The sequence below is a fragment of the Leucoraja erinacea genome, chromosome 6, assembly GCF_028641065.1.
Source record: "Leucoraja erinacea ecotype New England chromosome 6, Leri_hhj_1, whole genome shotgun sequence".
In the NCBI taxonomy this organism is placed as follows: Eukaryota; Metazoa; Chordata; class Chondrichthyes; order Rajiformes; family Rajidae; genus Leucoraja; species Leucoraja erinaceus.
In genome coordinates, this window is record NC_073382.1 from 79,036,952 (window position 1) to 79,109,040 (window position 72,089).

Below are 72,089 nucleotides of genomic sequence, written 5' to 3' on the forward strand. Positions count from 1 at the left end.
TGATGAAGTACTTTGAGAGGTTGATTATGGCACATAGAACCTCAGCAAGAACCTGGATACGTTGCAATTTTCCTTAATAAATCAATGGAGTATATGATTTTGCTGGCTCTCCACTGCACTGGACAACATGGACAATTTAAACACTAACGTTAGGCTGTAGCTCATAGACTACAGCTCAGCAATCAACACCATAATTTGCTCTAAACAAAGAAACACAGAAACATAGAAACATAGAAAATAGGTGCAGGAGTAGGCCATTCGGCCCTTCGAGCGTGCACCGCCATTCAATATGATCATGGCTTATCATCCAACTCAGTATCCTGTACCTGCCTTCTCTCCATGCCCACTGATCCCATTTGCCACAAGGGCCACATCTTACTCCCTCTTAAATATAGCCAATGAACTGGCCTCAACTACCTTCTGTGGCAGAGAGTTCCAGAGACTCACCACTCTCTGCGTGAAATTTTTTTTTCTCATCTCGGTCCCAAAGGTCCCCTTTATCCTTAAACTGTGACCCCTTGTCCTGGACTTCCCCAACATTGGGAATAATCTTCCTGCATCTAGCCTGTCCAACCACCTAAAAATGTTGTAAGTTTCTATAAGATTAAACCCGTTACCAAGTTGGGGAACTGGGTCTCTGCGAATCCCTCTGGTCTAGATAGAAACATAGAAACATAGAAATTAGGTGCAGGAGTAGGCCATTCGGCCCTTCGAGCCTGCACCGCCATTCAATATGATCATGGCTGATCATCCAACTCAGTATCCCGTACCTGCCTTCTCTCCATACACCCTGATCCCCTTAGCCACAAACGCCACATTAAACTCCCTCTTAAATATAGCCAATGAACTGGCCTCAACTACCCTCTGTGGCAGAGAGTTCCAGAGATTCACCACTCTCTGTGTGAAAAAAGTTCTTCTCATCTCGGTTTTAAAGGATTTCCCCCTTATCCTTAAGCTGTGACCCCTTGTCCTGGACTTCCCTAGATCCTTGACTCCTTCATCAACAAAACACAATCAGTACGATTTGGCAACAACTCTCCCCCCCCCGATATTCATCACCATCTAGTGGTTACATTACCTTAAGCTCCCTAATCAAATCCTGTTCATTACACAATACTAAATCCAGAATTGTCTTTTCCCTGGTAGACTCAACTACAAGTAGCTCTAAGAAACCATTGCGTAGGCACCTTCCAAATCTGATTTCCCAGTCTACCTGCATATTGAAATCCCCCTTGACCATTGTAACATTGCCTTTCTTACATGCCAATTGTATTTCCTGACCCTATATCCTGGCTACTGTTTTGGGGCCTTTAAATAACTCCCATCGGGGTCTTTTTACCCTTACAGTTTCTTAGCTCTAGCCACAAAGATTCTACCTCTTCTGATCCTATGTTACCCTGTTACGCCTTGATAAGGACTGAATTTTATTCCTTACCAGAGGAGCTACCCCACCCCCTCTGCCCACCTGTCTTTCTTTTTCGATAGGACGTGTAATCTTGGATATTCATCTCCAAGCTCCGATTCTCTCTCAGCCGTGACACCATAAGGCCCAGAACATTGCACGTACCAATTGCTAACTGTGTTACAAACTGCATAAATGATGTGCATTCAAATAGAACTTTGGTATTCATCACCCCTCTTCTCACATTGGTCCCGATTTAACCTGACTCTAGTCTCTTACTCCTTAAACTCCTTGTCCTGTTACTTCTGGATTCTTCATTAGCCTCGCCTGCACTCTCCTTCCCATTAACTCCACCTTTACACTTCCAATATGTTGACCCCCACTATTTAGTTTAAAGCTCTATCTATGGCCCTGTTATACAGTTTGCCGGGAGTCTGGTTCCAGTCGGGTCCAAGTGGAGTCCGTCCCTTTGGAACAGTTCCCTCCTTTCCTAATACTGGTGCCAAAGTTACACAAATTCAAACCCACTTCGTCCACACCAGTCTTTGAGCCACACGTTCAACTCTCATCTTCTCAACCCAATGCCAATTTGCAGGTGGCTCAGGGAGCAATCCAGAGATTATTACCTTTTTGGTTTTGCTTTTCAATTTAGTGCCTAGCTGCTCAAATCCCCTCAGCAGAACCTCTATGTTTAAGAAAGAACTGCAGATGCTGGGGAAATCGATGGTAGACAAAAATGCTGGAGAAACTCAGTGGGTGAGGCAGCATCTATGGAGAGCAGGAATAGGTGATGTTTTGGGTCGAGACCTATCTTCAGACTGATGTTCTACCTAATCACTCTTATATCCTGGTGGCAATTGCTAGAGGCAAATTATCTACATGGACATTTGCTGAATTACACATCAATACTTTTGAACTCCATGAACCCTGTAATCTAGTAGTTTCTCAGATTTCCATTTTATCATCTCTGACTTTCAGAGAATTTCATTATACAACCTCTTCAACAGCTTGTTCTTGTAGTTTGCATTGGGATTCTTAATCTGCTTGAAATGTCTTTTTCCATTTTGAATTTTAAATGGGTCTGAGCCAGGCTTCTTTGTATCCTGAGTCTCCTTTGCAATGGCATTTGCGCAGGAGGATATCCAGTTATGCACTGTTCCATGGCCTTGAACATAGAACATGTAGAACAGTACAGCACAGCAATGGGTTTGTGCGAAACATGATGCCTAGCTGAACTGATCTCATCTGCCTCCGCATGATCCATATCCCTCTATTCCCTGCACTTTCACGTGCCTATTTAAATGGCACTATCGTATCCTTAACTTCCTCATGAACAGACCACAATCGGCACGAATTGTCAGCAAGACTTCCTCCTCGATAACTAGCAGCCCAGGGGCACCTCAAGGCTGTGTGCTCAGCCCACTACTCTATACTCATGATTGGATGAGGAGAGGATGCTTCCACTAGTGGGAGAGTCTAGGACTAGAGGTCATAGCCTCAGAATTAAAGGAAGTTCTTTCCGGAAGAAGATGAAGAGGAATGTCTTTAGTCAGAGGGTGGTGAATTTGTGGAATTCTTTGCCACAGAAGGCCGCAGAGACCAAGTTAAGGGCTTGTCCCACTAGGGCGACCTAATCCGTGAGTTCTGGTGAGTTTGCCCTTGACTCATACTCGCCGCATGGTCGACACGAGGTAGTAGGAGGTCTTCGTAACTCTCCTTGATGCTCGAGCGTGGTCTCCACGTACTCGAGGCCTCAGCTAGGTTGTGCCACTTTTTCAATATGTTAAAAATGCCCGCGAGTAAGAAAAGATCGCCATGGAAAAAATCGATAGTTTTTTTACACGTAGGTTTAGTCGTAGTAGGTTGTAGTAGGTCGGCATGTTAGTCGTAGGTAATCGAGGGTAGTCGAAGGTAGTCGTAGATAGTCTTCATCATAGTCAAAGGGAGGTCGAAGGAGATTGATCGAGGTCGTCTTCACTCTCCACTATTCGGTGTACAATTTTCCCAAAGTTAGTCGTAGCTCATCGTTGCTAGTCAAAACTGGTTTTCAACATAGTCGAGGGAGGTCTTCAACATTTCATTTTTTCAAACTCTTCTAAACTCGCCAATTAGGTCGCCCAACTGGGGCAGCCCCATGGGTGGATATTTTTAAAGCAGAGATAGATGGATATTTGATTAGTATAGGTGTCAGAAATTATGGGAAGAAGGCAGGAGAATGGGGTTAGGAATGAGAGAATAGATCAGTCATGATTGAATGGCAGAGCAGACTTGATGGGCTGAATGACCTAATTCTACTCCTATCACTTATGACCGTATCACCTTATGAATGTGTAGTTCATAGACATAGTTCAAACTCCATCATCAAATTCATCGACAGTGTCACTGTTATTGGGCGAATTACAGATTACTGACCAAATGATGCCGGTACAACAACCTTGTTCTCAACATCAGTAAGAACAAGGAACTTTGAAAGAGGAAAGTTGAGGATCCACAAACCTGTCTTCGTTGATGTGATGGTGGTGGAGAGAGTGAAGAACCTCAAATTCCTGGGTGTGCATATCTCTGAAGATCTGTCCTGGACCCAGCACCCAATCATAAAGGATACCCATCAACAGCTCTACTTCCTTAGAAGATTGAGGAGATTTGGTATGAGTATGAATATTCTCTTGAACTTCGACAGGTGAACAGTAGAGAGCACATTGACTGGTTGGATCACAGCCTGGTTCAGCAACTCAAACACCTAGGAATGAGGAAGATTGCAAAAAGTTGCGAACACTGCCCAGACCATCACGGGTTCTGACTTCCCCACCATTGAAGGGATTTACCAGAATCGCTGCCTCAACAAGGCAGCCAGCATCATCAGAGACCCACACCATCCTGGCCACACACTCATTTCACCATTGCCATCAGGAAGAAGGTACAGGAGCCTGAAAACTGTAACATCCAGGTTCAGGAAGAGCTTCTTCTCTCCAGTCATCTGGCACCGAACTAAATAAACTTTGGGGATTTGTTTTTGTCATTGCACCATTATCATTTGTTTGTTTGTTTATTTATATATAATATCTATCTATCTATTTATCTAAAAATATAGATGGATAGATGGATGGATGGATAGATGGAGAGATGGATAGATGGATGGATGGATGGACGGATGGACGGATGGACGGATGGATGGATGGATGGATGGATGGATGGATGGATGGATGGATGGATGGATGGATGGATGGATGGATGGATGGATGGATGGATGGATGGCTGGATGGATGGATGGATGGATGGATGGATGGACGGATGGATGGATGGATGGACGGATGGACGGACAGACAGACAGACGTGTATACACACACACACACATATAAATTACATATATATAGATAAATAGATATGTATATAAGTAGCATAATAAACAACAACAGAAAATTATATATATATAAATTTGCTTGTGTTGTTTATTATGCTGCTTACAGAGTACTATGTTTACATATCTGTTGCTGCTGCAAGTAAGAATTTATTTATATATATATAACGAATATATGAAACACTCTTGACCTGATTCTTGGCATCACCGACACACCTGGCAATGCGTTCCGGGCCCCCACCATTCTCCATGTAAAAAACGTGCTCCACACATCTCCATTAAACATTCCCCCTCTCGCTTTACAGGTGTGCCCTCTAGTGTTGGACACTTTAGGAAAACCATATCTGAGGAAGGATGTGTTGGCTCCGGAGAGTGTCCAGAGGAGGTTTACAAGAGTGATCCCAGGAATGAGTGGGTTAACCTACGATAAGCATTTGTCGGCACTGGGCTTGAGCTCGCTGGGGTTTCGAAGAATGAGGGGGAGGCCTCTTTGAAACATACAGAATAGTGGACGGCTTGGATATAGTGGATGTGGGGAGGATGTTTCCATTAGCGGGAGAGTCTAGGATTAGAGGTCATAGCATCAGCATTAAAGGACGTTCTTTTAGGAAGGAGATGAAGAAAAATGTATTTAGTCAGAGGGTGGTGAATTTGTGGAATCCTTTGCCACAGAAGGCTGTGGAGGCCGTCAGTGGATATATTTAAGGCAGAGAGAGAAAGGTTCTTGATTAGTACAGGTGTCAGAGGTAATGGAGAGAAAGCCGGAGAATGAGGTTAGGAATGAAATAGATCAGCCATGATTGAATGGTGGAGTAGACTTGATGGTCCGAATAGTCTAATTCCATTCCTATCCCTTATGACCGTACGACCTTATGAGCTTAAGCTTCTCATAATTTTATATATTTTTACCACGTCTCACCTCAATCTCCGGCACTCCAGAGTCCAAGTTTAGGCTGCACTCCCAGTCTGGTTTCTCAACCTCCAGACCAGCAGCTTAGCCGACGGGCAGACTGAGTTGAGTGGTTATCTCAAGCATCAGTGATCCAGCTTCAATCCTCACCCAGGCATTGGCTTCACACTGCCTCCCAGTGGCCACGGACATTTTCTCTGGGTGCTCTGGTTTGCTCCCACATCTCAAAGATACACAGTTTGATAGGTTGTTTGGACACTCTATATTTGGCCCTCATCTACAAGTAAGAGGCAGAATCCACGAATGTAGAGATAACTCGTCAGAGGTTGAATAGGCTGGGACTCTATTCCTTGGAGTGCAGGAGGATGAGGGGTGATCTCGTAGAGGTGTATAAGATCATGAGAGGAATAGATCGGGTAGATGGGCAAAATCACTTGCCCAGAGTAGGTGAATCGACATAGGTTTAATGTGAAGGAGAAAAGATTTACTCGGAATCTGAGGGGTAACTTATTCACACAAAGAGTGGTGGATGTATGGAACAAGCTGCCAGAGGAGGTCGTTGAGGCTGGCACTATCCCAACATTTAAGAAACAGTTAGACAGGTACATGGATAGGGCAGGTTTGGAGGGATATGGGCCAGGTGCAGGCCGGTAGGACTAGTGTAGCTGGGATATGTTGGCAGGTGTGGGTAAGTTGGGCCAATGGGACTGTTTCCAACTGTATCACTCTTATGACTTTCATATATTGCAGAGCACATTCGCAGTGAAATGGGATCGCCCTGTGAACCAGCATAGAATCAATGGGCTGAAGTAAATATGAAATATATCTTGTCTCTCCATTGACTGATAATCCAATCAATATGTTGTTCTGTACATTACTCTCAATTATTGGAGGACTGACAAGCTTGTATCATTACTGAACAGTAGCCTAAAATGTGGATGATCTCAAACAGTATTTTAATCCACGGAGTAGATCTGAGGAAATACATGTTATTGAGAGGTCACTTGTCTGAGCTGGATGCCCCTCATCAGGAAATGCAAATAATTTGTGTTAAGCCATTAATGGTCTCGGGTCAGAGTTGCATTCAATGGCAGGATGTGAGGGGATTTAAAGCAACATCTGTTCTCTCTTTGTTGATTATTGGGTTGGATGGTATTGATTGTTGTGTGGAGAGGGTCAAAGGTTTGAGTAAGGGAATTATATTTTTCAGGCCCCTTATGAGAGTTATCTCTGTGCAGGAGTCCCTGGAGCCACACATAGCCAGAGCGTGACTCCTCCACTCATCTGGGAGTTGATGCTGTAGCTGACAATCAATTACATACCCGACACACCCGCCTTCTTCTTCCTCCTGGACCTTTCACTCCTGCTGCTCCCCATCTGTGTGCTGTTACCAGAGTGATTTACAGACTAACCCTATACTTTATTGAGTTTACAACAATAAAAATGAATGGTAGACACATTGAAACATATAAAAGTTGTTCTGGACTGAAAAGTACACAAATGCAGAAGAAGGGATTGACGAAGAATCTCGACCCGAAACATCTCCGAGCTAACAATGATGTATTCTACATTTACCTTGATCTGCATCCCCTTTGATGGCCAATTAGGAAAAGGAGAGATGCAACGAGACCTGGGTGTCATGGTACACCAGTCATTGAAAGTAGGCATGCAGGTGCGGCAGGCAGTGAAGAAAGCGAATGGTATGTTAGCATTCATAGCAAAAGGATTTGAATATAGGAGCAGGAAGGTTTTACTGCAGTTGTACAGGGTCTTGGTGAGACCACACCTGGAATATTGTGCACAGTTTTGGTTTCCTAATCTGAGGAAAGACATTCTTGCCATAGAGGGAGTGCAGAGAAAATTGAGGGGGGATCTTATAGAAATTTACAAAATTCTTAAGGGGTTGGATAGGCTAGATGCAGGATGATTGTTCCCGATGTTGGGGAAGTCCAGAACAAGGGGACACAGCTTAAGGATAAGGGAGAAATCTTTTAGGACCGAGATGAGAAAAAAGAAATTCACACAGAGAGTGGTGAATCTCTGGAATTATCTGCCACAGAAAATAGTTGACACCAGTTCATTGGCTATATTTAAGAGGGAATTAGATGTGGCCCTTGTGGCTAAAGGTATCAGGGTGTGTGGAGAGAAGGCAGGTACAGGATACTGAGTTGGATGATCAGCCATGATCATATTGAATGGGCTCGAAGGGCCGAATGACCTACTCTTGCACCTATTCTCTATGTTTCTATGTTTCTATTTCAACACTGTATATTTCCTTATCTCCATGTCTCTCTCTTTCCCCTGACTCTCAGTCTGAAAAAGGGTCTCAAAAGGAAACCGAAACGTCACCCATTCCTTCTCTCCAGAGATGCTACCTGTTTTGCTGAGTTACTCCAGCATTTTGTGTCTATCTTTGGTTTAAACCAGCATCTGCAGTTCCTTCCAACACAGTACAGATGCAAAGTTGGTGATAACCCCATCGGAACTTAGTCATTCTGGATAGAAATGAGGAAAAATGTCTTCACTCAAAGAATAATGAATCTTTGGATTTCTCTACCAGAGTGGCTCAGTCATTAATTATATTCAAACAGATATTTAAAGAATAAGGGAATCAAGGAAAGTTGAGTAAGTTGATGTAAATTGCACTGAGATACATGGTCAAGCATCGTATGAAATGGCAGAGAAGGCATGGACTGCTCCTACTTCCATTGTGGTGTCTCCCATCACCTTCAGTTCCAAGGTACCTTGAACTTCCCTTGGAGCTGGCTCCTATCTTTGACTGGGAATGTTGTACGGGATGCCAGAGATAACTTGGTGGGTGTACCACAAGAAACCCCAAACTGAACGAGACAGCAACATCTCATCTGCAGGTGACCCATACTATTTTCCAGTCGTATTCTTGATCTTCAGTGGCTGTCTTGTTATTGGACAATCATCTCGTTCTAGAATCATAGAGCATGGAAGAAATACAACACTTCTTCTTGTCGTGTTGCTACATGTTCCAAGCCACTGCATTACGCAGGCTCTGGCACATGGGTTGAAGACCCTGAGATCTTCTGGTTTGCAGAGCTCTGGGAGGAGGGGGCAGGTAAGTAGGTGCTCCATAGTTTGGGTTGCCTCCCCACAGTTATAATCGTTGTTGTACCCCCACTTCTGCATGAGGGTTTTACCGAACCCTTGCTGACCATTCACCCACTCATGTGCATTATTCCCACGTTAATCCCATGTGTTCATCAACTGCCCCCAGAATTTACCATTCACCAACAGACTGGAGGCACTTTCAAAGGTTCAAAGGTTCTTTATTTGTCACATACACCAATTGGTGTAGTGAAATGCGGACTGCCAATGCAGCACATTAAAAAGAATACAACATAACAATAATAAAGAAATTTAAACATAAAAACATCCCCCCACAATGGTTCCCATTATGAGGGAAGGCACAAAGTCCAGTCCCCGTCCCCATGTCCACCCTTAGTCGGGCCTATTGAGGCCTCCACAGTCGCCTTTACGAAGGCCCGATGTTCCAGGCCCTTCTCGCCAGTTGATGGTGCTCCAGCGTTGGGAGAATCCTCTCAGCGGCTTGGGATACCTGGAACGGCCGCTTCCTTACTCGAGACCGCGGCATCCAAAGCCAACAGGCCGCACTGGATGGAGCTCCACCACTGGTGATCTCGGCGAGAGATCCCAGGCTCTGGATGTAAAGTTCAGCGCCGCCGCCCGCAGCTGGCCGCTCCACAGACCCGCAGCTCTGCGATGTTTTTATCGGCGGTTCCAGCGTGGTGACCCGGGCAAGGCATCGCCCGCACCGCGATAGCGCTCCAGCGCTGTGCCGCCACCGAAACCGAGGTTCTGGCCAGCCCCTCAGGAAACGCCACTACACACCCGGATAGTAGGCCGCTAGGACAGCTCAAAGGTGCTGCTTGGAGGAAAGCTGCCTCTCCGACCAGGTAGGGACCCTTAAATACAGTAGTAATTTCCCCCTTGATCCACACTTATTGGCAACAGTATTAGCTGCAAATGTCACTGCAAATGTCCAGGCCCTGTGCAGTCAGGAAGAAAGAGTTACATGTGTATCCAGGGACAGAGCATTCACCAGAAAAAAAGTTCTTCTCATGATTTAATTAATTAAACAAATGGAGTTTTTTTTTCCTCAGCAGATAAACATTATGTTCTTATTGTGAGTTTTAGATAAATGTGATCTGTGGCTGCTTGCATGTCTGAGACAGCAGATCATTGTCCAAGAGGCTCTTATACATCGATGAGACCAAACGTAGATAGAGTGAGGGATTCACTAAACACCTTCGCTCAGTCCGCCTGGACCTACCTGATCTCCCGGTTGCCAAACACTTTAATTCTCCTTCCCATTCCCACACGGACCTTTCTGTCCTGGACCTCCTCCATTGTCAGAATGAGGCTAAACACAAATTGGAGGAATAGCATCTTATGTTTCGCTAGGGCAGCTTACAACGCAGGGGTATGAATATTGATTTCTAATATCAAGTAACCCTCCCTACATCCCTCTCCATCCATACCCCCCCCCCCCCCCCCCCCACCCACCCAAATCATACCTGCTTCAATGTCATCTTCTTGTCTGTCTGTAACTCATTCTCACCTAGGCCACAGCTAACTTTTTTGCATATCTTTCATTCATTTGTTCTATATCTCTCTACATCGCCATCTATATCTCTTGTTTCCCTTTCCCCTGACTCAGTCTGAAGAAGAGTTTCGATCCAAAATGCTACCTATTCTTTTTTTTCAGAGATGCTGTCTGACCTGCTGAGTTACTCCAGCTTTCTGTGCCTATTTTCGTGTTCAAGAGGCTGCTGTGATTCAGCAAAATAAAAGAGGGAGAAATAAATAATTCATCAGAAAAGCTGTGTGTAGGTGACCTCTCTGATGAGAATAGTGAGTAGCAAATTGAAAGCCCAACAGAGTTTGATGCGGTTGCTTTCAAAGACCTTGTAGCAAGAACATTAAGAATCAACTTTGCTTTGCCTCCATGGAGAGAAAGAACAACTGGCATGAAAATCTGGCCCCAGGTTTAGCTGCAGAAGGTTGCATCTCTCAGCGACCACAGCATTGGTAAATTTGGGCCTGAGAATAAAGAGACCAGAGACCAAAGGCATAGTTTCTTGTAGATATTGTGGGCAAGTTTTCACTATCTGCCACAACATAGCTGACCCATACTGAATGACTGGTCCTTCATGTGATGATACCATCTGTAATGGAATATTTAGTTTAGTTTAGTTTAGAGATGCAGCGTGGAAACAGCCCATTCGCCACCAAGTCAGCACCACTCAGCGATCCCCGCACATTAACGCAACCCTACACACACTAGGGACAATTTACAATTATACCAACCCATTAACCTATAAACCTGTACGTCTTTGGAGTGTGGGAGGAAACCGAAGATCTCGGAGAAAACCCACGCAGATAACGGGGAGAATGTACAAACGCCATACAGACAGCACCCATAGTCGAGATTGAACTCGGGTCTCCGGCACTGCAAGCGCTGTAAGGCAGCAAGTCTACCGTTGCGCCACCGTGCCAGAGGAATCTTGCCAGTCGGGTCACTACTAGGGCACTTATTGAATATGCGTCTCAGGTTAAATGTTACAAGCAGCCCATGTTGGTTGTATCACGTTCTTCAAAGTTTGGATTGTGTTTGAGCAGCCTCCACTCAATTCTAAAGGTGCCCCATTTGGTCTCTGGAAATCAACAGCCCATTTAAACTGTGTAAAAAGAAACAAAACTAGAACAATGTGCTCCCAGTTCTGCTGAGATTCTTTTACAATAGTCATGGGTTTTAGGTTTCTGCTCCAGTTTGTGGCAGTATAAATGGAGGTGGATCTTACACGGCTAATGAAATTATTTGACAGTACACAAAAAGTCCAGACCATTATCATTTGTGGCATCATTTTGTCGGGCAATGTTCTTTAGTGCGATCAACGCTGTATAAAATCAAAATTGGACGAGAGAGGACCCAGAATCAGGTACAATGTGATCCAATTTCTCAACTGAAGATTGTCAAGGAAACAGAAGGATGGAATCAAAGAAAAACAGATGAAAAATGAGAAGCTGACAGGTGGGTAGCAGACAAATAAGGGTGCATGGGTGAGAATGTGTGAAGGGCTAAAACTATTATTTTAGTAGCTGGGAGAGTCAGGCGATGAGAGAAGTGGTCAGGTGGGGACATTTTATGCTACGGGCCTTGCATTATTACTCATAAACATAGTTTTCTTTCAAAGTCAAGTTGCCAATGATGCATTTATCTACACAAAGGTTAACGTTTAGTCCCCTCAGCTAGATCATTGACAAGGATTATGAACAACTGGTGCCCAAGCATCACAGTCTGCTAACCTGATACCTTTCTTACTACTCTTTGGTTTGATTGTACTTCACAATCTATGCTAGCATATAACTCCCCATTTGCATCGACGTTGACTACATTTGGCGTCAAAACTTTTCGAATAAACGAAAAATCCAAGTATACCACATTCACTGGTTTCTACTTGACTATCCCACCTGTCACATCTTCAAATAACTCCTGTAATAACTCCTGTAGATTAATGAAACTAATTTTCCTCTCATTCTTCTTCTTATCAAGTCCACATACAAGATTAGAAGTTGTATGTGGACTTGATAGAACTTATCGACATCTGCACATTGGTGCCCGTCTTGCGCTTCTTGTGCTTCTTGGTGGTGGAAAGATTGGTGGAAACAGGGCCGCGACGTGAACGCTCTTTCCTTGACCCCTTCCTCTCATCAATCCAAGCTGACTCGTCTTATTCTTTTCCAAGATATGTTATTACATGCCAGCATTATCCCTACAATAGACACAGAGTGCTGGAGTAACTCAGTAGTATAGATAATTCATGGGAAGGAACTGCAGTTCATGGTTTATACTGAAGATAGACACCAAATGCTGGAGTAACTCAACGGGACAGGCAGCATCTCTTGATTAAAGAATGGGTGACGTTTTGGGCCAAGATTCTTCTTCTGCTTGAGAGTCAGGGGAGAGGGAGATACGGAGGTAAGGAAGGGTAAGGTTTGAAAATGAGTCATCAAAGGGGAGGTTGTTCAAAGAAAATATAGAATAGATCATTGCTACTTCTTTATCTCTGTGTCTCCCTCCCCCTGACTCTCAGTCTGAAGAAGGGTCAGCCATTCCTTCTACCCAGAGATGCTGCCTGTCCTGCTGAGTTACTCCAGCATTTTCTGTCTGTCTTTGGTGTAAACCATGAAATGCAGTTTTATCTTTACTACTTATATAACGTTAACAATTCATGAGATTGTTGCTGTGTCTTTCTCCATTCCTAACTTGTTGACGCACAGCACCAGGTATTACGCAGAGTTGATAGAATTTTGGAAAAGTATTACCATTGTAGCGGCACCAAACATGGTGAATAAAGCCAGACGTCAGGCAGGTCAGTCAGGCAGTTGACGTCACACCTTGGTTTTTATTATCTCTGAAATAATCTTTGTCAACCTTTGTAGAGTGTGTTGATTGTGTTTATAATTTGTTTGGTTGTTTTGTTGTTCCGCGAGCATTGCCACTTTCATTTCACTGCACATCTCGTATGTGTATGTGACAAATAAACTTGACTTGACTTGACTTGACTTGACTAGAGTGCCTCCAAGATGGATTCTTAGAGCAGCTTGTAATGGAGCCGACCAGAGAAAAGGCAATTCTGGATTTAGTGTTGTCCAATGAACCAGATATGATAAGAGAACTCGAAGTAAAGGAACCGCTTGGAGGTAGTGATCATAACATGATTAGTTTTAATCTGCAAATTGAGAAGGAGAAGGTTAAATCGGAAATATCAGTGATGCAGTTGAACAAAGGGGACTATGAAGGCATGAGAGAGGAGCTGGCCAAGGTAGACTGGAAAGGGATCCTAGCAGGAATGTCGGTGGAACAGCAATGGCAGGAATTTCTGGGCATAATCCGGAAGACGCAGGATCATTTCATACCAAAAAGGAAGAAAGATTTTAAAGGGAGTAAGAGGCAACCGTGGTAGACAAGACAATTTAGGGATAGAATAAAACTAAATGAAAAGATGTATAACACAGCAAAGAGTAACCAGAAGTCAGAGGATTGGGAAACTTTCATAGGATAACAGATGGAAACAAAACGGGTAATGCGGGCTGAAAAGATGAAGTACGAAGGGAAGCTGGCCAGGAATATAAAGAAGGACAGTAAAAATGTCTTTAGAAATCTTAAGGGAAAAAGAGTAGCAAAGTCAAATGTGGGTCCCTTGAAGGCAGACATGGGTGAAATTATTATGGGCAACAAGGAAATGGCAGAATAGTTGAACAGGTACTTTGGATATGTCTTCACTAAGGAAGACACAAACAATCTCCCAGATGTACTGGGGGAAAGAGGATCTAAGAGGGTAGAGGAACTGAAATAAATGTTCATTAGGCGAGAAATAGTATTAGGTAGGCTAATGGGACTGAAGGATGATAAATCCCCTGGGCCTCATGTCTGCATCCCAGAGTCCTCAGGGAGGTGGCTCTAGAAATAGTGGAAGCATTGGTGATAATTTTCCAATGTTCGATCGATTCAGGATCAGTTCCTGTGGATTGGAGGATAGCTAATGTTATCCCACTTTTCAAGAAAGGAGCGAGAGAGAAAACGGAGAATTACAGACCAGTTAGCCTGACTTCGGTGGTGGGAAAGATGCTGGAGTCAATTATTAAAGAAGTAATAATGGAGCATTTGGATAGCAGTAAAAGGATTAGTCCAAGTCAACATGGATTTATGAAAGGAAAATCATGCTTGACTAATCTTCTGGAATTTTGTGAGGATGTGACAAGTAAAATGAATGAAGGGGTGCCAGTGGATGTAGTGTATCTAGACTTTCAGAAAGCCTTTGATAAGGTCCTGCACGGGAGACTGGTGACTAAATTTATAGCACATGGTATTGGTGGTAGGGTGTTGACATGGATAGAAAATTGGTTGGCAGACCGGAAGCAAAGAGTAGGAGTGAACGGGTCCTTTTCAGAATGGCAGGCAGTGGCGAGTGAAGTGCCGCAAGGCTCGGTGTTGGGGCAGCAACTGTTTACCATATATATTAATGATTTTGAAGAGGGATTTAGGAGCATCACTAGCATGTTAGTGGAAGACACAAAGCTGGGTGGCAGTGTGAACTGTGAAGAGGATGTTAGGAGGTTGCAGGGTGACCTGGACAGGTTGAATGGGCAGATGCGTGGCAGATGCTGTATAATGTAGATAAATGTGAGGTTATCCACTTTGGCGGCAAAAATAAGGGGGCAGATTATTATCTCAATGGGGTTAGGTTAGGTAAGGGGGAGGTGCAGCAAGACCTGGGCGTCCTTGTACACCGGTCACTGAAAGTTGGTGTGCAGGTACAGTAGGCAGTGAAGAAAGCTAATGGAATGCTGGCCTTCATAACAAGAGGATTTCAGTATAGGAGTAAAGAGGTTCTTCTGCAGTTGTATAGGGCTCTGGTGAGACCACATCTGGAATATTGTGTCCAGTTTTGGTCTCCGAATTTGAGGAAAGACTTCCTTGTGATTGAGGCAGTACAGCGTAGGTTCACGAGATTGATCCCTGGGATTGTGGGACTGTCATACGAGGAACGATTGAAAAGACTAGGCTTGTATTCACTGGAGTTTAAAAGGATGAGGGGGATCTTATAGAAACATATAAAATTATAAAAGGACTGGACAAGCTAGATGCAGGAAAAATGTTCCCAATGATGGCCAAGTCCAGAACCAGGGGGCCACACTTAGAATAAAGGGGAAGCCATTTAAGACTGAGGTGAGAAAAAAACGTTTTCATCCAGAGAGTTGTGAATTTGTGGAATTCCCTGCCACAGAGGGCAGTAACTGGATGAATTTAAGAGAGAGTTAAATAGAGCTCTAGGGGCTAGTGGAATCAAGAGATATGGGGAGAAGGCAGGCACTGGTTATTGGTTGGGGACGATCAGCCATGATCACAACGGATGGTGGTGCTGACTCAAAGGGCCGAATGGCCTCCTCCTGCACCTATTTTCCATGTTTCCATGTTTCAAACACTGAGATGAAGAGAAATTGATCCTTTGGATTTATTGGCTTTGAGACTCATTTGTTCTACAAGTACTTTATGTCAACCAACTCTTCTTGCTTTTAGTTCCACATTCTCCCAAGATACTTGATTATCTGCTATTTTAATAGAATGTCTGTAACTTCTGGAAGACAGATAAAAAAGATGGTTATGGTATGGTTTCAAGTATCCCAAGGTACAGTGACAACTGAAGGTTACACAGAAAAGCTGGAGAAACTCAACGGGTGCAGCAGTATCTATGGAGCGAAGGAAATAGGCAACGTTTCGGGCCGAAACCCTTCTTCAGACGTTTCGGCCCGAAACGTTGCCTATTTCCTTCGCTCCATAGATGCTGCTGCACCCGCTGAGTTTCTCCAGCTTTTCTGTGTAACCTTCGATTCTCCAGCATCTGCAGTTCCCTCTTAAGTACAGTGACAACTGTTGTGTCTTTACTTCATGTCCAGGCATGCTTGAGTATAATCAAGTGATACACAAATATAATGGTTCAATGGTCCGTTATTGTCATGTGCTGCTACGTACAGTGAAATTCACTTTTTGCATACAGCTCAGAGACAATCCTACTCTATATTAGGCCTAATCATACAAAGTGTAAGTGTGTGAGAAAGTAGACCGCACTGGGTCAGCACATGGGGCGGCACGCTGGCGCAGCGGTGGAGTTGTTGCTTTACAGTGCTTACAGCGCCAGAGTCCCAGGTTCGATCTGGATAATTGGGCTTCACGGAGTTGGACTATATCCTCAATAAAGATGGGGAAAATAGTGATTAAATATTTAAGAATGTTTGCATTATTTTATATTATGATGGTGGGATTGTTTGTATTCATGTACTGTATTTTTAATAAATAATTGCTTAAAATTTTACTTCGGAGTCACGTGAGTGATTCTGTGAAGAAGCCCCGCCAGTCCGCACGTGCGTCATTACGTCGTTCGCATGGCGAAGCACCGGACTGTCGGACGCATCACTCCTGCCAGCGGTAAGTTTAAACCTACAGGTAAGTTTTGTATTTCTTACCAGATTGTGTGTTTTCTTTCAAGAATTGTATTGTATTGTATTGTATTGTATTGTATTCAAGTTTATTTGTCATTGTCTCAATGACAATTGTCTCAATGACAATCTCATTGTCAATGACAATGACATTGTCTCAATGACAATCTCTTTTATAAGAGGTTTCCTGCTGGATGTCGGGGCGAAGTCCTGACGGGCCGCGGGCCGCGGGAAACCAGTTATGGGCCGTGGGGAATTGACACTCTGGTCAGCACCGCGGAAGCGCAGGTAACCGGCGGCCATCGGGTTCACTACCGCAGTGACCGCTGTGGTCCCATGGAGGAGATAAGTCAAGGAGCGGTGTCACCACCAGAGTTGCTGACAGTATGGTCAGCAGGTCCCTGACCGATGGTGGGACCATGAAAAGAGGTAAATCTAACAATAAGTTGATCAGGCCGATGGACTCGGGGAGTCAGTGGTCAGTGGGGAGTCTAGCGTTTTCAGACGTTTAGCCCTTATGGAGCACGTAATGGACAGTTTGCTCCACAATGATATGCTCCAAAAGAAGGAGTTATCAGCCCGGGTCTCCTTGGGAGTCCGTGGCAGCAGCACCTGTTCAGGGCTGTCTGGAAAGAGCTCCTGATGGAGAGAATGCTCCATCACGATTCGCTCCAGCAAGAGGAGCTTTATATCTGCGGGTGTCCTCGAGGTCTCATGGCAGCAGCACCTGTAGGGCTGCATAATGCTCCCTCTCAGAGGAGGTGAGCATACGAGGTCGGAGGTATAGCCAGGGAGCATACCTCGAGGCAGGAGCCTGCGGCAGCACCTGTTCAGGGATGCCTACGAATCTCCCTCTATGTGGTCAGTGGGAAGCTGACCTCAAATTGTAAAGTATGTCTGTGGAATGTACTGGAGCACATGCGTATGGATTCAAGGGAGTCCTCGCAAACGAAGGTGGTAGAATACCCGGGAGGGGCCAGAGTTCCCCTCATGCTATAAAATGCCGGGATTGAACAGGTATGACATTAAAGACCATCCACCGAACCTTCTCTTCAGGTAAGACCTATTCAACAGGTAAAACCTGGATGAGGAAGCAAAAGCTGTCGGACCAATCGAGATACCAACGACAAGCAAAGCTTCATTGTTGTGGCGACAACACACCCCACGCCTTCATTGGTAGTAAGCAGTTCACTGAAATTGGTGGCAGCATGAAAGCTGGGCTTCAATCCCAGGCCCAAGTCACTCTCAGGAAAAATATGGGACCATCTACAAGTTGGTAATATTTACACTTGTTTTTGTACAAATGATAATAACGTGTGTTTAGTTTATGTGTTGTATGAAAATGGTCTTTTTGAAGCAGGTTAGATCCCCATAATGGATTAGAGAGAGGTTAAATGTGTGGGAAGGAACAGCAGATGCTGGTTTAAACAGAAGATAGACACCAAATGTTGGGGTAACACAGCAAGACAGGCAGCATATCTGGAGAGACAAAATGGGTGATAGAAACATAGAAACATAGAAAATAGGTGCAGGAGTAGGCAATTTGGCCCTTTGACCCTGCACCGCCATTCAATATGATCATGGCTGATCATCCAACTCAGTATCCTGTACCTGCCTTCTCTCCATACCCCCTGATCCCTTTAGCCACAAGAGCCACATCTAACTCCCTCTTAAATGTACTCTCGACCCTTCGCCAATCTACAGAACGGTCTCGACCCGAAACGTCACCCATTCCTTCTCTCTAGCAATGCTGCCTGTCACACTGAGTTACTCCAGCATTTTGTGTCCATCTAGGAAGAGTTTAACGACGTGATTAAGTCTGAGATGTGGCTGAGGACTTCCTTTGCACCAGGTGGTTTCTGCAGTTTACTCTCACGAAGGCCAATTTGACATCTGTGACAGTGTCTCTGGGTACAAACACACCAGAGGCCATCAGGGCATCCTTCCACTGACCTGCTTATTAAACAATTAGAGAATGAGTTGAGCTGATCAGGGAGAGATGCATTGTTGCCAGCAATCCTGTCACATCTGCTTCTGCCACCCACCCTGGCAACCACTCTGTGTGTGGCTCAGTGGTAGTGTCGCTACCTTATAGCACCAGAGACCCAGGTTCGATCCCAACTACAGGTGCTGCCTGTACGGGGTTTGTACATTCTCCCCGTGACTGCTTCGGTTTTCTCCAAGATCTTCGGTTTCCTCCACACTCCAAAGACGTACAGGTTTGTAGGTTAATTGGCTTAGTATAAATGTAAATTGTCTCTAGTGTGTATGGGGTAGTCTTAATGTGCAGGGCTCGCTGGTCGATGCAGACTGGGTGGGCCGAATGGCCTGTTTCCAAGCTGTATCTCTAAACTAAACTAAACTAAACTAAAGATCCATCATACCACATGGAAATTGACCTGTGGCCCAGCTTTCCCCTGCAGACCAAAGTGTACCATCTACACTTGTCCCACCTGTCCATGTTTGGCCCTTTAACCTGCTTAGTGCCACTCCCGAATATACTTTGTTCATGGCCAATAGTGAAAAAACATCTTTGCAGTGAAATCTAAACCTTGCCTCCATGTACCTGGCCAAATGTTGTTAATATAGTTTCTGCCACAAGGACCTCCTCTGGCAGTTCATTCCATATACTCACCACTCTCCCTGTGTAAAAATTGCCCCTCAAATTCCTATTAAATCTTTCCCCTCTCACCTTAAACCTATGTCCTCTGGCTCTTGATTCCCCTACTCTGGATAAAAGACTCTGTGCATCTACCCTAACTCTTCCCCTCATGACCCTCCGTAAGATCACTTTTCATCCTCCTTTGCCCCAAGGAGTCAAGCTTGGTCCAGAATTCCCTCTTGGCATTTTTGAATGTATCCCCCTAGGTGTCTGGGATTATGGGGACCAGGGAGGAGAATGGGGCTAGGAGGGAGAAATAGATCAGACATGACTGTATGGTGGAGTAGACTTGATGGGCCAAATGGCCTAATTCTGCTCCTATCACTTATGTCCTTAGGTCTTTATGCAGGCTTTTCAAATATCTTAAGCAGATTTCATGACTGCTGGAGTTCGTTTGACTTGACTGCACTCACTTGGAGTTCACCTGAGAATGAACCTCACGATTCATCCATGGTTTTCGACTGGGTAACACTCCTATTGCATACTTAGGCATGTTTAATCTCCCTGTAATTCCCTCTCCCCATTAGAAATTCTCCATCACTGGACATTCACAGATACACATTCATCCTCACCTGTCTTTCTCCTTTTACATTCCCGCTGAACATGTTACATTTTCTTGTTTCGTATACTTTTTTATCTTGTATCTCTTTATCAACATTGACTGTCCGTTGCAGAGTTCTGAAGTACTCTCAGAGCTCAGACCTAATGCATTTCCAGCAACTTTATAGTTTCTTCCTTGGATTTACTATCTTAATATCTCCTGTTAGATATTCGATTTGTTTGTTTTGTATCATAAAGGAATACTTTATTCTGAAATTGTGCTTTATTTCTTCAAATACTAGCCAACATATTTCCTCTATGTTTAAGAGAGAACTGCAAATGCTGGAAAAATCGAAGGCAGACAAAAATGCTGGAGAAACTCAGCGGGTGAGGCAGCATCTATGGAGCAAAGGAATAGGTGACATTTCGGGTCGAGACTCTCTATGATATCTTTCAGTTTTATTTCAAAATCAAGCATATGCAAATCTCCCCTTTTAGTTTTGTTTAGTTTAGAGATACAGTGGGGAAAAAGGCCCTTCAACCCACTGATTCCGCGCCGACCAGCGATCCCCGCACATTAACACTTTTCTACATACACTAGGGACAATTTTACAATTACACCAAGTCAATTAACCTACAAACCTGTACGTCTTTGGAGTGTGGGAGGAAACCGAAGATCTCGGAGAAAATACACGCAGGTCATGGGGAGGACGTACAAACTCCGTACAGACAGCACCTGTAGTCGGGATTGAACCCGGGTCTCTGGCACTGGAAGATAGTACCGCTGCGCCATCCTTACACGCCCCTTATACTGTTATAGTTTTATTTATTTATATCAAATATCCTAGTTTCAGCTTATAATAGATCATTTTCAAATTCAATGAAAAATGTTACGATGTTACAGTCAATTTTCCCAGGTATATGAAAAGGTATTAACTAATAAAACAATGCTGCATCCTCAATTAATTGTATTTAAAATCATTTTAAAGATATTCCATGAATTTTTCTTTATCGCATTAATGATAATTTGACTTGTCCAATCTATAGTAAGATTAAAGTCCCCTAGATTACACTTTTACCGTTGTCACTTCTAGTTATCATTTCATGGTTAATACATTACCCACTAATATGACTATTTGCTTATTGATAAATAATTCCCAGCATTATTTTCAGCTCCTTTCTGTTCCTTAGTTTAACCCAAACTAATTCTAATTCCACATCATGATCCATCAAGCCAAAATATTTTCTCACGCTGTTCTGAAATTATCCCTTGTGAATAAGACTATTTTTTCCCTTTTTGCCTGAGCAAATGTTAAATATCCTTCTAGGTTATTGATTTTGTCAGGAAGATTTTCAGCATGTAGAGGAAATGGGTAGAGGAGGGTGGGGAACGGAGTGGGGAACCAGCTCTTTGGCCCTGGTGTTGATGCTGCTCTCCCGTGACCGACCCTCCACCTCAACAGTATCTGCTGTCGAGGGGAACAGCCCCAGGGGATTGCTGCACTTCCTGTCTACTCCCTTTCCTGATGGTCATCCATCTACATCCCACCTGTACCTTAGGCATGGCCACCTCATTGTAACTCTTATCTATAACACTATTGCACCCTGAATAATACTGAGGTCCCCCAACCTAGTCATCATACTAGTTTCACTGTCACCCGGTTGAGTTTCACTGTCTGTATAACTCATTATCACCTATCCCACAGCCAACAATGGACCATTGTGTGCTCCACCTTTCCTTGATCATCTTTCATTCATGTGTTCTCTGTACCACCCATATCTCTTGTTTACCTGTACCCTGACTCTCAGTCTGAACAAGGGTCTTGAGCCAAAACATCGCCTTTTCCTTTTCTCCAGAGATGCTGTCAGACCCGCTGAGTTTTTCCAGCTTTTTTGAGTTTATCTCCAGTTGAAACCAGCATCTACAGTTCCTTCCTACATATTAGAACTGAGGTCATCCAGCTACAGCTGTCTGTCATCCAGGTAAAATGTTCTGTCTTCACTTGAAACAACCCTCATTTCAATCAAAACACAGCTTTCTCTCCGCTCTCCCACTGATTTTCAAAAATACCTTCACTCTTCTCAAAATGTTTGATCTCAAAATGAGCGGAAGGCTGTGCGTTTAGAGGGGGTGAAGTTGGAGTGGGTAAGAGAGTACATTTACTAGAGTGAACCCATGAATGAGTAAGTTAGCCAATGTTGACCGTTTCAGTTTGTCGGCCCTGGGCCTGTACTAGCTGGAGTTTAGAAGAATGAGGGGGGACTTCATTGAAATGTACAGAATAGTGAAATGCCTGGATAAAGTGGATGTGGAGAGAATGTTTCCACTAGTGAGTGAGTCTATAGGGGCCATAGAAGTAAAGGACGTTCTTTTAGGAAGTAGATGAGGAGACATTTATTTAGTCAGAGGGTGGTGAATCTCTGGAATTCTGTGCCACAGAAGGCCGTGGAGGCCAAGTCAGTGGATATTTTTAAGGCAGAGATAGATTCTTGATTAGTATGGGTGTCGGAGATTATGAGAAGAAAGCAGGAGAAAGGGTTAGGAGGGAGAGAGAGAACAGCCATGATTGAATGGTGTAGACTTGATGGACCAAATGACCTAATTCTACTCCTATCACTTACAACCTTATGACCTTAAACCCCCTTTTCACGGTGCGACTTGACGCAAGAGGTAACCAGAGTTTGACATCGTGGGAACCTCGTGCGGTAACAATACGGCATTCGTGGACCACCGTGGCGCTAACGGCATGTAATCGTGTACCTTGGGTACTCGGGAGAAAATTCAAACATGTTTGAATTTGTCCAAGAGTGTCTTGTGCACTTGTGGTTGAGCATTGCAACATTTTATGAACGAAGTGTCCCGTGCGATATCCGTAGTAACTCTTGCGGTCACCGTGGGAACTCCTGCCAACGGTGAACCCGGAAGTTGGATAGAGTGAATCCAGCCAGTTTGCTATTTACATACAAATCTAATAAAACTAGCTAAGCATTTCATTAATGTCAGTGTGTCTCTTTTTGTCTGAAAGACGGGGGTGTCTTCATTTACTGGCGGTGGGTGTCTGTCACTGAAACAGGCAGGTAAGATTTCGCATCCACCTTGTGTGTGCGTCTCTCTCTCTCTCTCCCTCCCCTCTCACACAGGCGTGAATGGATGAACTCCGCGGGCCAGACAGCATTTACGGAGAGAGAGGGAGGGAGGAGAGAGAGAGAGAGAGAGAGAGAGAGAGAGAGAGAGTGAGGCAGTCCTGGTCAGGCGTTTGAAGATAGACACCAGTTGCTTGGAGCAACTCAGCGGGACAGGCAGCATCTCTGGAGAGAAGGAACGTAAATGCTGCCTGGCCCGCAGAGTTCCTCCATTCATGCCTGTGTGAGAGTGAGGGAGGGAGAGTGTGAAGAAGGCTCTCGACCCGAAACGCCACCCGTTCCTTCTCTCCAGAGATGCTGCCTGTCCCGCTGAGTTGCTCCAAGCAACTGGTGTCTATCTTCAAAGGACTGACCAGGACTGCCTCTCTCTCTCTCTCTCTCTCTCTCTCTCCCTCCCTCCCTCTCACACAGGCATGACTGGAGGAACTCCGCGGGCCCGGCAGCATTTACGTTCCTTCTCTCCAGAGATGCTGCCTGTCCCGCTGAGTTCATCCAGTCATGCCTGTGTGAGAGAGAGAGAGGGAGGGGGGAGGGAGGGGGGAGAGAGAGAGAGAGAGAGAGAGAGAGAGAGAGAGAGAGAGAGAGAGAGAGAGAGAGAGAGAGAGAGAGAGAGAGAGAGACAGTCCTGGTCAGTCCTTTGAAGATAGACACCAGTTGCTTGGAGCAACTCAGCGGGACAGGCAGCATCTCTGGAGAGAAGGAACGGGTGGCGTTTCGGGCTGAAAGTTTCTTCAGACTGAAAGTTTCACCTCTCAGTAGATCATAAAATAACACAATAATCACGGTCAATGTGAGATACAGTCTTTATTCATATTTGACGAAATAAAAAGCGACTTCTTGCACATATTGAGAGAAGGTGCATCACACCAAACAACATTTGTCTAAAAAAACAGATTATTCTTCAGCTCATTAAAGAGCTCAGGTGAAAAAAACGAATAGAGTGTGTGACAACAAAGTAACATCATTTGTGCCACGTGATTAACTACACTACAGTCCACGATGTTCATTCGGGAAAGATCGGGAGACGGACAAGTCACTCGCACAAATGACAGAATTGCCGAGTACCGTGGGAACTCTTTACTCTACCCCCGTTATATCGTGTGATATCGTGCTAGACCACGACCACTCCACTCTGGCTACATCTTGCGTCAAGTCGCCCCGTGTAAACTAGCCATTAGTAGGTAATCAGAGTGGAAAAATAGAGATGGTTAATGTCGCATTGGTAGTTGGAGATGAGAAGGTTGAGCAAGTGTGGAAAGCCAATAGGGGTTGTCCAAGAGGAGGAGAGTTGGAGACAGGAGAAGCGGCTGTTACTGATGGGTGAAGACTCCTTGCCAGAGGAATAAGTATAGAGGCAGAAGCATTGGAAAAGAGCACAAGATCAGAATGAGTTTGGAACATGCTGAGGTGTTGGTGTTCGCGTGAAATGGTGAGGTCTCTGCTGAGGCAGAACACTCAACTTTGGAGAGGAGTCAGTCAGAGGCAGATGGTTAAATACGACGGGGGTTGGGACCGAGGTCAGACAGGAGCTACGTGGAGTTAGAGGGATGGAGAGGGGCTCAAGGGAGGTACGGTGAGATGATAAAGAAGTTGGTGTGGGAGATGTGGTGATTTCAGTGTTAGAGGAAGGGCAGCAAGACTGTGATGTTGATGTCAAGGGCCCTCAGAGAAGCTGTTGGAACTGGCAGGCAGCATTGAATCATGCCAAGCAGTTTCAAACTGAGTTAATCAAAGATGTATGGAGGGACCTTGGGATCTATGTCCATAACTCCCTGAAAGTTAGCAGTGCAAGTGGATTGAGTGGTAAAGAATTATGCTTGCTTACATTATCTTGCACTCATGGACCAGGGCTTTAGGTAGAAGTGCGAGGAAATCATGATGAAACTTTATAGGAGTTGGAGATAGACACAAATAGCTGGAGTAACTCAGCCGTACAGGCAGTATCTCTGGAGAGAAGGAATTGGGGCTTGGGATTTGGGTTAGGCTGCATTTGGAGTACAGGAAGAATGTGGAGGCTTTGAAAACAGTACAGAGTAGGTTTATCAGATGTATGCCTAGATTAAGGTCATTAGGTATAGGGAGTGGTTGAACAGACGGATTGTTTTCTCTGGAATGCCGGAGATTGCTGGAAGACTTGATAGAGTCATACATAAGGTAGACATTCAGAACCATATGCCAAGGATGAAAAAAGCAAATACCAGAGAGTATAACTTTAAGGTGAGAGCAGCAATGTTTAAAGATGTGTTAGACAAGTTTCTTACAAAGAGGATGGTGAGCGCCTGAAACACGCTGCAGGAGTAGAGGTTGAGGCAGATCCGATACTGACATTGAAGAGACTTTGGGATAGGCATAACGATATGCAGGGAATGGAGGGATATCGGTTATATGTACAGATAGATAGGAGATGGTCTAGGCATCATGTTCAAGTCAAGTCAAGTTTTATTCGTCACTTGCACAGTGAAAAATTTGCCAGCAGCGGTACAATAAAAAAAAGAACACACAATACACAATAAAAATTTAACACAAACATCCACCACATCATTCATTACTGTGGTGGAAGGCACAAAAATTGGCCAGTCCTCTTCCATTTTCCCCCATGGTCGGGTCCTCAACCCTCCGCAGTCGCCGCTGCGGGCGTCCAGAAGTTCAGACAGGGTAAGTCCAGGTCCTGAATCGGTGCCTCCCCACCAGAGGCCGCAGTTTCAAGGTGGTGTAGGCCGCAGGCCAGCGGTCAAAGATCTATCAGATTCAGATTCAATTTTAATTGCCATTGTCAGTGTACAGTACAGAGACAACGAAATGCATCTAAAGTCCCGGCCGCCACACAGCCAGAAGCACCGCAGACCGCAGGGCCGCCGGTTGGAGCTCTTCTCCAGGGATCCGAGGCGAGGGACCCCGCTTCGATTGGTAAGCCCCCACCGCGCCCGCAGTAGAAGTTGGCCGCAGGCCGGCGGTCGGAGCTCTTCCCCTCCCGGGTCCCCAATGAGGGATCCCAGCCTACGGACGCTGCACCAGCTATAGCTCCGTAGACCGCGGCTTCAGGCTGCCATAAGCCAGTGAATGGAGCGCTCCCTTCCAGCGACCCCCAGCGAGGGCTCGCCCACTCCGTGACGAAAGAGTTCTCACTGCGCCTGTTGCTGAAGCCCCTGGCACGTCTCCGGGAAAAGGCGGCACCATACCCGATGTTAGGCCACGGGGGAGGCGACCTGTAAAAGGTTGCCTCTCCGTGGAGGAGGTGACCAAAACGGTTTCCCCCTTACCCCCCCCCACACAAGACACACAGAGAGACATTAAAAACACACGTTAAGACACACTAAAAAAACAAATAAAGTGGAAAAACTAAACTCTGCTGGCAGGGCTGCCAGCTCGCAGCGTTCCCACCGACCAGCACAGACATTGGGTGTTGAAGGGCCTGTTCGGCACAGACATTATGCGTTGAAGGGCCTGTTCTTATGCTGTACTGTTCTATGTTCTTTGCTGTAGGTTCTATGATCGGAGAGCAGCATTCAGAACAAGTATCTACTCCAGATGTGATTATACCGGAGATATGGTAGTTTACAATTTGGAATCTACTCCGTTTCCTCAAGTTTGTTTTAGATTTTAATTGTAATTAAGAAGCACATCACTGTTTATTTCATCTTAAGTTAACGTTGGAGAAACTATAATTGATAATCAAGTGACTATATCATGAGATGGCAATAATTTTTAAATGGATTTCCTGGGATGAAAGTGTAGGAAGGAACTGCTTTACACCGAAGAAAGACACAAAAATCTGGAGTAACTCAGCGGGACAGGCAGCATCTCTGGGGAGAAGGAATGGGCGACGTTTGGGCGACGTTTGCAGATGCTGCCTGTTGCACTGAGTTACTCCAGCATTTTGTGTCTATCCTGCGACTGAAATTTCCTTTGTGATATAACAGAAGCAGCAGTGAAATATAACACATCTGAAATGACAATCCTTCAGTCATTTTCCAACGTTTAACGAGTCATTTTTAACTTGAAACAACGCCACAAATAGATACCTGTCAAATGTTCAAATTTTGAAGCACAAGTCTTGCAAAGATAAATTTAATGATATGACATGCTGTCAACCTTTGTCGTGGAAAAACACAAGCGAAGGTTTGATATAAGTCTAACCCATAAATAGCGAAAGGATGGCAACGTGTCACACACCAAGCAATCCAATGGCCTGAATCTTCTAGGCTTGCTTCTACATACATCAGTCATTTGCACCTCCTCCAACCTCATCTACTGTATCCATTGTTCAAGATGTAGACTCTTATACATCGGCGAGACCAAACATAGACTGAGCGATCGTTTCACTGAACACCTTCGCTCAGTCCTCCTTGACTTATCTGATCTCCCGGTTGCCAAACATTTTCATTCCCTTTCCCATTCCCACACTGACCTTTCTGTCCTAGGCCTCCTCCATTGTCAGTGTGAGGCCAAACGCAATTTGGAGGAACAGCATCTCATATTTTGCTCGGCTCAGTGGTATGATTATTGATTTATCTAACTTCAAGTAACCCCGGCCTTCCCTCTCTCTCTTTCCCTCCCCCACTAAAGTCACACCAGCTTCTCGTTCTCACCTAACAAACCGCTAACAGAGGTCTGTTTCCTTTATCATCGTTACTATTTTGCATATCTTTCATTCAATTGTTCTACATATCTGTTCATATCTCTCATGGTCTGAACGAAATTTCGTGCCTGCAGTCATACATACAATCATACAATAATAAACAACAATAAACACAAATTAACACCACCACAGTGAGTCTGCCAAGCACCTCACTGTGGTGGAGGCAAAAATCTTAGGGCTGCAGTCTCTTCCCTCCACTTCTCCCTCTGCGCTGAGGCGATACCCCACCGGGCGATGGTACAAACAGTCCCGCGGCTCACCGAACCCCGCAACGGGCCGGCTCAAACACCGCGGCCTGGGGTGGTCGAAGCTGCCGCCCTCCAGTCCAACGGATGCAGCCGCTGGCCCGAGGCCATTCCACCCTCGAGCTGAGCCGCTCCGACGGGAGCACTGTTCCAGCCCCGAGCCGGGCCGCCCTCACGAGAGCGTCAATGCCCCTCACGGGAGCGCCATTCCACCTCGAGCTGGGCCGCCCTCACGGGAGAGTCTCAGCCCCGAGTCAGGCCGCCCTCACGGGAGCGAGCCCAGGGCAAGTCCTGACTGGCTCTGCCTCCGCCAGCTCCGCCGTTAGGCCTCAGCTCAGACGGAGGAAGAGAAGGGGGATACGACAAAAAAGTCATATCCCCCCGAAGAGAGAGACAGCAAACCCCGTTTCAACCCCCCACCCCACATAAACACAACTTAAAAACCAAAACTAACTAGACAAAACGAAAAAAAACAGCATAAAAAAGTAAAGACAAATGGACTGCAGGCGAGCAGCAGCCATTTACCAGCGCCGCCACTTCCAGCATCTGCAGTTCCTTCCCACACACTTGCCTATTCAACCCTCTCTTTCATAATCTGATTGCTGAGTCTTGGCACCTTGCAGGCCCAATCTGACTTTGAATGGAAAGCCTTTCAACAGAGTTGCTTTCACAGCAGGTTAGGTCCTGCTGCCAGTTTTACCAGCTGTCAAAAGTGTCAGGAATCAAATGTTTAATCTTCACCATTCAAAAACGACTTTTGAAGAAAATTAAATTCTTGAAAATTAATACGTAACCAATGTTAAGGGTGTTTGAAAATACTTAAAATGCAAGATTAATTACATTAGAACTATCTCCATGAAATGTGGCATTGGGATTGCAAATGGTTTGATGTAATTTCAGAAAGTTGATAAGGAGAAGGAAAGTGGCAGTGATCAGGGAAGAATTTTTTTAATGGGGATTGAAGATGATGGTATTTTTAGTGAAATCGATGTGAATGTAATCAACTCACATGTGAAAACGATCATTAGGTTTTCGTTGGGTACATAAGGAACTGCAGATGCTGGGGTCTCGAGCAAAACACAAAGTGCTGGATAATTCCAACAGCACCTGTAGAGAATATGGATAGGTATCTATTTGGGTCAAGACCCTTCAGACTGTGTTTTAGATGATTTTGAATGGATACAACATATAGATGAGAAATAGGAGTGATGATGGACAAATTCATGAAACCTCCAGAACAAGCATTGAAAGAGAAACCACGACAGGTGATTCTCTGAATATAAAAATATTGAGACAATTGAAAGCAGACTCATTCATGTGGACAATAGAAAGGTTTGTTCTGTCGTAAAGGTGGAATGAGGTGCAAGATAGATAGACAGACAGACAGACAGACAGACAGACAGACAGACAGACAGACAGACAGACAGACAGACATACAGACAGACAGACAGACAGACAGACAGACAGACGGATAGATAGATAGATAGATGAGTAGATAGATAGATAGATAGATAGATAGATAGATAGATAGATAGATAGATAGATAGATAGATAGATAGATAGATAGATAGATAGATAGATAGATAGATAGATAGATAGATTATTGTCACATATACCATGATGGTACAGTGACATACTTTGTTTTTTGTATACACAGTACACAAAAGAGTCACCGCAAGGTCCTGACAAAGTTACAACATACCCTTAAATATTGTTGGTCCCTTCTTCATCCCAGGAATGAGTGGGCTAACATATGATGAGTGTTTAAAGGCACTGGGCCTTTAATTACTGGAGATTAGAAGGATGAGGGGGTACCTCATTGAAACTCACCGAACAGTGAAAAGCCTGGAGAGAGTGGATGTGGAGAGGATGTTGCCACTGGTGGGAGAGTCTGGGACCAGAGATCATAGCCTCAGAATTAAAGGACATTCCTTTAGGAAGGAGATGAGGAGGAATTTCTTTAGTCAGAGTATCGTGAATCTGGAATTCATTGCCACAGAAGGCTGTGGAGGCCAAGTCAATGGATATTTTTCAGACACAGATAGATAGATTATTGATTCTTTTCCACTTCATTGTTTCACAAATGTAATGGGTTTTAGTCATTTGATCCTGGACATGATATGAGCTGGAACATATAAACACAGTCTGAAGAGGGGTTTTCGACCCGAATCATTACCTCGCCATATTCTGCAGAGATACTGCTTGACCTGTTAAGTTACATCAGCACTTTGTGTCCTTTTGTGTCTTAACCAGCATCTGCAGTTCCTTTTTTCTACCTAATGTTAGTAGATCCTTATTTATTGCCTGTTGGAATATTTTTTACTGCAGTTGTAACATTGTCAGCTGGAATTTCAAACAAATACATTTTTTAATCTCTTTTAATTTGACCGAGAGGTTTCAATATTCTAATTGTTTTATTTATGTGTTCAGGCGATAGTATTTAACATCACTTATGAACTGGGGTTTTTGTTCATTGCAGTTAACAGCAAAGAAACTAGTGAGATGAAATCTAGTCAACTAATCTTGCTTAATATATCCTGACAGATCTTAACAAACCCAAGTGCAGAATCCAATTATTATTCAAATTTGCTTGAGAATCGCCTTCACTACAATATATGGCGGCCTTTTGCAACAAATTGATTACTACATGGGGCATAATTTTGACAGTGTGACAGAGTAAAACAGCTGATATCCCACCAGCTGTCCACAATACATCTCTTATGGCTTTCACTTACAAAGACTTAAATGAAACTTAAAGTCAGGAGTGTCATAGAGTTACAGAGAGATACAGTGTGGAAACAGGCCTTTCAGCCCAATTTACCCACAAAGGCCAATAATGTCCCAGCTACACTAGTCCCACCTGCCCACATTTGGCCCATATCCCTCCAAACCTATCCTATCCATGTACCTGTCTAACTGTTTCTTAAACTTTGGGATAGCCCTGCCTCAACCACCTCCTCTGACCTCCATTCATCCACCACCCTTTGCGTGAAAATGTTATCCCTCAGATTCCTATTTAATCTTTTCCCCTTCACCTTAAACCTAGGTCTTCTGGTCCTTGATTAACCTCCTCTGGGAAAGAGATTCTATGCATCGACCCAATCTATTCCTCTCATGATTTTATACTTCTTTATAAGATTCCTGATAACCTGATAAGATTAAAAATTAATTTAAGCTGAAACAATATTTTTATAAGATCACACAAATTAAACTTACCTTCGAGGGTGAAGACCAATTTCGTGATATTGATCTTGAACGGAGATCCTTTCTGGCGACCCCCGGTAAGGTTTCGCCATGCTCCGTGATGGAAAAGTCCACGCTGCGCCCGCTGCTGAAGCCCTGGGCCCGAGTCCGGGAAAGGTCACTCCAAGCTGTTGGGCCGCGAGAGGGAGGCAGAGAAGCGACATGGGAAAAGTTGCCTCCGTCGAGGAAGTGACAGAAGAATGGTTTCCCCCTTTTCCCCCCATCATCCCCCACATAAGACACACCGAGAGACACCAAAACAAACTTTTGGTCAAAAAAAAGTCGAAATAATGAATATGCTGCTGGCAGGGCAGCTGGCTCGCAGCGCCCCCAACTGACCGATGGGACAGCTGATGCTGGAATCCAGATCAATAAACAGTTATTTTACAGTAACGTCAACTCATATTTCACTTGGGCAGGTTACAACCCAGTGGTATGAATATTGATTTTTCTAACTTCAGGTGATGCCTGCATTTCCACCTCTCTCCATCCCTCCCCCACCCAAGTCACACCAGCTTCAAAGTAGTCTTGTTGAGTCTAATTGTCTGTAACTCGTTTTCACCTAGGCCCCAGTTAACAATGGCCAGTTTCCTTTATCATCATTATTCTTTTGCATATCTTTCATTCATTTGTTCTATATCTCTCTACATCACCGTTTGTATCTCTCATTTCAATTTCCCCTGACTCAATCTGAAGAAGCATCTCGAGCCGAAACGTCACCCATCCGTTGTGCTCCAGAGGTGCTGTCTGACCCGCTGAGTTACTCCCGCATTTTGTGTCTCTCTATGGTTTAAACTAGCATCTGCAGTTCCTTCCTCCACAATAAACAGTTTGTGGTGGAACTCAATGAGACAAGCAGTACTTGAGGAGGGAAATTGACATTTGATATTTCAGACACATGAGGATAAGTGTGTTAAAGTGGGCATATGTTGGATACTTTACAGTAGAGTAAAATAGAAACACAAAAGGATGAAGGGTCCCATCTTGAAATATTAACTATCCATTTCTTTCAACAGATGCAGTCTGAACCTTTGTGTTCTTCCACAATATTGCTTGCAGATTCAGGAGCTAATTGGTTCTGAGTCCAACGTGTTCAAGGCTTCAGTACGAAGTCACACCTCAATGCACGAAAATAAAGATTGATGCTGAACAAAAGGCATGTTAACTAAAGCATGAATAGTGTGTTGAAAGAACTAGCAAGCAGCCTATAACTATGACCTGAAGGCACTCTTCAGATTTGTCAAGATCATCGATGGTCAAAAGGTCCAAAAGTCCCAACCAACAGAGAACTAAGAATGGAACAGAACAAAATGATACAATACGATATGATAGAACTTTTATTTATCCCAGTAGGGAAATTGATCTGCCAACAGTCATAAAAACACACGAGATACATGCAACATGAAATCAAAATGAAGAGTGGAAAGGATTGGCGATGTGCAAAGATTGGGGAGGGAGGGGGAAATGAACCAGTCTATCCCATGACAGAAGGGGGAGAACAGGGTAAAAAGATCCCCTGTGGCATTCTGTGCTACATCTTTGTGGAGCCAGTCTGTTGCTGAAGATGCTCTTCAGGTTGACCAGTGAGTCATGGAGGGGGTGAGCTGGATTGTCCAAGATACTCCGCAGTTTGAGGAGCATCCTCCCCTCCAAGACCACCTCCCATGAATCCAATTCCACCCCAGGACGGAGGCGGCCTTACTGATGGGCTTGTTAATCCTGTTGGTGTCCGCAACCTTTGCCCTGCTACCAAGATAAACAAAGATAGAGTTATCACTTGTTGGAAAGGGACATAAAAACATAGAAACATAGACAATAGGTGCAGAAGTAGGCCATTCAGCTCTTTGAGCCATCACCACCATTCAATATGATCTTGGCTGATCATCCAGAATCAGTACCCTGTTCCTGCTTTCTCCCCATATCCCTTGATTCTGTTAGCCCTTAGAGCCAGAGTAAAGCTAAACACAAATTGGAGGAACAGCATCTCATATTTAGCTTGGCCAGCTTACAGCCCAGTGGTATGAAATTGAATTTTCTCTCAATTCATGTAGCCCCAGCATTTCCTCTCTCTCTATCCCTCCCCCACCCAAGTTGCACTAGCTTCTCATTTTCACCCTACAAACAGCTTACATTCACTTCTTTCCTTTATCATTGTTACTTGTTTGCATCTTTCAATCATTGTTGTTTATCTCTCCACGTCACCATCTATTCCCTTATCCCGAACCAGTCTGAAGAAGCGTCACGACCCGAAACGTCACCCATTCCTTCTCTCCAGTGATGCTGCCTGTCCCGCTGAGTTACTCTAGCTTTTTGTCTCTACCTTGAGCTTTATCTAACTCTCTCTTGAACACATTTTTGTGTCTATCTTCAGATCCACACACCCCCTGACCCAGCCCCACCCCCATACACCCCCTGACCCACCCCTAGATCCACACATCCCCTGACCCAACCCCAGAACGGAGCACCTTAACCAAGAGCTTGATGCAACATCATTGACTGTGGAACATCTGTAGAAGTTTGGTGGCATATTTGGTGATTTGGTGAATCTCTTTAAACCTCTATGAAAGCAGCAGGACTGGCGTGCCTTAATTGTAATTACATCTATGTGCTGGGACCAAGACATGTCTTCCGAGCTGCTAATACCCAGAAATTTGAAACTGCTATCTCTCTCCACCACCGACCCACTAATGAAAACTGGCACGTAGTCTCCCAACTTCTCTTTTTGGAAGTAAACAGGTTCAAACCTTGCAAATTTTTGGGAGTCATTAATCAACAGTTTTCATTCCTGTTTCCTTATTTCCAAACTTCACTTGCTTGTTTATTTTGTGGGAAAATGTCTACAATATTTTTATTGTTCATGATTCAAAAAAAAAAAGAATGCAAATAGAGATTAAGGGACCAGCATAGAGGATTAACATAGCTCTTTCCCTAAATTTGCAGAAAGTAATTTGACCACATATTCAATTGAAATATTTTGATCCTTTGGAGTAATTGAAAGCAAATTTATTTCTCAAATATCATCCTTTCTTACCTGCTTATTTTAATCCCAGACATACTGTAAGTCCATACACATCACTTACTTGCTTTCCTAATTCCTTGTTAGGAATATGGCTGTCATAAATAATCTTTTTGTGGGTACAGTTTTTTAAATGTACGAAATATTTTTGTTGAAGTTATAACAAATGAAGGTCTCAGACCAGTTTAACTGCATTAAACATTATACGTTATTAATTATGCAGAAACCTGGGCAGGATAATCAGAAATGAACAAATAAATACGGATGAAATATACATGTTGGCTGATACAGTAAAGGGTTCAAGGCAATATGAAAAAATAAACTGAAAATGTTGATATCTTTGGAATTATTAAATTTATTAACTGTACTGCAAATGGGGCTGTCAGGAGTTTATGGGATCAAGGGGTGTATGGAAGTGAGGCGCGATTATAGTTTACACTGGAGTGGGGCTGGGTCAGGTACGTGTGGAACTAGGGCTGGGATGGGGGTGGGCTGGGTCAGGGGGTGTATGGAGGTGGGGAAGGATTAGTTGTTACACTGGAGTGGAGCAGGATTAGGGGTTACATTGGAGTGGAGCTGGGTTCGGGAGAGTACGGAAGAGGAACTGGGTCAGGGGTGAGGGTGCAGCTGGGTCAGAGGTGTGAGGAGTGAGGTGTGGGTCAGGGCTGAATGGACCTAGTGATGGGTCAGGGGTGTGTGGGATGAGGTATGGGTCAAGGGTGTATGAACCTTGCGGTGGGTGCTCAATCAGGGGTGAGGCTGAAGAACTCGTTCAGCACGCATGTGCGGCATACTTCAAAGCAGCGGTGTGGAATCACAGATAGACACAGTTATTGAAGTAAACATCGTAAAGACAAGGAGACATCAGTTTATGAATTTGACCCATATTATTGAGAGTGGGAGCGGAGGCCACGTAATCCCTCATCCTTACTCCTCATAAAATACAGATCAAACTTCAAACTGGTAAGTTCTCGTTTAATCTTACTATTTTACTTCGGAGTCACGTGAGTGATTCCGTGAAGATTTCAAAGCTCTGTGATTTCAAACCGTGTAACAGTTATTACTACATCACTGCCGAAGTCTTTGAGGGAGGAAGTGTGTTATCGTAAGCAAACAATGAATCTGTTTGTAGAAAAACACGATGGTATTTTTTAAACAATAACAACAAATAAATTAAATTGCCCCCCTGGGCTTAAATTAAATATTTGCAGTCTGTAAAATCTTTCCTGCAAATAAAACAGGTTTTGCCAACGGCTTATTATAAAATTTCTGAACGGTCTTACCCCCCACCATCCTGCTGTAGCCAGGATGTGGTTTATAGGCACGTCCATTATTTTAGCCATCGACGTGGTTGCTGCCCTGCTGGGATGAAATTTGTACATGTTAGTTTATCCCAGCAGCTTTTAGCACCTGCTTGAGCCATCTCGAAGTGGCTCGTCACCCGCCATAAGGTTTTTTATGACTGACCCACAAGGCTTTTCATCTCCCTCGAATATTTTGGTTGTGTCTATGTAGGATAATAGGGTCATGGCACATAACCGTGTTTCTGGCGGGTAAACCCGGAATTCCACGACTGGATTAGGTGTTTCTGGTCTGCTCTGCTTGATCATTCCCTGGATAACAACAGAGATCTGGTCTGGAGCTGTGAGCATGGCGTCCAGTCGCAATAGGTGTAGTGACTGGACCCTCTGTCCAGCTACAAGTGCCATCAACATGAGTGTTTTGAGCATAGATGGTTCCAGGTTGAGGGATCTGGCTAGTGGCCATCCCCTGAGGTATGTCAGGACCACACTGACATCCCATATATGGGTGTACCTTGGTCTAGGGGTTTAGAGTTGTAAATACCCTTTATTAGTTTGACCACCAGCTGGTGGGACCCCATGGCCTGTTGTCCTGGAGCTGGTTTTAAATAGACAGGCAGGGAAATTCTAGTAGTGTTGATGGCTCTGTAGCTGAGTCCTTCATCGTGGTGAAGGTTTGCCAGGAATTCCAGTACGTTGGTAACTGTAGCGGTTGAGTAGGTGGTCCCTGTATCCAAGCAGCACTTCTCCCATTTTTTTTTGCTGGACAAGTGCTGTTTTTTAGTGGATGTTCGGAGGGATGCTGACATGGTGTCGACGGTTTGTTATGATAATCCCAGTCCCAGAAGTGGTTCGTGCAGAATCTGCAACCCAGGAGTTTGATTTGTTCATGGCACGGGTGACTTGTGCCCGCCACTGGGTGTTAGTAACTCTGGGCCACTGGGGAATACCATCGGAATTTTAACAACCATGTCATGGAGTATTGGGAACCATGGCTGCATAGGCCAGTCGGGTACTATCAAAATACCTGAAACAGAATCCATTTGTACTGTGCATAGTCCCCGACTGATGAGGCAGAAGGGAGGAAATGCATAGAAGAAGAATTTCCCCAATCCAGTGCGAACGCATCTACCGCTGCTGCCTCAGGGTCTGGTCCCCCAGTGACATACATAGGTACCTGGTGATTTAGCCTCAATGCAAATAAATCGATATGTGGCGGGCCATATTGCTTAGTAACTTTTGTGAAAAAACAATTTTTGGGGTTTTAACATCCATTCGATGTTGTTATTAAATTTACGTGACCTGGTGTCTGCCACTGTATTTAGCTTACCTGGCAGGTAAGTTACTGATAGCCAAATATGTTTTTGGACACACCATTGCCAAACTGTGTTGACCAACTTGTCGCATGATACCGATTTTATGCCGCCCATATGGTTAATGTAGGCCACCACCGTAGTATTATCTATCTATAACCATACATGCAAGTGATGCATATTTATGCATATGCTTTTAAACCATAACAGTCACCCAGCATCTCTAGATAATTAATGCCCAGTGTAAGTGGTAACGATGATTCTGGATTTGTCCATCTACTACTTGTGCTGGATATAGAGTTAGTTGCTCCCCAGCCTTGAGCATTGGCATCTGTTTGGATAACTGACGTAGGGTTAGTGATGATAATAGGCTGAAACTATGTCAAACGTTTTTTGCCCACCACTGTAGTTCTGATATTGCTTCAGTGGGTACCTTCATGAAACGATCATAATGATCTGTATGTCGTTTTCGGTGCAAAGGTCCGAATTATGTAGCCGGAAATGCTGCTACCATTTTACCAATTACTCTGTTACTTGTCGAGTAGTTGGTAGTTTGTTGACCATTAAATTGTTGCATGATTGTGCCAATTCAACTATGTTGTCTTTTGGTAATGTTACAGTCACGTGGACTGAATTAATTGTGAAGCCCAAGCCGTCCATGATAGAGGATGGCTTCAACTTAGATTTATCTGGATGTAAGACAACCCCAGGGTTTTGAATAACTGTTTGGTAGCTGAACAGCTAACAGAGTCAAATTCATGGTCTTGCCTATTAATTAGGATATCATCAAGACATGTCATGACAATATGTTTTTGTCTTCTGAATATTGCCAGAGCTGGTTTTAGTGTCTGGGTGACACTCTTGGGCTGATGTGAGCCCATTGGGTAACGCTTTAAACTGCTATAGCTGCCCTATCCGGGTAAATTTCAGATATCTGCGATGATCCTTGTGTATGGTACTAAATAGTAAACATTTTTAAGATAAATGCTTGCCATGAAGTATCTTTTGGAATTTAGTTGTTTGGTAGTAACAACCAGTTCCATTTTGAAATGTATATACTTAACAAACATATTTAGTGAAGTTAAGTCAATGATGATGCGACATCCACCATCTTTTTTTGGGTTTTAGTGAGTATATTTGATACGTATTTCAAGGGTTCATGTTTTCCCATGATACCCTTTGTAATTGTTCTCACCAGTTCAGCTTGACCCTCTTGTTTCTTTAACGGAGAGGGGAAAAATACCCTCTGGGGTGAATGTTGACCTGGTGGCAATATTTCTAGTATGAATTGTATTTATATTTACCAATGCCATTGAGTATATACTGATCACTCGTGATAGACTCCCATGTGTTAGTATTACTCTATATACTGGTAGGAACCAGACCCACCTACCTCCATGGTTATGGGTATTCTTCTGTTTCCTGCCGGTCCAACGAGTGTTGCACGTCGTTTGACGTGGCGGTGACGTTGGGGGGTGGCACATTTTCCATGGGGTCCGCTCTGGGCCCTGGTCTAAAGAAGACTTTCGGTGATAGAATGCGGACCCCGAGCTTTCATCAGTCCGATATGGTAGACGTTGACTGATGGACGCGATGGGGTGCAGCTGTGTAGGAATTACTGTTTTTGGTTACTCGTCCCGACCCTGCCTCATCAGCCGAAAGTTTTGTAAAACCTCTTGCATGTCCTTCATATGCTTTGTGAGGGTTTTTTTTGCCAGAGAGCAGTGGGTCTGACTTAGTGGCTGAGGTATGCACAACCCCGCAATGTAGGATTTTATGGCAGGTCTTTATGATTTGTTTACGAAGGTTGTGGTCATCTCCGTATTTGTCCATGGAACGAGGAAAAACGATGTGATGGCTGACGTCAGGCTTTTAACGGCCTCCTGTACGTGGGGTTTCCACATAGCTGTCCACCACACCTAGCAGCTCTTCCTGTTCCTGCACCCCTTGCATACTCCTGAGATCTTCAGCCATTGCCCCTGTTCTTGACCAGCCCAGTCCTGGTCACCAAAGCTATCCTCTGGAAAGGAGGAAGCAATGGACAGTGCACAAGGCACTGTGGAGGGAGTGCCTGACCCCCTCTGCGAGAGCGCCCCTCCTGGGGTGCACCTCGCTGGAGCTCCTGCTCCAAGAGCCGCTCCATGCGGCTCCGGCGGCTGTCTCTCCACCGCCTGGGTGGAGAGACGTCCCCGTCCGATAAGTTGGAGCCACTGGCCGGACACCTCTTCCTTGGCTTTACATCCAGCCCGCTGCTCAGGCGCTAGCGGGGCTGGGCTCGGCACGGTGTTGGTTTAGCGGAACGCCGGGTAAGCGGTCCTACCGCCTTGTTGCTGCCCCCACGAGATGAAACGCTCCTCCGTGGAGTCGAGCGAAGGGCAGGTCTGTTCAGGCGGCTGTCTTTCCTCCCGGGCGGGTGGAAAGACGTCCCGTCCGACAAGTCGGAGCCACCGGCCAGACGCCTCCGTGGCGTTACTTCCAGCCCGCTGCTTGGGCGCTAGCTGGCTGGACTCGGCACGGTGTCGGGATAGCGGAACGCCGGGTGAGCGATCCTACCGCCTTTCTGTTGCTGCCCTCCCCCCTCCCCCCCCCAGAAGGACGCTCCTCCATGGAGTCGAGCGGGGGACAGGTTTGTTGCAGAGCCTTTCTTCTCTGCCAGACAGCAGAAGGCTCCCTGTGAAAGAAAAAGCTGACGTCAGCTTACCTGATGGTCCGTTCTTTCATCTCCATAGTGGGAGCGCCTGACTCCCGCTGCGCCGCTGTTGCTCTGCTGGACGTAATGCTGTGCATGCGTGCTGAACGGGTTCTTCACGGAATCACTCACGTGACTCCGAAGTAAAATGTGTAGGGAGGAACTGCAGATGCTGGTTTAAACTGAAGATAGACACAAAACGCTGGACTAACTCAGCGGGACAGGCAACAGCTCTGGAGGGAAGGAATGGGTGATGTTTCAGGTCAAGATCCTCCACAGCTACTTAGTCAGAGTGTGTATGGAGGTGGGGTTGGGTCAGGGGTTATATGGGTCTCGGAGTGGGTAAGGAGGTGTGTGCATCTATGGCTGGGTCAGGGGGGGTATGCATTGTCAAGACCTTTCTTCAGACTCTTCAAGAATCAGTGGGTGGGATTTGTTGTGGAGACTGAATCAGGGACAAAAGCAAATCAATGGGGGGGGTGACCATGGCAATAGACAGGAGGTTATTGACAGAATGAGAGTGGGCGAATGCAAGGGATCTTCACATCAGGCCGTCAGACCCAGTGTGGAGAGCAAAGAATGTAAGTGGGAGCCTTCACTGCAGGAGGTCTGCCTAATGATGGAAGTCAATAGTTTACTTATCCACAGGCCACTTGTTCAGGTAATATGGTGGGATTGCCATGTTTTCCTAAGGCTACCCAATAATGGGCATTCCTCAGGACAGGGGCCCCTGCAGAAAGCCATTTGGACAGGGTACGGTGTCATCCGTGCACGCTGATTCAGTAAGTGGGAAGTGTTAAAAGGGTAATTAATAACTGGAAATTATTTTCAAAGCGATGCAAGTCGACGCACTATCATATTTCACTTTGGGAAAAATCGATTCCCAATTGCATAATGCTGATAAAATAGTGCAATTAAATTGAATTTTTAGGCACTTCATCTAATTATACGACTCAATTTATATCAATATGAAACCAAGATGATCATGCATCAACTCAGACTGTAGCATTTAACTGGCCTGTGATTTATATATTAAACGCTGCATTCAATAGAGAAAAAATGTCATTTGATGAATAAATTAGAGTAGTGGCTTACCTCTGGTTTCTCAAAAGTGCCAGCTGATAATTATTAACATTTTGTGAATCCTCATTCTGGTCTTCTAAATTTAATTAAATATCTTTTTGTATTTCCCCTGCATCTGGAGACAAATTGACAGTGACTTGAAATTGGTTTTAACAAATGAGAGTCTGATTATATTGGGTTTCATTTTGACTTAAAACAAATTATTATTCAATGCATTCAATTTATTTATCACCTATTGCCTATTGACGCTAATCCTAAAAGTAAGTCACGTATCAAATAGTGTTTGTTACAATAATAAAATAATTATGACTAATCTTCATGTTTTAAGGAACACATTAACACATGGTTATAGCTTGATACATTATATTTGGGACTTCAATTGTGAGGAGCTTTAAATATGTTGTCTCAATCTTTCCAGTAGTATATGTTTTTAGTTTTAAAGATACAGCGCGGAAACAGGCCCTTCGGCCCACCGAGTCTGCACCGACCAGTGATTCACACACATTAACACTATCCTACACACACTAGGGACAATTTTACATTTATACCAAGCCAATTAACCTACAAACCTGTATGTCTTTGTAGTGTGGGAGGAAACTGAAGATCTCGGAGAAAACCATGCAGGCCATGGGAAGAACATACAAACTCTGTACTGACAGCACCCATAGTTGGAATCGAACCCGGGTCTCTGGCTCTGGAATGCCCCTGTCCCACTTAGAAAACCTGAATGGAAACCTCTGGAGACTTTGCGGGTGGTTGCCGGAGGTTGCAGGTGGTGGAAGCAGGTAGGGAGACTGACAAAAACCTCCGGGAACCTCCGGGAACCGCACGGAAACCTTGGGTGAGGCGCAAAGTCTCCAGAGGTTTCTGTTCAGGTTTCATAAGTGGGACAGGGGCATAAAGGCAGCAACTCTACTGCTGCACAACTGTGCCGCTGTGGTACATGTAGTAGCAATGTTACAAAATTTTGAGATTTTAAAAATCAAGTCTGCAATTTATCCCATCAGATAAAGCATAACAATAAGTTTAATTTGACACCAAATTCACTTTCATATCTCAAGTATTAAAAAAAGTTATGGCCATTTTCATACTCGGAAATTAGCATCTTGTTCCCTATTGATTTTCAATGGACATTACAAAAAAGCTGTGATCTTGGATAGTCAAAAGGCCATTTCTTAAGGAAAGATTAACATTTTTAAATAGCCTAAGTGTCCAAAGATTATTCACAAATAATTCACAATGTAACATGATTTTTATATCTAATTTACATTAATTTATAGGCCAAATGGAAGGAATTTAGTGTTCAATTGCTGTAAATAAATGCCCATTTAAATCGGCTTTCTAGTGGGTTCATGTGAACGCGCTGGTTTAGAACGTTGACATCGCGCTGGATTAGTGCCCTCAAATGCCGAGAAAAATACTGCGGGATATAAAAAGCCCAAAATGAACTACTCGCTATAGATAACTTGATATACAGGGTTATATATATGCCCCATTTAATGTAAAAATAAGGTACATACCTTTAATTGTTTGCTTTATAAAACCCTGGGGCTGCGAGAGGTTGCGGAATGAGACAGTAATTTTAAAACTATTATAACTATATTATCGAGGCCTATAAAACTAATAATACCTTTTGCGACCGGGTCTTGCAGCGATTTTTCGTTAATGATTTACTAGGCTGAACATCTGCGATTAGTACAGCCTAGTAAAAATCGCGTTTTAAACCCGCCCCCTCCAAACAGCGCCAAAATCGCGGACATGGCTGTGGGCAGATTCCCAATGACGATTTAGGTAGGTTTTGTAACATACCTACATGTAGCTCTCGGATTTGAACCACTGAACATATATAAGTAGGAAAATGTCAAGAACATGCAGTGGTGCACAGAAAGAAAAATGGACCAGATCCTGTCGACATGGGCTTAATGTGTGGCATAACTATCATCTGAACATAAGAACAAACCTGATCTTATTGCATGCGGAGGGACAAATTAATTCCAGCCAAATCAACTCAACCTTAGTGGGCCACATCAAGTCAAGAGTCAAAAATCAAGAGTGTTTTATTGTCAAAGATCCCAGATAGGACAATGAAATTCTTGCTTGCTGCAGCACAACAGAGTATGTAAACATCGTACATAACAGGAACACAAAAGTTCAGTGTGTGTATATACTCATGCACACATACCCAATAAATAAACAAATATAGTGTAATAATAATAATAGTCTGTTGTAGTTCATAGCTTATTTGATGTTGTGTTTAATAGCCTAATTGCTGCAGGGAAGAAGCTGTTCCTGAACCTGGACGTTACAGTTTTCAGGCTCCTGTACCTTCTTCCCGATGGCAATGGTGAAATGAGTGTGTGGCCAGGATCGTGTGGGTCTTTGATGATGTTGGTTGCCTTTGTGAGGCAGTGACTTTGATAGATCCCTTCGATGGTGGGGAGGTTAAAGCCAGTGATGGACTGGGGAGTGTTCACAACTTTTTGCAGTCTTTTCCGCTCCTGGATGTTCAAGATGCCGAACCAGGCCTCGATGCAACCAGTTAGTATGCTCTCTGCTGTGCACCTGTAGAAGTTCAAGATAATCCTCTTTGATATATTGAATCTCCGTAGTCTTCTCAGGAAATAGAGGTACTGATGTGTCTTCTTTATAATTGCATCAGTGTGCTGTGTCCAGGAAAGATCTTCGGAAATATTCACACACAGGAATTTGAAGTTTTTGACCCTCCACCTTCGTCCCATTGATATAAACAGAATTGTCATCCTTCCCATTCCAAAGTCCACAATCAGTTCCTTGGTTTTGCTGGTGTTGAGAGCCAGGTTGTTGTGCTGGCACCATTTGGTCAATTGGTTGACCTCACTTCTCTACTCTGACTCATCACCATCTGTAATTCGTCCAACAACAGTGGTGTCGTCGGCAAACTCGATGATGGAGTTTGCACTATGTCCGGCTACGCAGTCATGGGTATTGAGTGAGAAAAGCAGGGGGCTGAGCCTGAGTATATCCTGCCAGAACCTCCTTTAGTTTAGTTCAGTGATACAATTTGGAAACAGGCCAACTTTTTCCACACCGACCAGTGACCCCCATACATTAACACCATCCTACACACATTAGAGACAATTTACATTTATACCAAGCCAATTAACCTACTAATCTCTGTGCCTTTGGGGTGTGGGAGGAAACTGAAGATCACGGAGAAAACCCACGCAGGTCATGGGGAGAACGTACAAACTCCATTCAGACTGCACCCGTAGTCGGGATCGAACCCGGGTCAGCAAAGATCCGGCCACAGTGTTATCAGATATGAAATATTTTTAAAGCTAAAGACGTATCGCAAGTGTATGAAAATATTGTTAAAACACATGGATATAGCTTGCGACATTGTTATAAAATAAATATTTTTGCAATAGAAAAATCACACCCAGAGAATTGTGAATTCACCCGGAGAGTTGTGAATTTGTGGAATTCTCTGTCACAGAAGGCAGTGGATGCCAATTTACTGGATGAGTTTAGTAGAGAGTTCGATAGAGCTCTTGGGGCTAGCGGAATCAAGGGGTTCTCACAATGAATGGCGGTGCTGGCTCGAAGGGCCGAAAGGCCTCCTCCCGCACCTTTTTTCTATGTTTCTATGTTACTATCTAAATGTCACCTTCAATAATGAAAGAATGTGAACTTTTTAAAAAATGCAGATTAATCAGATTGAAGATAGACGCAAAAAGTTGGAGTAACTCCGTGGGTCAAACAGCATCTCTGGAGAAGAGTAATAGGTGACGTTTGGGGTCGAGACCCTTCTTCAGACTGAGAATCAGCGGAAATAGAAACAAGTTAGATTGAGTATGGTAAAGACGTTTGTGATTCCCAACATAAATACTACTGAATGAAAACAAATAGCCCCGACTATTGCAAAAAAGATTTGTGACTTCCAAAATTAATTATGTACGTGTAGATGTCCAGGGTTTGTTGGGCGAACTGCTACAGTCTTGCGAGTAGACAGTTTGAATATTAGGTGTTAGGGGTTATGGGGAGAAGGCAGGAGAATGGGGTTAAGAGGAAAGATAGACCAGGCATGATTGAATGGCGGAGTAGACTTGATGGGCTGAATGGCCTAATTCTGCTCCGATCACTTATGAAGATGATATCCCATCACATGCATGGGTCTCCAGAACATTCTTTTGACCCCAGCTGTTGGCATTTGACATAGTATGACCTCATTCATCATGTATTCTACCTTAATGAATTGAAGGAAGTGTAACTATCAAGTTTGTCTGCTATTTGGCTGTCCCACAGTTTGGCTTTGCATTTGGGCAGCACGGTGGCGTTGTGGTAGAGTTGCTGCCTTACAACGCTTGTAACGCTGGAGACCCGGGTTCAATCCCGACTACGGGTGCTGTCATGTTCTCCCCGTGACCACGTGGGTTTTATCCGAGATATTCGGTTTCCTCCAAAGACGTACAGGTTTGTAGATGAATTGGCTTGGAATAAGTGTAAATTGTCCTTAGTGTGTGTAGGATAGTGTTAGTATGTGGGGATCGCTGGTAGGTCCGGTCTCAGTGGGCCGTAGGGACTGTTTCAGTCGTGTAACTCCGAAACCTCAAAACTAAAAAACATTGATGCCTACGGAAGCATCAACAAATAATTTATTTAATTGCACAATATTGATGTTATTTTATTCCAGGAGATCGGGATTATCTCCAGCACACCTAAATCAGTTGGTGGGAAAGCTAACGGGTTTAGGTATAAATGAAAATAGTTTTCTCACTCTTGATTTTTTATTGTGTACGAGTTGGAATCTTTGCGTGACTACTGCCGTTACGTTCTCAAGGAAGACCTCTCACGAATAAATAAAGAATTGTATCCTGATCGAATCCTAGGCATCTCCTTAATCATTGTCAGACTATTGTTCTGCAATTCTCAACGTAACATCAGTGTGGGAGCACTAACATCAGAAGAATTGAAGAAGTGGAAAGAGAAATATTAAGCAACATGCAATGGGCAATTAACTCTGTTAATAACACCAGAAAGAAACACCACTGTTGGGACTCGAGGACAGATTGCTGAATCTTTGCTTTTTGTTCGGGGAATGTTATGCCATTGGGGAATCCTTTACAATCGGTAACTCCGTCGCTGTCGAGCGATCGCAATATCCCACTTAAATAGACTAAGAGCTTGCCAGTTGCAGCACGGATTTCTGCTGTTCCTTTTCACCAAATAAGTTCAGAACTGTTGTATTTGATATTTTGTTGTCAGTCGTAGAGTCATAGAGCGATACAGTGTGGAAATAGGCCCTTCAGCCCAACCTGCCCACCTAGTCCCACATCCCTCCAAATCTGTTCTATCCAAGTACCTGTCTAACTGTTTCTTAAACATTGGGATAGTCCCAGCCTCAACTACCTCCTCTGGCAGCTTGATCCATACACCCACCACCCTTTGCGTGAAAAATTACCCCTCAGATTCCTATTAAATCTTTTCCCCTTCATCTTAAACCTGTGTCCTCTGGTCCTCGATTCCCCTACCCCGGTCAAGAGACTCTGCCACATCTGCTGGCAAAATGACGTCACAGTACAATGCCTTTTTTCATTCAAGATCCTCTTCAAGCTATTGATCAATGGCAGGGTAACTGGGTCTTTGCACATCCCTTTGGAACTGGATCCTGGACTTCCTCATCAACAGAACACAATCAATATGAATTGGCAACATGTCCTCCTTAATAATCATCAATAAAGGAGCATCTCAAGGCTGTGTGCTAAGCCCCCTGCTCTATTCACTCTATACCCAAATGTGTAGAGCTCTGAAGAAGGGTCTTGACCCAAAACGTCACCTATTTTCTTCTCTGCAGTGATGAGCCTGTTCCGCTAAGTTACTCCAGCATTATATATCTATCTTTGGTGTAAACCAGCATCTGCAGTTACTTCCTACACTGTGTAGCCAGATACAGTTCCAACTGCACCTTGGAAATCCGAATGACACCACAGTTGTTGGACGGATTACAGATAATAATGAGTCAGAGAACCGGAGGGGGATTGATCGTCTGTTTGAATGCTGCCTGAACAACAACCTTGTTCTCAAGGTCAGTAAAACCAGGGTGAAAGATTACAAAGAGTGGTGAACACTGCCCGGCCCATTATGGGTACTGACTTCCCCACCATCAAAGGGATCTATAGAAAGCTGCCTGAAAGAGACAGCCAGCATCATCAGAGACCCACAACAACCTGGCCGCACTCTCATTTCACCCCGGCCTTCGGGAAGAAGGTACAGGAGTCTGAGAACTGCAATATCCAGGTTTAGGAACAACTTCTTCCCAACAACTTCAAGTCTTTTAAACACCATGAACTCCAAATAAACTCCTAACTACTGTTTTTGTGTTTGCACTATATATTTTTTTATTATACATTAAACATTATTTTCTTTGGTTTGTTTAATATTCTATCTTTTGTGTACTCTGTTTACAAACCCATTGTGCTGCTGCAAGTAAGAATGTCATTGTTCCATTTGGGTACAAATGATAATACAATACTCTTGACTCTTGAAGGTGAATGGTTTGATTCCTTCCATGAAATTCTGTGGACTGGTATTCTACTCATCCTTCTGCCTTATTTCTTAAGCAGTCCCTCTGGATTGAGGAAGACACAATGGGTTTCTGAGACATGGTTGAGTAGGCTGGGACTCTGTTCCCTGGAGCGCAGGAGGATGAGAAGTGGTCTTATAGATGTGTATAAGATCATGAGAGGAATAGATCAGATAGATGCAAAGAGTCTCTTGCCCAGAGTAGGGGAATTGAGGACCAGAGGACATTCCTGTGGTCTTTTTCTAGGTCTGCACAAAACCTGAGAGTCTTCAATTTACAACAGAAGTCTTGACTGCTTTACCCATTGCTGGCAGCAAGACAAGACAAAATGGCTGCACACTCACACACTACAATCAGGAAAAAACTATATACAAAACATCTCCCTTTGTCCTGTGCAGCACCACCGGCTGCACGGGAGGAGCAACAGGTCCTCCCACCCCCACACAGTCCACCAAACATCACAGACATAGGTTTAAGGTGAAGGGGAAAAGATTTAATAGAAATCTGAGGGGTAACTCTGAGAGGTAATAATGCTGGGCACTGCCTTTGAGCTTTGTGTAGAGTCAGATTTGTTCCCCTGTAAGTCCCAGTCTCACAGCTCCAATAAGCGAGTTTGGTATTCTGTCTGCGCATGCCCAGGTCATACGTCACAAGCGAAAAACACTCTCGGCAATCGTGCCGCGGCATGGACATAGACCTGCAACTCATCTGCAGCCACAATCGATCCCGGTTCTCCAACACCACAATCGCTGCCGAATTGCCACTGGACCATCCCCGTGCCCTCCTGAGTGCCCCCCCCCCCCCCTCCATTCGGGGGCGGCCAGAGACATCGGGAGTCAGACGGGAGTGGCGCCCCCAGGCCCTCAGGCAGTGCGGAGAAGCAGCGCTAAATCCAGCTCAACTCTGCCTGTCTCGCTGGGTTAACCTACAGCCCTACCTGGACTGACTGGACACCGCCCCGGAGCCGTGGAGCTAGCGCTGCTTCTCCGCGTTGGCTGTAAGCCTGGGTCGTCATTCCCGTAAGCCCAGGCAGGGCTGGTAGGTTAACAGGCAGAGTTGAGCTGGATTTTGCGCTGCTTGTCCGTGCAGCCTGTGGGCCTAGGGGTGCCACTACCGTTTGACTTTCAACCAAAGATACTAGAGAGACGTCGGTATCTTTGCTCCTGATGTCTCTGGCCACCGCCGGATGGGGGTTGAGGGGGTGACTCTGGAGGGGATGGGGATGGTCCTGTAGCGGTTCGGCAGCAATTGCGGCGCAGAGACCTGGGATCGATCCTGGCTGCAGATGAAGCGTAGGTCTATGTCCCTCGCTTGTGAACTTTGAAAAATCCTATGATTCCTTGCGTTTTTTGAAATACCGAACTCGCTTATTAGTAAGTCAAAAACGTGCTGCAGCTTGAATGCAGAACTGCCAATTTGACCTAGAAAGATTTGTCTCTTTGAGTTTGAGCTGGAGGTAATAAAAATATTAATTGGTTCTTCAGCTAAAATTAATATAATAGTCATGATGCAGCTGTGTAGGACTTTGGTTAGGTCACATTTGGAGTATTGTGTGCAAGTCTAGTTGTCCCGATACAGGAATGAAGGCTATGGCAAGGGGAGGTTTACCAGAATGATGCCAGGATTAGGGGCTATTAGCTATAGAGAGAGGTTGGACAGACTTGGATTATTCTGGGATGCCGGAGGTTGAGAGGATTGCTGCTCGAAGTATATAAAGTTATGAAAGGCATAGATAGAGAAGACAGTCAGCAACTTTTTCCCAGGATGGAAATATCAAATACTAGAGGCCATAGCATTAAGGTGAGAGGAGCAAAGATTAAAGTTAGGGCTAACAGAATCAAGGGATATGGGGAGCAGGCAGGAACGGGGTACTGATTTTGGTTGATCATCCACACATGATCATATTGAACGGTGGTGCTGGCTCAAAGGGCGGAATGGCCTACTCTTGCACCTATTTTTTATGTTTCCATGTTTCTATGTAATGGAGATGTGTGGGGCAAGATTTTTTAAGCAGAGGTGGTGAGTGCCATGAATGCTCTGCTGGTGATGGTGGTGGAGGTATGATAGTTGCATTTGTTGCATATGATAGAGGCAGAGCCAGCTGTACTTTTTGAGAAAGCTCCGCTCCTTCAAGGTCTGGTTGTAAGATGCCGCAGATGTTGTACCAATCGGTGGTAGCCAGTGCCACCTGCTTCGCTGCCATGTGCTGGGGCAGCAGGGCGAAGGCCGCGGATGGCAACAGGATTAACAAACTCATCAGGAAGGCTGGCTCCGTACTGGGGACGGAATTGGATTCACAGGAGGTGGTCTTGTAGGGGAAGATGCTCCACAAACTGTGCAGCATCTTGGACAATATAGTTCATCCCCTCCATGACACACTGGTCAACCTGAGGAGCACCTTCAGCAACCGACTGGTTCCACCAAGATGCACCACAGAACGCCACAGGAGATCCTTCTTCCATGTGGCTATCAAACTGCACAATTCATCCCCTTCCGTCAAGTTCAAGTTCAAGTTCACATTTATTGTCACATACACCAATTGGGTCAGTGAAATTTGAATTACCATACAGCCATACGAATAGAAAGAACTCGATATACAATTGAAGTTAACATAAACATCCACCACAGCGGAATCAATGTTTCACACTGTGATGGAAGGCAATGAAGTTCAGTCAACTTCCCCTTTGTTCACCCGTGGTTGGGGCCTAGAACCCTCTGCAGTCGCTGCTATGGATGTGGGTTAGACTGACTCGCCACACCCCACCCCAATCTTTGCATATCTCCAATCCATTCCACTCATCAATTTAATTTCATGTATCTTGTCTTTTATATTGAGTTTTATGACTGTTGGCAGATCAATTTCCCTTCTGGGATAAATAAAGTTCTATCGTATCGTATTGTATCGTATTAAATATATTTTTGGATAAGTACATGGATATGCAGGGTATGGAGGGATATGGATTATTTGCAGGTGGATATAAATTGGTCTTGCCACCATGTATGGCTCAGACATTGTGGACCAAAAGGCTTGTTTCCTTGCTGCACTGTTCTATGTTTTATGTTCGATGATCATATAATTTCTTCAAAAATGTAAGAATTGAACTAGAAAGCGGATTCTTGATCTCCATTTTGTGTTGCTCCATTTCTACAATCACACATTCTACCAATATACTCGATCACAACGGAAGGTTATCATTAATTGTGCCTTGCTTGAACTACAATATATCAACGTTTTTACACACTGTCCTCTCAGAGCTAGAACATTGACGACCTTTGTCAAGAAGTAATTACATGCGAAAAAACAGGGATAATTCAGCAATTCATTTGCTTACATCCAAATGGGTTCAGTTAAGAATTTAGATGGTAATTTCTGTAGTTTGAAGCAATATTTGAAGAAGCAGATGGTACAGATATAGTTCTGGCAAAAATATGGCCTGTTTACCTTGATGGGCTATGTGATGGTACTTCTGACTTCTCCAAGGTTGAAAACTGATGACTATTACCAAACAGCAAAATGTCTTTGTGTTTAAATATTGTCTTATCCATCTGTCAATTTCAGTGTAGTTTTCCGCGTTTGTGGAATTCCCTGCCATTTGTGGAATTCTCTGCCACAGATGGCAGTGGAGGCCAAGTCACTGGATGGATTTAAGAGAGAGTTAGATAGAACTCTAGGGGCTAGTGGAGTCAAGGGATATGGGGAGAAGGCAAGCACGGGTTATTAATTGGGGACGATCAGCCATGATCACAATGAATTGCGGTGCTAGCACAAAAGGCCAAATAGCCTTCTCCTGCACCTATTTTCTATGTTTCTATGTTACTATGTTTCATCAATCTAACTACAAGGACTTTTCTAATGCCTATTGCGCTAGTTTATAGATGAAGACATTTTTTTTTTAATTTAAGAATATATTAGAGATACAAGACCGAAAACATTCAACTATTTATAGGCACAGAATGCTGGAGTAACTCAGCAGTACAGGCAGCATCTCTGGAGAGAAGAATTGCTTGACTTTTCGGGTTGAGATCTTGACCCGAAACATCACCCGTTCCTTCTCTCCAGAGATCCTGCCTGTCCCGCTGAGTTACTCCAGCATTTTGTGTCTATATTTAGTGTAAACCAGCATCTGCAGTTCCTTCCTGCACATTCAACCATTTAGTCTGTACCAATACTTAATGTCCAGTCAAGCAGGTGTACATTGTTATATTGCACTTTAATACAACACCTGTCTCTCATTTTCCTCTAGCTATCTACATCTAATCTATTTTTGATTGCTTTGGATCCATTTATCCTAGATGTGAATGACACAGCCTCAAAGATACAGGTATCTATAGATTTTTCTTCTCTCAAGCTGAATTCTCTTGGAACTCAGCATGATCTTACTGCGGTATGTCACAGATTTTTCCTGCAGATAAAAATGAAATCTGTGGGGTTTTTTTGTGGGAAACTCTAGCAGAAAGGGAGATAATAACATGAATCTAGAAAGGGAGATAATAACATGAAAGTAGTGAAAGTAGTGAAATGAAGTAGAGACAGATTCTGATTGATCATGTCTCTACGAAGTCAATCGGCTCTGTGACATTTTAAAATGTGCATACTGGGATTGAAAGGTGTACGTCACTCAAATGGATTGAGGTTAATGGAGCAAAAGTGTGTAAATGAATTTCAAGTAGAGGTCAGTCGTGATGCAGTAAGTTACTGATTTGACACGCTCCTGCTTCTGAACACCAATGCTCCCAAGTCTCCATTATATCCTGTAACCACATCCTTGCATTGTTAGTAAATTCAAATTGTAATCTTCTTAATCCAACATCTTGGCATTATTTTAAATAATGCTGGTATCTTCCCCTCACTTAAAAAAAAACCATTTAATTCTTATTTTTGTCTTCCCTATTTTGCACGGCTGGCAGAATCTTAAAAATGTAATGGATAAATCAGTAATGCCTGCTGGAACAAGCTCTGAAGCTGCTGCCTACAGATCTGGATGGCATTGAAAACGTGCCAAAAATGTATTTGCTTTGTGCTTATTTCCAGAGTTGTACACATTGTAGAAGATGCACATTTCACTTTACCTCGGTACACAAGAAACTAAACTAAACTAAACTAAACTTAGAAACCTGAGCAGCATTTATATGAGTAATGAGCATAATAAAATGAAATCTGGAAACTGGCATGGCCGGTCTAAGTGACCAACAATACAAGTGAGGTAAAATCTAATACCCCTGAAACATGTTTTGAACATAGTTTCAAAGTTTACAGAGAGATTTATGCCAGTTGGAAGAGTGGGCTGAAAGATGGCAGATGGAGTTTAATGCTGATAAGTGTGAGGTGCTACATCTTGGCAGGACAAATCAAAATAGGACGTACATGGTAAATGGTAGGGAATTGAAGAATGTAGGTGAACAGAGGGATCTGGGAATAACTGTGCACAGTTCCCTGAAAGTGGAATCTCATGTAGATAGGGTGGTAAAGAAAGCTTTTGGTGTGCTGGCCTTTATAAATCAGAGCATTGAGTATAGAAGTTGGGATGTAATGTTAAAATTGTACAAGGCATTGGTGAGGCCAATTCTGGAGTATGGTGTACAATTTTGGTCGCCTAATTATAGGAAGGATGTCAACAAAATAGAGAGAGTACAGAGGAGATTTACTAGAATGTTGCCTGGGTTTCAGCAACTAAGTTACAGAGAAAGGTTGAACAGGTTAGGGCTTTATTCTTTGGAGCGCAGAAGGTTAAGGGGGGACTTGATAGAGGTTTTTAAAATGATGAGAGGGATAGACAGAGTTGACGTGGAAAAGCTTTTCCCACTGAGAGTAGGGAAGATTCAAACAAGGGGGCATGACATGAGAATTAAGGGACTGAAGTTTAGGGGTAACATGAGGGGGAACTTCTTTACTCAGAGAGTGGTAGCTGTGTGGAATGAGCTTCCAGTGAAGGTGGTGGAGGCAGGTTCGTTTTTATCATTTAAAAATAAATTGGATAGTTATATGGATGGGAAGGGAATGGAGGGTTATGGTCTGAGCGCAGGTATATGGGACTAGGGGAGATTATGTGTTCGGCACGGACTAGAAGGGTCGAGATGGCCTGTTTCCGTGCTGTAATTGTTATATGGTTATTGTTATAGCAAATACATTTTTTTTTAAATCATGTTATTCAGTTCCTTTCATATCGAGCTTCTCTGGTGCTAACTGACCAGTACAGGCTACTCCAGTGACTTTAGTAATCCTCAGCTAAAGGGAAGATGAGCTGGAGGTCCTGCTCCCAATTATGAAGAAGGGAAATGTTCATGGGCTTTGAAGTGCTTTAAGAGGTAAGCACAGGATTGAGTACTCCTGGCCTCCTGGCCCCAACACCAGAGTCATTATCAATTAATGATATCTCAATAGCAGCACGCTCTCTCCTCAGAAGAGAGATTAGCTTGAAGGGCCACCCTGAAGACATAAGAAAAACTATGGGAAGGAGAAGTGTCGGAAAAAGCCTTTCAGACCCGTGTAACAAATCCCAGTGTATCGATTTGAAAAAGAGCGTGTATCCTGCTGATGTAAGGTCATTTTTTAACCCTCAAGTATACCAATACAATAAGTTAGCATCAATAATTTCTGAGGTTTTTGCATGAAAATTAGTTGTAATATCTGTCCAATTTAAAAAGTTATTCTGTGAAAGAAAAACTGCGAAGTGAAAATCTAAAAGACCTGAAAATATGGAAGACACCTTCTGTAAATATATACATATTTTTAAGAAGATGCTGTATTAACAAAATAAAGCATTCTTATTTTTGTCAATAATTCAAATGTGCTTGAGTCTTTTGCAATGTGAACCCAAAATAGGTTTCAAGTGCTGGGAAAAAGGATCAGGTGTTGTTGCAAAAATCACTCAGAAAGAACACTTCAGATAAGAAAATACTGTATATACGACGGTAGACAAAATGCTGGAGAAACTCAGCAGGTGCGGCAGCATCTATGGAGCGAAGGAAATAGGCAATGTTTCAGGCCGAAACCCTTCTTTCTTTCGGCCCGAAGCGTTGCCTATTTCCTTTGCTCCATAGATGTTGCCGCACCCGCTGAGTTTCTCCAGCACTTTTGTCTACCTTCGATTTTCCAGCATCTGCAGTTCCTTCTTAAACACTGTGTATACGACTGCTGGATTGCAACTCCATATACCATCAGAGACCTGGTGGTGGAAGTTTTAAGGAACTTTATTTCTGAATCTGGAATGCACCTCATTATAAGCATGTAATACCCTTAACAAGGTTATGTTTATTCAGGCCAGCAGGGCAGGGGCAGTGAGACCCTTAGTCTAAAAGGCCATTCCCTCTCCCATCAAGGAAAATGCTCACCTCCAGATTCAGGGACAGTTTCTTCCCAGCTGTTATCAGGCAACTGAATAATCCAACCACAGCCAGAGAGCAGTGCTGAACTACTATCTACCTCTTTGATGACCCTCGGACCCTCCGCTAGAGGCAGGAAACATGTTGCTGATGTTGGGGGAGTCCACAACCAGGGGCCACAGTTTAAGAATAAGGGGTGAGCCATTTAGAACGGAGACGAGGAAGCACTTTTTCCCACAGAGAGTTGTGAGTCTGTGGAATTCTCTGAGGGTGGTGGAGGCTGGTTCTCTGGATACTTTCAAGAGAGAGCTAGATAGGGCTCTTAAAGCTAGCGGAGTCAGGGGATATAGGGAGAAGGCAGGAACAGGGTACTGAATGGGAATGACCAGCCATGATCACATCGATGGGCCGAATGGCCTACTACTGCACCTATTGTCTATTGTCTATTGTCCTCGATTGGACTTTGCTGGCTTTACCTTGCACTGAACGTTATTCCCTTATCATGTATCTGTAAACTGTGAAAGGCTCAATTGTAATCATGTATTGTCTTTCTGCTGACTGGTTAGCACACAACAAAAGCTTTTCACTGTATCTCGGTACACGTGACAATAAACTAAACTAAAGGGAAAAATTGCAATAAAGGCTTGTGGATGTAATTGTGCTAAGTTTCAAAAACTCCAAAGATTACAGAATACTGTCAGCATTCTGGAAGTACCAAAATAAAATTCATGCTATTCAAGAAAACAAGGACAGAGAGAATGGTGAATTAATTAATCTGACATCTGAAATGCACATTATTATGGATGAGATAAAAGGTTATATATATATAATAATAATGGGACAGTATATCATTGCTTATAGCTGTGATTTAGTAACTGAAATGGAATAAGTACGAGGCATATATCCATGTACTGACGTTCTGAATAAGAGACCTACTGATAAAATGGAAAGACAGGTCTGTTAGTTGACTCTAACACTGGAGTCCATGTAGGGTGTGTGGGAATGCTCAGGGAGGGTAGCACCTCTGCTGGGGTGATCCTTTGAGGGTAGTTTGTCCACCTTTTGTTCCCACCTGGCTTCCAGCTCTCACCTGTGGCACAAAGAAGCTGCTAGCATGCGACAGTGGCCACACCCTGGAGAACCGCTTTAGCTGGAGACAAAATGCTGGAGTAACTCAGCATGACAGGCAGCATCTCTGGAGAGAAGGAAAGGGCGACGTTTCGGATCGAGACCCTTCTTCACACTCTTTGGCTGCCGTGCTAATCTAGGCGAGGGTAGCTGATGGGTCTCAGACCCTCAGTGAGTTTAGGGACTTGCTCAGCCCAGCACGCGGAGTCTGGCAAAGGAAATCCACTGGAGGGTTCAACGGCCAGGAAGGCTGCTCAGCTCGCATTGTGGAGTGCAAAGACAATAGACAATTGGTGCAGGAGTAGCCCATTCGGCCCTTTGAGCCAGTACCGCCATGCACTGTGATCATGGCTGATTGTCCACAATCAGTACCCCGTTCCTGCCTTCTCCCCATATCCCCAGACTCTTTAAGAGTTCTATCTTTAAGAGCTCTATCTAACTCTCCCTTGAAAGCATCTAGAGAACCGGTCTCCACCGCCTTCAGAGGCAGAGAATTCCACAGATTCACAACTCTATGTGTGAAAAAGTTTTGAATGGCCAATCGCTTATTCTTAAACTGTGGCCACTTGTTCTGCACACTCCAACATGGGGAACATGTTTTCTGCCTCTTGCGTGTTCAATCCCTTAACAATCTTATATGTTTCAATAAGGTACCCTCTCATCCTTCTAAATCCCAGTGTATACAAGTGTATACAAAGGGCATGTCAAAGCACGGAAGAAGAAATGGCCATCCAGTGTGGCCAAGGGTGTTTGCTGCTGTAACGTCTAACGTGCCACTGGAATCCAGATCCTGCGGCTGAGAGGGTGGGGTTCATAGTGTGCAACAGCCTCTCCACCTTCATGTCTCCAGTGCACAGGTTTTGGTGCAAGTCCACTATTATCTGTGTGGCTTGTGCATGAGACTCTGATCCACACTCGATCCCACAAGACATGAGGCTGCACAACCATGCTATCATCATCTATGATGGGCCACCAACAGAGTCCACTTGGAACATTTATCATGCCTTCGACATGTTGGACGATGAGAGATCCATTGACTTCAATGAGATTGTGGGCCAAAGGACAAAGAGCCAAGTGACTTAGTTTTACATTAAGATGTTCAATTATATTTGTGCTGTTGTGTATTTTTTAATGTTGTGATTTAAAAACATGTTCTGAATTATTTATTTCATTGTTGTAAGTTCCTAAGTGGCTCCCACTGTTTTCACAGTCCATTGACAGATTTTAAAGCAAGAGAAGTTGGGGGCAAGTTTGGCTGTCAAACCTTCAGGAGTGTTTAAGAATGGGGTATCCTCAATGTGATTGTCAAGGCCATTCGGCTCTTGAACTGCGCCACTAGAGTCCAAGTTCAAGTTCAAGTGAGTTTATTGTCATGTGTCCCTGATAGGACAATAAAATTCTTGCTTTGCTTCAGCTCACAGAACATAGTAGGCATTTACTACAAAACAGATCAGTGTGTCCATATACCATTATATAAATATATACACACATGAATAAATAAACTGATTAAGTGCAAATAATAGATAATGGGTTATTAATGATCAGAGTTTAGTCCGAGCCAGGTTTAATAGCCTGATGGCTGTGGGGAAGTAGCTATTCCTAAACTTGGTCGTTGCAGTCTTCAGGCTCCTGTACCTTCTACCTGAAGGTAGCAGGGAGATGAGTGTGTGGCCAGGATGGTGTGGGTCTTTGATGATACTGCCAGCCTTTTTGAGGCAGCGACTGCGATAAATCCCCTCGATGGAAGGAAGGTCAGAGCCGATGATGGACTGGGCAGTGTTTATTACTTTATTCGTCTTTTCCTCTTCAGGGTGCTCAAGTTGCCGAACCAAGCCACGATGCAACCGGTCAGCATGCTCTCTACTGTGGCTGAGATACCAGATCATGGGAAAAATCTTTCTGTTGGTAAATATATTTAAAGTCGAGATGGTAAAGTTGTGTTGCAGAATATAGAAATGGAAGGATTGGGTGGAAAGGTGAATGAAGCTACAGGTTTGGATAATTGTGAGAGCAAGGTAGATTGGGTAGAAGCACAGAGTCTCTTGCCCCATAGTAGTAGAATTGAGGACCAGAGGACATAGGTTTAAGGTGAGGGGGAAACATTTAATAGGAATCTGAGGGGTAAGATTTTTACACAAAGGGTGGTGGGTGAATGGAACAAGCTGACAGAGGCGGTAGTTGAGGCTGGGACTATGGGAAAGTTTAAGAAACAGTTAGACAGGTACATGGATAGGTTTGGAGGGATATGGACGAAATGCAGGCAGGTGGGACTGGTGTAAATGGGACAAGTTGTGCCGATGGTCCCGCTTCTACGACGTATGACTCTTTGACTCTAATGCATAAAAAGAAAATTTCTGTGACCTCAAAGTTTTTTAATAATTCTGAGGTTAATTAATACTGAGTCTCCTCGAAAATTGAAGTGTGTAACAAAGTAAGAAATAGGACATGAAGTAGGCCATGTGATGCTTTGAGCCTATTTTAGCATTAAAAAAGGATTGTGGCTGATCTAAAATTGGCCTAAGGTCCAACTTCTTGGCTCTTCCCAATAAGATGCCTCCTCAAAAGACCAAACATTTATCTATTTTGGATTTTAATATGTTCAACGATTCTGTATCTACAGCTCAATCAGGTAGACAAAACCTAAGATTCATCATCTTCCAAGTGAAGCAATTCTTCTAAAGGACACAAAGTGCTGGAGTAACTCAACAGGTCAGGCAGCATCTCTGGAGAACATGGATTGGCAATGCCTCGAGCCGAGACCCTTCCTCAGGCTTATGAAGAGTTTCCTCATCTGGTCTCTTAAATGAGTGTTCCTTTATCCAGAAACTGTCCCCTTTGTTCTAGATTCCCACATGAGGGTAAGTTGCCTCTCTGCTTTGCTCCTGAGACGTTCTCTTTATTGCAGGAATCATTCCAGTGAACTTTTTTTGAAACTTCTTCCAATCCAAATTAAAAAAATTTCAAACTGTGCACAGTATACCTAGTGTGATCTCCCTCCTAATTGCGTGATGATGTCACCACCCGACGCCGTGCGATGCCCAAATTCAGTCGGCCCGCCTCCTGCCCAGCTGATTGGTAAGTATGACGCAAATTATGTCACGCGCGAACATAGCGCAAACTTAGCGCGAACTCCCCATCCGTTTTGGTCGCGCCAAACGCATGCAGTCGCATGCAAGTGGGACAGGCCCTTTATAATTCCACTTAGATTTCCTACTTGTATATTACATAATAGCTGCCTCAAAAAGGCAACCAGCTTCATCAGAGACCCACACCACCCTGGGATCTTACACGCATGTGTGCTGGCAACTTACATACATGCATGATGGCATCTTCAATGCATGGGGGCTAGCACCTTCCATGTTTGACGGCATCCTACACACATGTTTTACATCATCTTAAACACATGTGTGTGGCATCTTACATGCATGTGTGTGGCATCTTACACACATGTTTGACGGCATCTTACACACATGTGTGCTGGCATCTTCCATGCATGTATTCCGGCATCTTAGAGGCATGTTTGACAGCATCTTACACACATGTGTGCCAGCATCTTACACGCATGTGTGGCAGCACCTTCCATGCATGTATGTGGGCATCTTACACACATGTGTGCTGGCACCTTCCATGCATGTGTGTTGGCATCTTACACACATGTTTGCTGGCATCTTCCATGCATATATGCCGGCATCTTAGAGGCATGTGTGGCAGCATCTTACACGTATGTGTGGCAGCATCTTACATACATGCATGATGGCATCTTCAATGCATGTGGTCTGGCACCTTCAACGCATGTGTGCTGGCACCTTCCATGCATGTTTGATGGCATCTTACATGCATGTGTGGCAGCATCTTACATACATGTTTGACGGCATCTTGGACACATGTGTGACAGCATTTTACACACATGTGTGTGGCATCTTACCCGCATGTGTGTGGCCTCTTACACACATGTGTGGCGGCACCTTACATGCACGTGCGCCGGCATCTTACGTGCATCCCTGCCGGCCAGGTGTGCGTATGCGCAGTAGACTGCAAACACCATGTAATGGGTGGAGGGTGATGAGGGACTTGAGCAGGACTCAACTGGGAGATGGTCTGAAAGGCTGCAGACATTTTATGTGAGTTATGTTGATGAATCAAGTTCAACGGTATTTAATAAATTACAGTTTAATTACTTCCTCCATTGTGGTTATTGTTCCGGGCAATACAGTATACATTTGTCATCTGATCTGAGATTATAATAGGGGGGTTTTTGGGCACAGAAATTGAGATTTAAGTCATTGATATGCATGAGGTGATTAGTTACTCTTGTTTTTGATTTGTTTTAGATCCCGTGTGTACAGAATAGATTTGAATTGAATCATTGCACACAGCCAGAAGACATCGCATGAGATAACTGAAAGTGTGTGTAAATGAGATACTAAATGGATTGGAATATTATGATTATATTTTCTATTACATATTTGACATCGTTTTATGATCATAAGCTTGTGATTATTGTGTTTTTTTGTAATATACAATATCATGTACATAAATATAGAATAGGAAGCTTAATGTCTGAGGCTATGTTAAAGTGAGTTTGTATGTTTAAAATACAAGATTGATTCAAGGCTCTGGAGTCATCTGCCGATATTCTTCTAAAAATGAATCACAGCCTTGCACTTACACAATTCTCAAGATCACAGGATATCTCAAAGCACTTTGCAGTCAGTGATGTATTTTTGAAGAGGTCTTATGAGTAGTATAGAAATGCTCCTTCTAATAGCTTAGGTGCAAAAGAAAGTAGCGGCCAGTATCCAGATAGATGTACAGTTTCATCACACCTGCCCTATACCTCCACCCTCATCTCTGTCCAGGGACCTTCACTTGACCTAAGGCAGAGGTTCATTTGTACCTCCTCCAACCTCAACTACTGTTTCCGTTGTTCAAAATGTTCTTATACATCGGCAAGACCAAACTGAGACTGGGCAATCCTATCGCTGAACACCTTCACTCAGTCGTCTGGACCTACCTGATCTCCCGGATGCCAAACAATTTAATTCCCCTTCCCATTCCCACACTGACCTTTCTGTCCTGGGCCTCCTCCACTGTCAGAGTAAGGCCAAATGCAAACTGGAGGGCAAGCAACTCATATTTCACTTGGGCAGTTTACAACCCAGTGGGTGGTGTCTGGATTTCTCTAACTTCAAGTAACCGTGCGTTCCCTCTCTCTCCATCCCTTCCCCACCCAAGCCGTGCCAGCTTCAAAGTTATCTTGTTGAGTCTCATTTTCTGTATTCCTTCTCCCCTCGCACACTGCTAACAAAGGCCTGTTTCCTTTATCATCATTACTCTTTTGCATATCTTTCATTCATTTGTTCTATATCTCTCCACATCACCATCTTTTTCTCTCGTTCCCATTTCCACTGACTATCAGTCTGAAGAAGGGTCTCAATCCGAAAAGTCTGGGTCTGGATCTGGATGTGGTACACTGGAAAGCTCTGGGTAGAGCATCGCTCAGCACTGGACAATTTCTACATTTTATCAAGCCAATTAACCTACAAACCTGTACAACTTTGGAGGGTGGGAGGAAACTGAAGATCTCGGAAAAACCCACGCTGATCACAGGGAAAACGTACAAACTCCATAAGACAGCACCCGTAGTCGGGATCGAACCCGGGCCTCTGGCACTGCATTTTGCTGTAAGGCAGCAACTCTACCGTTGCGCCACCATGCCGCCAACTGGAGGGCATTGATTTAATCTGAGAGATAAAAGATTCAATGGAGACCTGATTACATAGAAACATAGAAACATAGAAATTGTGCAGGAGTAGGCCATTCGTCCCTTCGAGCCTGCACCGCCATTCAATATGATCATGGCTGATCATCCAACTCAGTATCCTGTAACTGCCTTCTCTCCATACCCCCTGATCCCTTTAGCCATGGGCCACATCTAACTCCCTCTTTTAAGTATAGCCAATGAACTGGCCTCAACTACTTTCTGTGGCAAAGAGTTCCAGAGATTCACCACACTTGGTCCTAAAGGATTTCCCCTCTATCCTTAAACTGTGACCCCTTGTCCTGGACTTCCCCAACATCGGGAACAATCTTCCTGCATCTAGCCTGTCCAACCCCATAAGAATTTTGTAGGTTTCTATAAGATCCTCCCTCAATCTCCTAAATTCTAGCGAGTACAAGCCGAGTCTATCCAGTCTTTCTTCATATGAAAGTCCTGACATCCCAGGAATCAGACTGGTGAACCTTCTCTGCACTCCCACTATGGCAATAATGTCCTTCCTCAGATTTGGAGACCAAAACTGTACGCAATACTCCAGGTGTGGTCTCACCAAGACCCTGTACAACTGCAGTAGAACCTCCCTGCTCCTATACTCAAATACTTTTGCTATGAACGGATGCTATCTGTACGGAGTTTGAAAATTCTCCCTGTGACCTGTATGGTTTTCTTCGGGTGCTCTGGTTTCATCCCACACTCCGAAGACGTACATGTTTGTAGGTGAATTGGCTTGGTATAATTGTCCCCCGTGTGTGTGGGATAGGTTTCATGTGCAGGGATCGCTGGTCAGCACGGACTCAGTGGGCAGAAGAGCCTGCTTTTCTGTTAAACTGTAAACAAACCTTTTAGATGCTCTGGGAAAATATTAACAATGTGATCATTCACCTTATCTATTCACCACATCATTTTTTATACTTCTATAAGGTCACCTCTCAGCCTCCTGCACTGCAGGGTTAAAAAGTACTGTTTTGGGAAGATTTCAATGATTGCATTGCCTGATCAATATTTTGCCACCAAATTTATTGTGCGTAAACAAGGTTTTACTACATTTGCCAAATCTCAGAGGTATAATTAAAAGCATAAAAGTTTTTGTAAAGATTATCAGAAGTCTGAAGAAGGGTCGCGACCCAAAATGTCCCCATTCGTTTTCTCCAGAGATGCTGCCTGTCGCGCTGAGTTACTCCAGCTTTTTGTGTCTGTCAACACTTTGGGCCTATTTTTCACTGTTAGGGCAACGCAGACATAGTGAAAATACATGGACGCCAAATATAGCAGCCATTAATACAAATGAAAGTCAGTTTTCATGATATTTTTACAAAATGTAAACTAAATTCAGAATCAGCTTCGACATTAAAAGCTGTGTGAATAAGCCCCACTATCTGAAGAAAACTGGCTCTTGCCTCAATGTCAGTGAGACCATTGTGGATTTTGGAAGAGGAAGGATGAGGACCCACAAACCTGTCTATATCGATGGGATGATGGTGGAGAGAGTCATAAGCTTCAAATTCCTGGGCATGCATATTTCTGAAGATCTTTCCTGGACCCAGCACACTAATGCAATTATAAAGAAGATTGCAGAGATTCTGTATGTCAGAGAGGATTCTCTTGAACTTCTACAGGTGTACAGTAGAGAGCATACTGACAGGTTGCATCACGGCCTGGTTCAGCAACTTGATTGCTCAGGAGTGAAGAAGACGGCAAAAAGTTGTGAACACTGCCCAGCTCATCACCGGCTCTGACCTCCCCACCATTGAAGGGATTTACCGGAATCGCTGCCTCAATAAGGCAGCCAGCATCATCAGAGATCCACACCACCCTGGGCACGCACTCATTTCACACCTGCCACCGGGAAGAAGGTACAGGAGCCTGAAAACTGTAACGTCCACATTCATGAACAGCTTCATCCCTGCAACCATTAGGCTATTAAACACTACAAACTCAAATCTCAGAACTACATAGATTATTATTGTGATTATCGCACTATTATTGTTTGTTTGTTTTTTATGCGTGTGTGGGTGAGTTTATACACATATGTACAGATATACCAATCACATATATATATCTATATATATATCTATATATATATCTATATATATATGATCTGTGTATATGTGTGTATATATACACACACTGAACTTTTTTTCTTGTTTATAATATTGTATACAGTGTACTATGTTTATATATTATGTTGTGCTCCTGGAAGTAAGCATTTAATTGTTCTATCTGGGAGCTGTGACAATAAAACACTCTTGACATCAGCAGGCTGTTTAAATGGCCTGTCCCACTTAGGTGACCCTTTAGGCGACTGCCAGGGACTAACTTTAATGGAAAGTTACGACACCTACGACACTTGGCGACAACCTATGACAACACCTATGACAACCTACAACAACCTACGACAGCAAATATTGTCGCCGAAAATTTTTCAACATGTTGAAAATTTTGCAGCAGTCGCCTCTAGTCGTCCAAAATATTGCCTAAGTGGGACAGGCCCATAACAGATATGATTTGTAAATTGACGTGACCATATACATTCTCATATGCATTGGCCAAATGTGCCGACAAAGGAGCTATGTTAATTGATTTACATCAAACCTGCCATTGGGCATCTTCAGTTAAGCATTCAATAATCAGGGCTATTTGTATATTCAGAGAATTGGCCCAACAACTCCAAGATTGACTGCCTGCGTTTCTAGAAACATAGATACAGGAGGTGGCCATTCAGCCCTTTGAACCAGCACTGCCATTCATTGTGATCATGGCTGATTGTCCCCAATCAATAACCTGTGCCTGCCTTCTCCCCATATCCATAGATTCCACCAGCCCCTAGAGCTTTATCCAACTCTTTCTTAAATCCATCCAGTGATTTGGCCTCCACTGCCCTCTGTGGCAGGGAATTCCACAAATTCACAACTCTCTGGGTGAAAAAGATTTTTCTCACCTCAGTCCTAAATGGCCTCCCCTTTATTCTAAGACTGTGGCCCCTGGTTCTGGACTCGCCCAACATTGGGAACATTTTTCCTGCATCTAGCTTGTCCAGTCCTTTTATAATTTTATATGTTTCTATAAGATACCCCTCATCCTTCTAAACTCCAGTGAATACAAGCCTAGTCTTTTCAATCTTTCCTCATATGACAGTCTCGACATCCCAGGGATCAATCTCGTGAACCTACGCTGCACTGTCTCAATCACAAGGATGTCCTTCCTCAAATTAGGAGACCAAAACTGTCCACAATACTCCAGATGTGGTCTTACCAGAGCCCTATACAACTGCAGAAGAACCTATACTGAAATCCTCTTGTTATGAAGGCCAACATTCCATTAGCTTTCTTCACTGCCTGCTGTACCTCCACGCCAATTTTCAGTGACTGGTGTACAAGGACACCTAGGTCTCGCTGTACCTCCCCCTTACCTAACCTAACCCCATTGAGATAATAATCTGCCCCCTTGTTTTTGCCGCCAAAGTGGATAACATCACATTTATCTATATTATACTGCATCTGCCACGCATCTGCCTACTCACTCAATCTGTCCAGATCAACCTGGAACCTCCTAACATCCTCTTCACAGTTCACACTGCCACCCAGCTTTGTGCCATCCGCAAACTTGCTAATGTTGCTCCTAATTCCCTCTTCCAAATCATTAATATATATGTAAACAGTTGCGGCCCCAGCACCGAGCCTTGCGGCACTCCACTCGCCACTGCCTGCCATTCTGAAAAGGACCCGTTCACTCCTACTCTTTGCTTCTGGTCTGCCAACCAATTTTCTATCCACGTCAACACCCTACCCCCAATACCATGTGCTCTAATTTTAGTCACCAGTCTCCCGTGCGGGACCATATCAAAGGCTTTCTGAAAGTCCAGATACACTATACCCAGTAGCTCCCTTCATCCATTTTACGTCAAATCCTCATAAAATTCCAGAAGATTAGTCAAGCATGATTTTCCTTTCATAAATCCATACTGACTTGGACTAATCCTTTTACTGCTATCCAAATGCCCCATTATTACCCCTTTAATAATTGACTCCAGCATCTTTCCCACCACCAAAGTCAGGCTAACTGGTCTGTAATTCCCCGTTTTCTCTCTCATTCCTTTCTTGAAAAGTTGGATAACATTAGCTATCGTCCAATCCACAGGAACTGATCCTGAATATATTAAACATTGGAAAATGATCCCCAATGCGTTTACTATTTCTAGAGCCACCTCCCTGAGGACCCTGGGATGCAGACCATCAGGCCCAGGGGATTTATCATCCTTCAATCCCATTAGCCCACCCAATACTATTTCTCGACTAATGAAAATTTCTTTCAGTTCCTCTACCCCCTTAGATCCTCTGTCCTCCAGTACTTCTGGGAGATTATTTGTGTCTTCCTTAGTGAAGACAGATCCGAAGTACCTGTTCAACTCTTCTGCCATTTCCTTGTTCCCCATAATAATTTCACCCATGTCTGCCTTCAAGGGACCCACATTTGACTTTGCTACTCTTTTTCCCTTAACATATCTAAAGAAGCTTTTACTGTCCTTCTTTATATTTCTGTCTTACAAAACTTTCAGAGTCCACAGGCGTTGTTTTTAGCAACAAACGTTTTTGAATATTGTCAATTATGTGCCATCCCATGGTAATATGGAATATAATGGAATCATTTATCAATGCAATTATAATGTTTAAGAAGGAATTGCAGATGCTGGAAAAATTGAAGGTATATAAAAATGCTGGAGAAACTCATTGGATGAGGTTGCGTCTATGGAGCGAAGGAATAGGTGATGTTTCTGGTCAAGACCCCCATCAGGCTGATGGTGGGGGTGGGAAGAAGAAAGGAAAAGACGGGGACAGTGGGTTGTGGGAGAGCTGGGAAGGGTGAGGGGAAAGCGGGAGAAAGCAAAGACTGCCTGAAATTGAAGAAGTCATTGTTCATATCGCTCGGGTGTAAACTACACAAGCAAAATATGAGGTGCTGCTCCTCCAATTTATGGTGGCCTCACTCCGGCCATGGAGGAGGCCCAGGACAGAAAGGTCGGATTGGGAATGGGAGGGGGAGTTGAAGTGCTGAGCCACCGTGAGATCAGGTTGGTGGTTGCGAACTGAGCGAAGGTGTTGGGTGAAGCGATCGCCGAGCCTGCGCTTGGTCGCACCGATGTAGATCAGCTGACACCTAGAGCAGCGGATGCAAAAGGTGAGTTTGGAGGAGGTGCAGGTGAACCTCTGCTGCACCTGGAAATACTGCTTAGGTCCTGGGATGGAGTCAAGGGGGGAGGTAAAACAACAAGTGTAGCATTTCCTGTTGTTACAGGGGAAAGTGCCAGGGGAGGGGGTGGTTTGGGTGGGAAGAGACAAATTGACCAGGGAGTTACGGAGGGAGCGGTCTCTGCGGAAAGCCGAAAGGGGAGGTGATGGGAAGATGTGGCCAAGGGTGGATTCCCATTGGAGGTGGCAAAAATGTCGGAGGATTATCTGTTGTATGTCAGGGCTGGTAGGGTGGAAAGTGAGGAAAAGGGGGACTCTGCCCTTGTTACGAGTGGGGGGATGAGGAGTGAGAACAGTGTTACGGGGTATGAAAGAGACCCTGGTGAGAGCCTCATCTATAGTTGACGAGGGAAACCCCTGCTCCCTAAAGAATGAGGACATCTCTGATGCCCTGGTGGGGAACACCTCATCCTGGGTGCAGATGCGGCGTAGACGGGGACATTGGGAGTAGGGGATGAAGTCCTTACAGGCAGCAGGGTGGAAAGAAATGTAGTCGAGATAGCCATGGAAGTCAGTGGGTTTATAGTAGATGTCGGTCAGTAGTCTGTTACCTGCGATGGAGATAGTGAGGTCTAGAAACGGTAGGGAAATGTCGGATATGATCCAGGTGTATTTGAGTGCCGGATGGAAGTTAGTGGTGAAATGGATGAAGTCAGTGAGTTGCGTATGGGTGCAGAAGGTAGCACCAATGCAGTCATCGAAGTAGCGGAGGTAGAGTTCAGGGATAGGGCCACGATACGCCTCGAACAAGTACCCTACAAAGAGGCAGTCATAGCAATATTAATGATTGATATTGTATTTACTTACCTGGTGCCATCCTTGTTTGTAAGAGTATAAGTTCGGAGATATTCTACTGAAAGATTCTGTCAGGAGAGGGGTTCTTCTCCTAAGTCTGTGCCTGTGCTGAATAAAGACATTTTCCATCAACAGCTTCCACAATGTAGCACATTCACTTTTATAACAGTGACTTCATACATTAAAATTAGTGGGTCATTGGCCTTACTTATCACTAATGTTCATATGTTATTCCCTGTAATCGTTTTTTACATGATCCAAATAGGAACTTGTTGTTCATCCTGTATGTATTTTAAATAAAGCACAGTCTGTTAAATGCAGATCAGCATACAACACTATTAAAACCATGTCTACATAATAAAAATACATAGAGTGCAAGATTAAATCAGCAGGCTAGGGAGCATTACTGGAGGACATGAAAAGATGACGATCAGATTGGGACATTTATTCATGTTCTCCAGAATCTGCCTAACCCACTGAAACACTCCAGCACTTTGTAACTTTTTTTGTAAACCATGCATCAGCAGTCCGTTAAATTTGCAACATCTGCATAATCACTGGCTGGAGGCCTCATTAGAAAATGGATCTCAATGAATTGTTCTACCAATATGTTGTATTCTCCCCCAGTGGAGGTCTCTCTACAAGGGAGTCCTGCCCCTTTACATCGGGGACCTGGGGTGGAGAGGGTTGCACAAAGCCGTGGCCTGTAATAGGTATTTGAGCCGGTTCACGGACTCTTCCCCTGCTTGTCATTTCTGCGGTGAGGAAGAGAACGTGTTCCACGTGTACATAGAGTGTGAGAGGTTGCAGCCCCTGTTCGAGTATCTGAAAGGGCTGCTCCTCAGGTTTTGGCTACATTTTAGTCCAACGCTATTAATTTATGGGCACCCGGTACAGAGGGGGGAGGGTCGGGAGGGAGGAGGGGGTCTCCCTGTCGGTCGGTCTGCTCCTGGGCCTGGCCAAGATGGCCATTCGCGGGTCCAGGCAGCGGGCAGTCAATGGCCGCACAGCGGTCAGCTGCCTACCCCTTTTCCGGTGTTACGTCCGTGCCTAGAAAGGGAACACGCGGTGTCCAAGGGGACTGTGGAGGCCTTCTGTGAATGCTGGTCACCACAGGAGGTTGAATATATTATAGATAAAAATGTTAATATTTTAATTTGATAATTTTGTTTAAGTGTTTTTTAAATTGTTTGAGCTTTCTACCTTCCCTTGTAAATTGTACATTTGTTTGAAAATCTAATAAAAAACATTTACAGAAAAAAAAAAAGTTTTATTCTCATGTAGTTACCTTTCTTCAAACTAAATTACAGCACAGGGCCATGTGCAGGAAGGAACTGCAGATGCTGGTTTGACCCAAAGATAGACACAGAATGCTGGAGTAATGTCCAAAGACGTACAGGAATGTAGGATAATTGGCTTGGTAAATGTAAAAATTGTCCCTAGTGGGTGTTGGATAGTGTTAAGTGTATAGGATAGGGGATCGCTGGTCGGCATGGACCCAATGGTCGAAAGGGACCCAATGTTTCCGCGTTGTATCTCGAAATTGAACTAAATTAAACTAAACTCAAGGGGACAGACAGTATCTCTGGAGAGAAATAATGGGTGACGTTTTGGGTCGAGACTCTTCTTCAGACTGAAAGTCACGGGAAAGGGAAACGAGATATACAATACAATACAATACAATACAATACAATACAATACAATACAATACAATACAATACAGTACGGTTTTATATAGAGCAAATAAATGAAAAATATGCATAAAAGTGATGCTTGATTATGGAAAGCATGGCAGTTAGAACATGATAATCACAAAGTTCACAGAGAAAGCAATGTGTTCATGAATGGACTTGAACCAATGTACTGACAGATTTTATATCATCTCACAGATTCTTTCCTCAATAGTCACTTGATGACTGAGGATCAGAAGGTAATTAATAGGCATTGACGAGCTCTTCAATGCCGCAGAAAAATAAATTCTCCAAAAACAGTCTCTTGATTAATAGTTTATTTATAGTAGTAGAACAAACAGTAAGATAATCCATAAAAGCTTCTTCTTGTGTAAGTACATTTCAATTATTCTCGTGGTCATGCTCGTGCATGGTCAAAAAAAACGATGTCTCTTCCCTGATCTTCTTCAAACTAAACTAAACTAAACACCTTGGCAGTCTGCGCGAGAATCCCAGCCGCAAACACGCCTCAAACTAGGTATAAATCCCACCCACATAACTACAGGCATATAAAATGTAAAGGTAGCTGGTTATAGTTACAACATACTGCGTTAAACTAAATTGCTACTACAACCAAGTTCAAGTGAAATTGACCCTTTTTAAAATAGTATTATAGGATTGTCAACATCCATCGAAGAAGACAGAAGAGGTTTTAATCGACCACCTCATGAGAAGGGGAGGAAGATTGCAACCTTCACACGGTCTGCCCTGTTTCGAGGAATGCAATCAGCCCGGCGTGCACAATCGAATAAGATCAAATAGAACAAGTTGTCCTATAACTTTAGGCTGTGCACGCCGCACACAAGAAGAAGACAACATGAGAAATTGATATCAATGATCATGCCTCACCCCATCACAACTGCACAAGAATATCTGCTAGATTTTGCCTAGTTTCAATGTTTCAAGGTTTCAGTTTATTGTCACATGTACCAATTAAGGAACAGTGATACTCAATTACCATACCGACATCCAAAAAAAGCAACAGTACACACACAACTACGTAAAAATTAACATAAACATCCACCACAGCGGATTCCCCACATTCCTCACTGTGATGGAAGGCAATAAAATCTAATCTTCTTCCCTCTTAATTCCCCCGCGGTCAGGGCAGTCGAACCACCCGCAGTCAGGGTGATTGAAGCTCCTGCAGCCGGTGATCGAAGCTCCCGCGATCGGGACTGTCGAAGCTCCCACATCGGGGCGGTCGAAGCTCCCCTGGCTTGGAGCTCCCGAAGTCGGTCCCCAACAGAGACCGCCAGCTCCACGATGTTAGGCCACAGCGCGGATGGAGATATGATATGGAAAAAGTCGCATCTCCGTCGAGGTAAGAGATTAAAAAATGTATCCCCTAACCCCCCCCCCCCAACATAAAACAAGCTAAAGAACACTAAAACATACATTTAACACATTCTAAAAACACCAAAGGCGGAACAGGATGAGACAGACTGTTCGCGAGGCAGCCATTGCAGGCACATTGAAACAAGTTTACACTTCAAACTCCATCTCAGGATTCCAATGATAGTAACATATTGCTAAGATTTTCCCTTCAAGGTTTATAGCACTACTGATGAGTTTTTTAATACTATAATTACTCTTAGGAATTCTTTTATTTATGTGCTTATTGAAAATGTAATAAAATGGAGGACTCTGGAGCTTTGGTCATTTTCATTTTATTATAATTCATTATAAATTACACAATGATCCTTTATCAGCTGTTTTAATGGTTTGAAATGCATTAATGGAGATATATTCTGGTTACATATTAAAATGTTACAATTTATGGGAGTAAAAATTGCTGAAAGTCAATGAGCTTTATATTCTGTGCCACTTTTGACTTTGCAGGAACATAATCAACAATGCTGCCTGGGTTCATTTTTTGTGAAATAAGTAGGAAGGAAATGGATATCACTTCTGTTTTCCTCTTATAAAAATAATTTAATATACTCTGTTTTCCTCTTACAAAAATAATTTAATATACTCTGAATATCCCCCCCTCCCCAATCATGGACTTTCCACTCAGTCATTTAATTTCATCTTTCATGTTTTATGTCTGTTATGTCTGTTGACAGACCAATTTCCCTCCCTCATATTGTATCGTATCATACTGTGTCATTTTAAAATAAGTAATTAATTTTCAAGCAAGCTAATCAGAGATCTTTGTTTGTTTGTCAGACTCACTTAACTATGAGCATGCGGTAATAGATGTTTTGTTAACTCTGCACTGCACATAGAGTCATCGAGCCATGGGGTGATACCCTTCGGCCCAATTTTCCCATACCGGCCATTATTCGATACAACAATACACTATTCCCAGGTGTCTGCATTTGGCCCGTATCCCTCCAAACCTGTCCTATCCATGTACCTGTCTAACTGTTTTTTAAACGTTGTGATAGTCCCTGCCTCGCAGTGGGCAGGTGCAATAGACCAGGTAGACGCTTCCGCCACCATGAGTCTCGGGCAGATGGGGCTCGTCAGCCTGGGAAGGCAGTCCATCCAGGAGAGGAAAAACTCTGATTTAAAACCTCCACTGACTTGTGGCCATATCCAGTCATGGAAAAGGTTCCTGGAGTAAACCTCAAGAAAATCCGGAGTCGGAGCCTCAAAGGCAGTTCGTCGTCTGTCTACAACCTCGCTCTGGCAGCTCCTGCGATGGCGCTGCTGCCAAACTGTAATGGCCCTGTTGTTCCTTTGGATCGATCAGAGACATGGAGAGCGGGGACGTGCTGCATGGGCAACAGCCTGTCCTCCATATGACATCGCCCAGGCTTGCATCCGACCACACAAGTCTGCAAACTAGGATGCATCACCTATGGTCAGACATGAACAAGGGGGCGCCTACTATAGTCCCTGCCTCAACTACTTCCTCTGGCAGCTCCTCATACACCCACCAACCTTTGTGTGAAAAGGATATCCCTCAGATTCCGAT